Source organism: Mytilus galloprovincialis, chromosome 10 (assembly GCF_965363235.1).
Source record: "Mytilus galloprovincialis chromosome 10, xbMytGall1.hap1.1, whole genome shotgun sequence".
In the NCBI taxonomy this organism is placed as follows: domain Eukaryota; kingdom Metazoa; phylum Mollusca; class Bivalvia; order Mytilida; family Mytilidae; genus Mytilus; species Mytilus galloprovincialis.
Genome location: NC_134847.1, coordinates 62,987,328 through 63,059,416, shown reverse-complemented (window position 1 = coordinate 63,059,416; position 72,089 = coordinate 62,987,328). Strand labels below are relative to the sequence as shown.

Genomic DNA, 72,089 nt, shown 5'->3' with positions numbered 1-72,089 from the left:
TGTGTAACCCAGCCACATTCTGTATGTATGTGCCTGTCCTAAGTCTGGAGCCTGTAATTTAGTAAAATTGAGAAAGGAAATGGGGAATGTGTCAAACCGACAACAACCCGACCATAGAGCAGTCAACAGCGTAGTGTTTGTAGTTTGTTTATGTGTTACATATTTGTTTTCCATTCATTTCTTGTACATAAAATAGGCCGTTGGGTTTCTCGTTTTAATTGTCTTACATTGTCATTTCGGGGCCTTTTATAGCTGACTATGCGGTACGGGCTTTGCTCAATGTTGAAGGCCGTACGGTCCGGGTGACCTATAGTTGTTTATTTCTGTGTTATTGTGGTTTCTTGTGGAGAGTTGTCTCAGTAGCATTCATACCACTTCTTTGTATGCAATATAAATTGTGATATGTATTCACCATATAAATTTTTAAAAATCTACCGACCAACCTTTATGAAGATAAAACATGATCTCAGTTTATCTTTTTGTCACAAACAAAACTGATATTATAGCATTCAAAGAAATTATAAAGAAAACAATAACGTGCAACTTTCAATCATGCAGATATTTACTGAACATAAAATGTCTGAAATATTACTTTGGAATTTTCATGGTTTAGTTCAAAGTGTAGTAGACACATATTGATAAATTTTATATCAAAAGGTTCACAAGAAGAATGAGATCGTAGTCGGTATATTATAAACATTAGACATTAAATTTATTACAAACTTCAAATTTCAGTTCCAAAGGTTCGATGAAAAAGCCACCTCACAAACACCAGCAATTTCAGGATTGTGTCATGTCTGTATGATGAGACAGCATGATTTCATTTTCATTATATTGTTTTTTAACCTTTTGAGTCTCGTAATATATTTTTGAAAAACTATGTTAATAATGTAATTGCGAAATAACACAAAAAAATATGAAATAACTCAAATGTGGTCCAGTAATATTCGTCGGTAGAATATACATTTATTCCTGAATTGTGGGAAGCCAGTCATTGAAAGGCGTGTATATCCATAATACTAGCATGAAATAAATTTTCATGAATGAGAATGCGTTCTATAAAAAGGTTGACTGCAACTAGATATACTTTCAGGAGCATGAAAAACTTTGTCCCCTTGTAAATTTATTAAACAATTGAGCGATCTATATATTTTTTGACTCCCCTCTCCTTTCAAAACGTACACTTTCAATAGGTAAAACATTTCCACATTGTGTATGAACTACATTCACGAGCATACAGTGTTCGTCTATCCTGCAGTTAATCTTGATTTTCAAACAAATTGTGTTTAAATCATTGTAAACAGATGTATTGAACTTGTTTGTTTTGTTGCCGGGTCAAATTTGCAATAAGGGGTTTGTGGCAACAACCAATAAAATTATACTAAAATTGCATCATTACTATTTAAAACTTTTTTTCAAAATTTCCATTTTGATTAGTAGTTTAAGACATGTATATTTCATTATAGTTTTTATGGACGTATCATCAGTAGACTATATTGATAAGATAAAACTGTTGAATATGTTATTAAATGTTAACCTTAACAAACACTTTGATTATAAACTTTGGCACTTCAAGTAATATTTGGACACTACTGAAATTTGAATTTTAAACTATCAAGATCAGATTTTGTGGTAAGTTAACTCTTATAAACAAATAATATTAAAAATTTGCAAAAAACTGTCATTATCTTCACCTACAACACAATATTGATATCGGTTGATATATTAAAATGATGTAACGCTGCATGTTTTAAACTGAGATTTAAAGACAAGTGAGGTACTAAAATATAAAGAATGGATTAAAGCTAAGCTACACTGGTAATCACAATTATTACAAATAAGGAAATATAATAAAGAGTTCCTTATTTGAAAAAAAAATGTTTTTTAATTTCGCTTTTTCGTATTTACTACTTTCAGTTTTGTACCAACCAATTATTTTATTGTTAACAATTACCACGGGACACGGTGCACAGGTCATCATTTTACTACAATCTTTTTACGAATACTTGAACAGTGCAATTAAAACTACAATACGTTCTTTAGCAGTTCTAAAACACTGCTGTTTTGAAGTCATTCTTGTTTTTAAAGTTATAATAATCTTAATTAATTTTGAAATGACTATCTTATCATTACTGCTCTTATTAAACTTGGTTAAAACTTGATTCGAAACTTAAAAAAAAGGAATATAGAATTAAAAAATAAATATAGCGCATTCCTTATAAACATAGTATCTCAACCGTCAACGTATCTAAATTGCACCAAGTACCTAAAAGAGGGACGAAAGATACCAAAGGGACAGTCAAACTCATAAATCTAAAACAAACTGACAACGCCATGGCTAAAAATGAAAAAGACAAACAGAAAAACAATAGTACACATGACACAACATAGAAAACTAAAGAATAAACAACACGAACCCCACCAAAAACTAGGGGTGATCTCTAAATTGCATTCATTTTCCCAAAAAAGCCGAGAAAATCATATTGGTCTTTTAAAAGATCAAACCATTTATATTTTGTAAAACTGGCCATTATGCACGTCTTTCAACATAGCTCAATATAGTCGAATGAACACAAAACAGTCACTTTACATATCAACAGTTAAAGGTATTGAAAAATGTCGGGATGAAAGATTTCGTTTTAATGATTGGTTGTTTTCTAATATATCTGGTTACTTAGCACAGGAGGAAGTGTTTAGGGTTCACCTTTTACATATCGAATAATTTTATTGAGTTCAATGTCAAGGTGTTACAATGGCAAATGTTAGTAGTACAAATGCTAATTGATCTTAAATGTTTATCAAATAAAGTAAATACTTTAACGTTAATAGGGCGTGTTAATCCCCCTTTTATTATATCAGTTATCATATCTTATCTGCGGTTTTCTTAAAGTTTTAGTGAGGGTCGTTTTTCTCTTGCTAGATACACGATTGCACTCTTTCCTTCGATTAATAGCATATGAATTTGGTAGTTTTTACGGACTTCCCCTTTTCTAATTTTCAGTTTTTCGAATTTAATATTTGTACAATTGTTACTAACATTACATTATTATTTGGAAAAACATCGTTGTGGTAAGCTGCACTATATATTTATATTTTTCAGAATTCATGTTTGCCTTAACTTTTTAATTTTTACTTCTTTTATGAAACTAGCAGTTTTTTTATAGTTCAATTATATTGGATAAGAAACCCAAAAAGATTTAACAAGTTAATGTTACAATAATTGGGTCACTGCACAAAAATACAGTTAACAAATTACACACATGCAACAACACAACTTACTAAAGAATTAATACAAAAAAAAAAAAAAAAAAAAACAAATTTATTCTAACAAAGACGCCATCAATTTTATGATCAAATCAGGTGTAGATAAAAGTATATTTCTTTACAATTGATTTTTTTCCGTGCTGTCCTTGTTTCATTATATTGATTTCGAAGATTGACAGTATGTAGTAAATGGAAGACCTGTAAAAAAATCACTGGACGAACCGAACTCTCTGTGTCAGTAAGGTTATCGGTTGAGCTATCGATATATATATATATATATATATATATACTTGAAACTATGTATAAGCGAACAGAGCGTATAGTATACATATATACAAATATAATTCACATTTTGAAAATGACTATTAAGATCAAAGTTACAATCATGAGGTACGGATTTAATACACTGCATTATTCTTTCTATTCTTTATTTTAGTCCATAGTGTTAATCAGATTCATTTGACATTATTTTAAATCTATTTACGTCGTCGGGAATTTTCAAGACTATGTTGAGGCTAACCAATCCCAGTGATGAAACGGTTATTTCCAGAGTATATTTAGCAATGTTGCAATTTGGCTATTCTAGGACAACGAAAAAAGCATATTATCAAATAAAAACATGTGTTTTCCTTTATTGTTGATATTGCCGATTCTGAAATACATGGTATGTAATATCACGAATGACATTTTCAATCCGTTAAAAGCCTTAAAACATCTAGATATTGTTTTTTTTTATAAAATGGAAGCACATATTATTGTTAATTAATATTTCGTGCTGACTCATCTAGACAAAAGTTGCGATTAAATTGAATTTAGATCCAACTTGTAGTCAAAATTTAACTGCAATTGCTTTTCAAAATTGTAAAATATTAAATTTCTACCATGAAGTTTATTTGTAGTAAAATAGATAATGATGCAATGTAATCACGTCAAATTGGATAGAAAAATTCTATACAGGTATTAGTGTTAAGAATGATATCAATTATTAGTTTACCCGAGAAAGCGAAAAAGAATTGAGCAGGTAGAGAATAAAACGCGGAAAAATCGTCTTTGCTTCAAGGTCTGTCACTTAGCAGAATTTGGCAATATTTAGTGGTCCTCAATGCTCTTCAACTTCGTACTTTATTGGGCATTTTTTTTTTAAACTTTTTGTTCGAGCGTTACTGATGAGTCTTTTGTAGACGATAACGCGCGTCTGGCGCAAATACAAAATTTTAATCCTGGTATCTGAGATACGTTTCTTTCTTTCTTGTTTTAAAGATATTCTACAATTAAACAATGTAATGTAATGGTGTGCTAAATCATGACACCAGATTCCTCTTTTCGGAACTTAACGGTTAACAACTATTTAATATTCGGTTCATGTCAAATCTAGTAACTTAGAGAAATTTTTTAAAAATTGATAAAAATATTATAGAAAATAGTAATTTTTCTTGTTTTGTTCATATATGCACATTATATCTTAAATTATCTTATTTAGCCGTTTACTTTAATACATGAACGTCACCGATGAGAATTTTTGCAGACGTAACGCGCTTCTGGTGTACCAAATTTTAAGATGAGTATCTTTGATGAGGTTATTTATCACAGTAATCTACTTTTTTTTTGCATAGGTCGACATCTAAACAGTTTGAATTATAACTAGTTTAATACCATGAGTTTGATATTTTTATATATGTACCAAATTTTGATATTCTTCTTTAAGTTGGGTTTACTAATTCGGATCATTGAAATTAATGAAATATGAAACATCTTCTTTTCTTGTGATGTTTGATGTGTTCGTGGTGGTTTTAATTTTTGACGACTACAGTTGACATTGAATTGGTTCTGAATTGTTTATGTTTTGTAATGTTTTGTAACATCCCAATGTTTTAATTTTGTGAGAACAATATCAGCATTCAGTTACCTATTTGTAAAAGAATAAAAACAAGTGAATGCATTTAAGATTTCTTGTATACTTCTTTTAATAATGTCAACATGTCACATGTTAATTAAAATGTTATTTTTTTCTTGGTTTTGCAGATTTATCTGGTATGATGTATCCATTAGTACAGCTCGTGCTCGTTGTTGTGCTCTCTGCAAAACTTTTTGTAGTTGCAAAACAAACACCAAGTGTAGGATTATACAATCTTGCTTTCCGAAGTAGTTCGAACAATGAAACAAAATCATACAATTTTCACTGGACGCAATCTTCACAAACAGTTTCATTTAACGTGACCAACTGCCATTTATTTAGTGTGCCGACAGGTGGAATGCTAAAAGCAGAATTATCTCTAACGACTAGAAGCAAGGAAAAGAAATTTAAGGCTGCCGCTTGTATAACCCTTATACGCACAAATCAGACAACCTGTCAGAGAATATTTGGGGTACCGGGAAGAAGAAAACAGTTCGTCAGTCAGTTAATTCTACATGAAGTATTTGAAGTGCAGAAAAACGATCAACTTAAAGTGTCAATACCTCGTGGAAAAAAGTATATCTACAAAGTTGGAGAGTATAATCGCCTTCGATTATACTATTTATAGAAATGAGGAAGTTTGTTAATATTTTGTTAAAACACAGTGGATGATGTTAATGTCACAAATTACAATATTTTCGTATAATTTTAGCTTTCAGTTTTTAAGATATATAATTATAATTTCTATAATGCCATGTTTCGTTTTAGTATCCTTAAGATCTGTCATGTTTTCAGAAAGAATACTCTCAAGTCTTATATTTTTTTTACTGTACGCTAGTAGTGCAGTGTCCCTTTCTGTGCTTTATAACTTTATAACTTCAAAGCATCATTTTACACCGTTATGAACATATGACCAGTTTGTAAAATTGCGTGTGACTAATATGGCTACAATACAGATAGGAGAATGAAGAGATACACTTCAGACAAAACTAACCTACTAAAGATTTCTAGATAATGTCTGTTTTGATATTTCCCTTTTTTCAATGTCTATCATACGTTATACGAAATTTCCAATCTTATCTTTTACCGAATGTTTTGAAAATACTGTAGTGAATTTGCATTTCACCCTTCCTCTTTATTTTATATTTCATGAAGTTCATTTACTTTTGCACTTATCATCAGTATTTCATCATTCATATTCCTGTTCATCTCAATTTAGTATGTTAATGAGTTTTTTAGGGCCATTCTTTGTTCAGGAATAAGGTTAGTGATACATAACGGATATTTCCTGTATCAACTTTCATTTTCCCATGACCTAGTGCAATTATATCTTTTGCCCTAGTAGCCTTACCAGATATGCCCCGTTTGGCCTTGTAGTTAGGTATCCCATCGGAAACTTATGCACGATATTTTTTGGTTAGTGTTTTATTATCATAATTCAGGCTATTTACTAGTATAAATAGGGCCTGCGTTGTTATTAACATTACTCTGCGGGTTTGAAATAATAATCATCACTTGTTACGTGTATCACAAATCATTGTGAAATGGTGTTTGAAGTATTAAATGTCTTTTGAATAATAATAGTGAAATGTTTCATCGACTTAAGAGTTTCTTACGTTATGCACTACTCAAGAACCCATATAATTTCATGTGACCAGGATTTCCCTAAACAAGGAAATCAGTAATGTGCATCATTTGTGTCTGTCGATCACGGTGTTATTGGCATCTGTCGTCTGTTTTTTTTTTTAAAGATTGGAGACCCAGCCAGCATTTACCATCCCGACACAACCCGGAGGTCACGTTTTCGTCACAATATTATGCAACAACATGTGTTTCTTATATTCGAATTATAGATACTTTTCGGTCTATTATATAACCTGCTCCTAATTTGCCTTCAAGTCAAATTGGAATCAATTAATTGTAAAAAATGCGTCTTTTATTTGATGTGGCTTCATCAGTGTAATTAATCTATCATTTTGGGTAATTTCGTGATCTTAACCGCGTGAATTGAGTTGTAACACAATTTTCTTATATCAATACAAGGCAAGGAAGAATGAATTTCTAAAAAAAATTTAACCATACGATGTGAGGTTTGTTTGAAAATGAAGCGTCCAGTTGTTTTTAATTAGGATTCGTAGTTCAGACTCGGTCCCTGAAATAAATCTCATCTTAAAGTTTCTGTTAAAGTCTTTCTCTTATAACATCTGGTGTCTTTTTTTTACAGTAACATTATTTTTCATGTTAAATGCACATTGAATTCTCTTTGGGTGATAGTTTGTGGTGGGTAAATTTTGCTTAAAATATTCAAAGACGACTAAGTTTTCATTCCTTTCATTTTTCAAAATCTAAATTTGGTGATTTGTAGCATTATGCAAGTATGTTTGATAAAATGTTAAAACATTTCAACGGGGAAAATACTACAACAGTCATAGTTGATCTATTGGTTGATGTTGGTTTTTAACGAAACATTTGCACGACGAGTTCCACATATGGAGCAGAATCTACTTACACAACCTCAGCTGGATGACCCAATGGGGGTAGTGTTGCTCAATATTAGTTTTCTATGTTGTGTTTTGTGTACTATTGTTCGTGTGTTGTTTTTTTCTTTGTTAGCCACGGTTGTGTCAGTATGTTTCCGACAAGAAAATAACAATAAGTAACTAGCATCTCAATTGTTTGTAAAACAATTGAAAGGTCTTTCTTGTAAAAGTGATGTTTTCGTAATGTACTTTGTACGACCTTTCGTTTAATATACGACAACCATACCTTCTGAAACTTTTCGCTTTTAACACTTAATGACCTCATCCGCCTACATTTTTGAGATCAGAATTATGATATATGTAACATAGAGTAGATGCACTTTCATTTGACATGCGACAACGCCATTTTTTAGAAAGTTTGATTTTTGCACTTAATAACCCTATCCAACTAATTTATGGAGGTCGGAATTTGGTATTTCAAATGTACACATCATGACCTTTCATTTGATATACAACAATCCTATCTTAAAAGAAAAATTATTTTTTGCACTCAATGACCCCATCCATCCATTTTTGGGAGACGTCAATTTGAAACTTGAAATGTACGCTTTATATTCTTTCATTTGATATGCAACAACCTTACCATCTGAGAGATTTAAATGTTTGCACTAAATGACCCCACCGTCCCCCTGGGATGAAAAGGGGGTTTAAAATTTTCATTTTTTAGTAGAGTTTATAAAGACCTTCAATTTGATATATCAGATGACCCCATTTGACAAAGTGCAAATAATGATGCAACATCAACTATATAAAAAGAAGTTATGAAACTTACAAAGTCAATGCAAAACTTGAAAATTGCAAATTGATTTAGGTTTTTTTTTTTCATAGAATGTTTTTTGGTATTTGGTAAAACATATAACTATGTTAACCTTTTCAATTTCTAAAACATTTAAGTGGTAAGCTCTTTTTGATTCAGAAATACATGCCTCCGCTCGCAAATCTCCAAACTGCATTATCTCTAAAACGACAATAGATATCTCAAATCTGTTAAATGATAAATGATCTGCAGATGAAGCATATCATTGTAGAAAAAAAATTGGGACAATTCCAAAGTTCATCAATGTCACAATCAATCATCAAATATATGATGCAATACCAAACTTGTGAACCGGAAGTCGTGTAGACATGGGACTACCACCATTCAACTCAGGACCACTTGACCTTTCAAATATCACATGGTCAAGGTCATCGTATACTGTGAAGGTCAAGGTGAAATTTCATCATGACCTGACATTGACCTCAAATTGAAGGTCCTGAATTACTGATCATCTTTGCAGTTTATAGTAGGTTGATATCTTTTACCTTTAAAAAGATATACACACAATACTATACTTTTAAGAATCATCCCGTTGTAACTTTTGAACAGACGGTCGGACTTTTTTGGGCTTCTTGTATAAAATGTAGAGCTCGTCGAGAGGAACAATTTATACGCTGTATGTATGCAGCAAAGTCTTATCGTTTTCCTTATATGTAAGCTTGAAATTGCAGCGTAATTTTTTTTTGCACTCGGTGACCCTTGACCTTGGGTGCATATTAAAGGTCACATGAATTAAAGATTATTGGTGAAGGTTCCAAGTCTCTATGACTTCTGGTTCTGGAAATTGAATTTTTCAAAAATTATTTATGATTTTCAAAGGAAAATATTTCCTTATAAGGCTTAGTAACAAATGAATTGTTTATGTTTATAAACATTGTCATCTGTTCTTGTACATGCTGCTATTTTCAAATCGATTCTATCTCTAATACTTTTAAAGAAAAATGCAAATAAAACAAATTTCTTCAAGAGGACATAACTCTCAAAGGGGATTATGAAATCTTACACAGCTTCATATGGTAATACATCATGATGAGATCTACCTAATGTCCAGATAAGGTCATGATATCTTTAAAAACAACGAGGGGGAGGGCATGTTGAAAAAAAAACAATAAAAGGTAGATAACTTCTACAGAGTATGATGAAATCCTAAACAGCCTCATCTGGTAAAATCTCATGATGAGATCTACCAACGGTCCATTTTTGGTCTTGATAACTCCAATAGAAACAGGGGGAGTCCATGTAAAAAAAAAGGCTGCAAGTGAAAAAAATAAAAAGAAAAAAAAATGAGAAAAACAATAAGGGGTTTCCTTGGGTAGAGGAAAGACCTTAACAATAATTAATGATTCTAAAGCGTGTAAAACACAGAGATTCAAATTGACACGATGCATTTACATGTACCTAATATACAAAATATAATTTTTATAATTATAACTCGTGTTTTAGTCAAACCATTGAAATTCCTTCTAAACCCGTTAAATTTGGAGAAGGTTCACGAAGGCTTAAATTGGCCCTGAATTTTTAATGTTTTTTAAATTGGGCCAAAATATTACAAATTTCACGTAGAAATTCTTGTGATAATACTATTAAGACCAACAAAAAATTTCCAGCACTTTCCTTTACAATTTATGGAGCTATGACCCCTTAAATAAACATAATTTGTATTAAAAGGTCAATTTTGGTTCAGAACCTTCTAAAAGACAAAAAGATAAAGCACCTTGCGAAATTCTTTAATTTTACTTTCCGATATATTGATGATGTTCTATCATTGAATAACCCATATTTCAGCCAATACTTACATCTCATATATCCAAGTGAACTTGAAATTAAGGATACCACTGATACTAGAAGGACTGCTTCATACCTTGATCTTTTCCTCAATATTGACGTAGATGGACGACTTCACACGAAAATCTATGATAAACGGGACGATTTCAACTTCCCAATTATCAATTTCCCATTTCTCAGCAGTAACATACCCTCTGCCCCTTCGTATGGTGTTTACATATCACAATTGATACGTTATTCACGTGCTTGTTCACACTATACGGACTTCATATACAGGAGTGTGCTCCTTACGCAGAAACTGCTCCAACAAAGTTATGAGGAGGACAGATTAAAATTGACACTTCGTAAATTTTATGGACACCATCACGATTTGGTGGATCCATACGATGTTTCGTTGACCAAACTAGCTAAGGACATTTTTACCACATAGTAGATTGTGTTTTGTCATAATGTCGTCTAATCTTTTAATTACCAAACGTGACTTATTCCCGATTGTGACTGTTTTGCCGAGTGTGAACTCGCATTACTATAAGACGTGGTACGGTACTTATCCATCCCAAATTCATGTATTTAGTTTAAATGTTTAATGTTATATTTGTAATTCTCATCGGATTTTGTCAAATGTGTTGACGTCTTTTCTATTATATTTATGTGTTATGGTAAAGAAAATTAATCACCGCCTTCATTTATCAGATTTGATTTCGTTCAAAGTAATCAGTACGACATTTTACGTTTGAAGTTAGATTCATAACAAACCTGACATAGTTTTATAATATAGTTAATTGCTACCTCAGTTTTATATTAATAAGAATTAAAATGTGCTTTGTTATTAAATGCAATATCAGTATTTAGTTCAAATATATAATCTTAAATTAATCCTAATTCTATCTTATTCATTCTTATGTGACGTCATTTTTCATTTTTTGATGCTCTGTTTTACTAATTCAAATGACGTCATTTTTTCGTCATTTTTCAGTTTCAAATAGGACGTCACTTGGCGTAGAGGTTTAAACGTATTCGGATGTGTCTACTTTTGTGTTTCAAATGTCTGGTTATGTAAATGTATTTCAGTTGTTTCCTGTAATTAGTTAATACTTCAGCTTTATCATGTACATATTTTGAATATTCATTTTATTAAATTTACTGTTTGCAAAAGTATAAATTACTCTAAATTATAGGGATTTTCTGGTAACTTAACAGAAAACCCTTGCCGTTTTTTGCACAACCTTTTTGATCTTTTGGTCCTCGATGCTGTTCAACTTTGTACTCGTTTCGGCTTTCAAACTTTTGTATCTGTGCGTCACACATAGGTCTTGTGTGACAAAATACACTTCTGGCGTATTAAAATTTTGAACTTGTTGCCTTTTGTTGGCTGTTGTTCGTGTGATTCTTTGTCAATTGTGTTCTCCAATTTATTTATATTGTAGTCCTGTGTTGTCATTTTGATGTTATATTTCACATGGCCATAAAAGTGCGAGGTTTGGCATGCCACAAAACCAGGTTCAACCCACCATTTTTTCCTTTAAAAATGCCCTGTACCAAGTCAGGAATATGGTCATTGTTATATTATAGTTCGTTTCTGTGTGTATTACATTATAACGTTGTGTCGTTTGTTTTCTCTTATTTTTGAGTGTAAATTCACATTGCGATAAGACGTGTCACGGTACTTGTCTATCCCAAATTCATGTATTTGGTTTTGATGTTATATATATATGTTATATTTGTTATTCTCGTGGGATTTTGTCTATATGTGTTACATTTTAGTGTTATGTCGTTGTTCTCCTCTTATATTTAATGCGTTTCCCTCGGTTTTAGTTTGTTATCCCGATTTTGTTTTTTGTCCATGGATTTATGAGTTTTGAACAGCGGTATACTACTGTTGCCTTTATTTGGTACTTTTTTCCATAATTTTTAATTGATATGGCATAATTAACCTTGGCCGCCATCTACGATCCAAAAAGTTTTTATATTGATGAAATCTATATCAAATTTGGAATCTTTTGGTTACAACACATTTTGGATCGTAGGAGGCGGCCAAGATGCTTTTAAAGCTTTGAGGTTTAAAAAATGCACAAAATCATCATATTTTGACAAAATGTCCAATATAGGCTTACTTTGGAGAATATTATGTTCTCTTATGAAAAGAACTGATATATTTAGCATTTAGACTTTTGAAATACAACCATTTACGAACCAAATTGAGACCTTTGTGGTGTTTTATGATAAAGTTGATATTTTAGGCCATTTTGTGCCATTAGTGAACCTTGTCCTTTCTGGTGTATTGTGTACATCCTATAGTATTTCAATTAAATTAATTAAAGCTTATCATCTTTAATCAAAAAATCTAAATTTGTTAATCGTTATTAAAACATCAATAATGTCTTTTCCCACGCACATAATTGAAATATGTGGGATATTTTTATTTATAATTATGAATTGACTATAATACTTGTTTCTGTCTTTAATGAAATAACATCAGAAATGTGTTGAACACTGAATAACTTTCGTAGGGTGTTATTTAAAGTGTGCACCACATTTTTTTTTATGTTACAGTCATATCTTATAATTTATTTCTAAATTCCATTGGTAAACAATTGTAAGGCATTTATATGTTGACACAAATACGTGTAGATATTTAATAGTATGACGCTGGGAATTTTCAGTGACTATATGGGACTATTAATCAGTTATCTTTTATGCTCCATCAAGTTTAAAATCTGCTAGTTTGAAGAAAAAAATGTGTAATTGTAATGTATTGTAAAACTTGAAATTCGTACTATCGTTTTAATCTAAGGGAAATTTAGAAAATTTTCAAATTATATTTTAAAATTCTAATTCAAACTACAAAACTCATAATTATTAATATTTCAAATGCTTTAAAGTCTGATGATATGAAATAATTATGTCGGAAAAAAATGATATAACACAAGCTTTCTTTATATAAAAAGCAACCACTATTTTTATAGCATTGGTGTGACTTTTTCTGTTTTTGAAAGCCACAAATTAAGATAACTCCTTCCGAATTACTTAACTTTCCCCCGATATAAGCATTGTTTAGTTGTCAACATAGTCGACAATCTTTCATTTATTTTTGAGGCTCGAAAATATGTCCTGATAAGCAATTCGTGATTAGCATCAAGTAACAATAAACATAATGATAGTCCTAGTGAATCGTGATCATTACAAATTCCAACGTTCTACTACGTATTTATTAATCATTAAGCCTCGGTCACATAAACGGACATCTCGAACGGATGCCGAACAGATCACCTTTTTTCAATTCGTTACTGTCCGTAACACATTCTTTCTGATACGTTAGACGTCCGTCCATATCCGTTTTATTTCAGTTAAACGTCCGTTTTATCCGCCGACGTCCGTTCTGTCCGGTGGAAAATTTTGAGCATGTTCAAAACTTTGAACGGACGTCCAACGGATGAAATGTCCGGTGAGCGTCCGTTAGGCGTCCGTTTTGTACGGTACTCGTCAGATTCGTTTCCGTTTTGTATCCGTTACTTCTCCGTTATACATCCGTTGAAGGTCCGGTAGACAAATTCACCAACGGACGTCTACCGGACGTATAACGGATAAATGGATGAGAAACGGACATGAACGGAAGGATAACGGATACCTACCGAATGTTAAACGGATAAATGTCAATTGAAATTTTCTACGTCACTCAGAAAATGTCAGATGTCTTGAGTGTAGTGAATGTTTATAGTCATGTAAAAGCATATCTTTACTATCAAGCAGCTCTTATTCAGGTCCGACGGAACTTAAATGTTGCAAATATAAACCTACTAATTGTCGAAAGGAGAAGAAGGATAAGACAAAGGAAATGGTGGGCAAGAGTATTGCTTAGTCCTGAAAGATTTGTATTATAATTATCGCTTTTAATTTCCGCTTACCTTGTTCTTCCGTTTAATCGGGTACACTTCTGTTAGGTTACTGTTTATGCGGTACTCGTCCGTTGGATGTACGTCGAGATCTGTTCTGTCCAGTACATTTTCGTTTAACGTACGTTTGAATATCTAGTGAGTTTCCGTTAAGTATTCGTTATCCGTCCATTTCATTTGATCAGTATATCAACGGACACTCAATGTTTACAAATTGTGTCAACTGAAAACTGTTTTATCTGTTCGTCGTCCGTTCGAGCTATCCGGTAAGGTGTGACCACAGCTTGAACTGTAAAAATCCGCGGCGCAGTAAATTTCTGCCTTTATGTAGGTCAATATATCCATAAGAAGTAGATTTTGTAAGACTCCTTTTTTGCCTCAAAATATAGCAGTTTTACAAATTTGTTAAAATGTGAACTTTTAGCTATTTTTTAGAAAGTTGAATGCTTCAGCTACAAAAATATGGGCTGTTTTGGACAATACAATGCACATATATCGCGAACTAGCATCATTAAGTCATGCTAAATAACTGAAATCTTCACATTTTCAGCATTTTAGTTAAATTTTAGACGTTTCCGTCTTAAATGAAAGTGGCCGCATTTGTGTTCAATCTTAATATTGAAATATTAGTTGTATTTGATGATAATACATAACATTTATAAAGGTTGAGGATGAACACCGATGCAGCCTCTTTAATTTTTGACAAAAACCATCTGGAAAGTGACATTTTTTGTCATATTTGATAGATTTTTCATATTTAAGCTAGAATCGGAGCTTTTCAAATCAGTAAATCAGTTAAAATCTTTCACATAAACTAATTGAATCAACTGAAATTGACACTTACGTGTTTAAAAAAGTCTAAAATCTTTAGTCAGATGAACATGAAATTTGAGGCCAAAATCGGCCCTTACCGGACCTACTCCTTTGTGCTATAATGTAGAATCTGTGATGAGTTATAAAAAATATCTTCCGTTGTGTCACCAGAAAATTGAGTGTATTCATCAATATATGGTATGTATGGTATGTCAGTCTCACATTTTAAGACAATACCAAGAAGCACATTTTGACACTCTGGAAACTAAACACTTTGCAAATTTATTGTAATGAAAAATAGATGAAACAAAAAGTGAAACAACTGTTCTTTTAACTCGTTGAATGGGTTTCCGTTTCTATTATTTACCCTTGAATAGAAATCATTAACATTTTGTTTTTTTTTCTGTGGCATTACAAGAATTCATACGTGACATTGTTTTTCATGTTTTGGCCATTATGAAAAAAGTCTTGAGTCTCAGCTATTTCTTTCATAAAAATTGAACTTAGTTACAAGTTAGAAATAAATTCTGATATTTTTGAAAGCGTTAAATAAAATGCAACGCAGGGGCAGATCCAGCCATTTTAAAAAGGGGGATTCCCAACCCAGAGTTAAAGGGGAGGGTCCAACTTTATGCTCCCATTTAACCCCCGGAACCCCTGGATCCGTCTATGCAACATGATGACAATAAGTAATATTCATGGTTAGTGTAGTGTAATTAATATGTGGATACATATCCCTTGCACTGAAGGATTCTGAAACGTGCAACACGTAGAAATTTTAAAATGATACAAAGCATTTACAATTCCCTTATATGATAAGAACCGTTACATGTATTTACATGTTAAAATACATTTTCTGAAAATCGTGTAGTTAACAAGGTATTCATATTTCATTTAAACCCGTTTAATTTCCAGTATATTTTGCACATTCTGTTAAAGGACACCGGCCACTTCAAACAATCATGTGTAAAATAAAACCTTCTTAGTTAATAAAATTGATATCTTCATGTTGTAATATGTATTTCTTATCATGTAATGTGATAATCAGTAGTGTATACACAGATGGCCTTGATCGCCATTGTATGCATATTTTCAGACATGATAACGAGGCTCACGGCTATGACATCACTTGTGTTACCAGCTGTATATTCTCAGTGGTAATACTATATCGATAATACAGAAATGCCATGAGTATAGGGTTCCATTCATATCTCATATTACATCCATGTTTTAGTTTTATGTAAAAGCAAATCTTTACGTAGTAGAATTATTTAAAAGTAAGAAGTAATTATTTTTTATTTCGTAAATATAAGTGTAAATATGCCGTATTGTGCGGTTTACGGTTGCAATAGCAATTCTCAATGTGACAAAAATATATATTGGTTTACTTTTCCGAAAGATTCTCAGAGAAATCGTGTTTGGGTTCACTATTGTAAACGACAGGACTTTACACCGTCTAAGCACAGCAGAATTTGTTCTAAACATTTTACCCTCCATCAGTATAGCAGACACCCTGAAAGACTTTCAGAATTGGGATATCCGGGTACAAAGGCAGCCTTAAAAGATGACGCCATGCCCGACATTCCTGTAGTTGTGGATGCAGAAAAAGGACCATCTTCTCCTAAAAAGCCTAGGTCGGCCTTCGAAAAAAGACAGAAACGTCAGGTACAATTGATTCTCTTTATTATCCATCGAAACTTTTGTGAAAAATATGTTCATGGTTATCTGTATGGTTTCAATACTTATTATTTATTATATTTGTATATCTTTCTTCCCGTTTTGGTTCTAGTAAAAATTGTCAAAGGCATTTATCTTATTTACATGAAAAGGTATACATTCTTTTACATAATATTACGATCCAATAAAAAATTATCTAAGTCAAGGACTTCTGGGATTTATATTTTTCTCGCATTTTTTTTTTTATGAAATCAGTCGCTTGGAGATCTACGACCCGGTCCTTTCCCGCATACAACGACAAAAAAGGTGAATTTACAGGATATATGATTTCTTTTACATTCATGTATGGTTTATTTATGAAAGCAAATTTTAAAATAAAAATTTAATTTCACCTATAGGTTCTTGAAGAGGCCTTTAATGATTCATTAGATAAGTCCGTAGACTCCATTGACACTGAAACTGAATCGCCACCCGCACCTGACAGTATGGAGATTCAGGAAGAGGAAGAAATTCCGGCAGTTATACCAAAAACATTCGAGTCAAAATCTTTTAATATCGATTACACAAACATGAAAATACAGAAAAATCAAACAGATCCCATTCCACAGAGAACAAGAAGAAACCAAACGTTAAAACCCAAGAGAAAATCTAAAGGCATTCAGTGTAACCCTTCAGATATTGATTCAGCAAGTATATTCACCACATCAAAGAAAAACACGATAACCGCAAATATTACAAGCAGTAGCCTTGCACCGGTACCGACCGAACAAAACTTGGATGACAATGATGAGATTGATGATGATGAAGATGATGTAGATGAATATGATAATGATCCGGATTATATTTATGACGAGTCCGAGGAAGAAGATGGAGACGATGAGTATGGATCTGACGATGAGGAAGAAACAAGCAATTACAGAATGGAAGAATGTAATGATCCAGTTGAAGAAAAATATTACATGGTCTCTGAAACAGCCCTATTTCAGTTACTATCAGTATGCAGAGAGTGTAACAGTCGATGCGTTCCAATTATTGAATCTTCTGTATGTGCTTTTGGACACGTGTACAAGTGGAAATCCCAAAACTGTCATGAAAGACTACCATGGGGAAATCTTTTGCTAGCAAGTGCCATAATGTTTAGCGGGAACAATACAGCCAAGATTGTAAGACTGTTTAATCAAATGAAACTAAAAGGCATTAGTGAACGCTCGATTAGAAGACTGCAAACAGCATACACATCATGTGCAGTTATCTATGAATTCGACTCCCAGCAAGCAGATCTGATAACTTCCTTGCAAGGTATGTATATTTCTTCGTAGTGTTACTTCTTTTATTATACTTACGTATCTTTTTATTTATTTCCTGGAATACATGTTTATTTCTATCCTCATTTTCTCCCACTCTCAAATTAGGTATCTTGTTAATATATTTTCTGTACAGAATAATTTTATTGTTAATTATATAAATAAGAGTGTTATAATCTTCACGCATTACACTTTTTAATATTGCAGGTCCAGATAAACAAGTAGTACTTGGTGGCGACGGAAGGTGTGACAGTCCTGGTTATAGTGCTAAATATGGCAGTTACACTCTAATGGACTTGAACACAAATAAAATATTGGACATTCAGCTTGTTCAGGTTTGCATTAATTTAACTCTTGATGGGTTTCTCAATATAAGTCTAAATTAGATCTGTATTAAAATGATTACAAATAAATACAGTTTAACATGCATACTACTTAAAACGGATTGATTGTTGCTGTCCAGTGGCAAGTATTTCATGAATATTACCCAAATCTCATTGTTTATATGTATATTTAAGATTTAAATAAGATCTGTATAAATGCTTAGAAGTAAATAGTTAAACACACATACTACAGATTTATTGCTGTTGTCCAGTGGCCAGTATTTCATGAATTTCCCCCAAATCACATTGTTTTCATAAATCATGTTGACAAATAATTTCAGTGTTTGCTTATTTTTTTTCAGTCCAATGAAGTTAAGGGGTCAACCCATATGGAATTGGAAGGACTTAAGAGGGGTTTGTCCCTTCTTATAGACACTAACCATATTGAAGTCTCAACGCTTGTCACAGATAGACATGTTATGATTAAGAAGTTCATGAAGGACAACCATCCAGAAATAAATCATTATTTCGATGTATGGCATATAGCAAAAGGTATAACTCAATCAACTTTTTACTAGAGCTAATTGTATTATCTTATCAAATTGTGAGAAAAAAAATCATGTTTTATAAATACGCAATACTCTTAGGCTGTTGATAAAAAAATACATTTCAAAATGTTTTCTTTAATCCATTACTTGCAGGAATATAAAAAAAGTTGGAAACCAGAGCCAAATAAAAGACACAGGAGACATAAGACAATGGATAAAGAGCATTGTTAACCATACATATTGGGTAGCTGCATCAAGTGGGGAAGATCAAAACGAAAAAATACACAAATGGACATCAATTTCCAACCACATCATCAATAAACATGTCCACGAGTCTGATGTATTTCCGCAATGTATCCATGGAGAGCTTGAGGAACAAAGAGCTTGGCTTAAACAAGGTAAACAAATATCTTGAAATACAAATGGTTTTCATGTTCTATGAAAAAGGGCCAATTGTTGTGTTTCATGGCTTTGTACAAATTAAAAAATAGGAACTATTTTGAGAAAATGCCTCATCATTTATAGCCATATATGGTTAAATGTTTGCATCAAGTGAGACATTTCAGTTTTGAATCTATAAATTTCAATGGCTCATATTATCTTTTTAATAAATGATATTCAATTTTAATTTCTAGGTTCCAGATCTCATAAACTTGTTCTGGAAGTAATCGAAAGCAAATATTTGCTAAACGATTTAAAAAAGCTGTCACCAGTGCACCAGACATATGGCCTTGAGGTGTATCACTCTCTTGTGAACCAGTATGCACCAAAGAACACCCACTTCTTCCAATATGCAATGAAAGCAAGGTAATTGATTGTGTACAATATGTTAAAATAACCAATACCAAACAAAATAATGAAAGGTGTGTACCTGTACTGTAATCATGGTCACCACATAGTGTACACATAAACTCATCAGTGGCTAATTTTAAACTTTAAAGCAGTAAATTAAAAAGTTAAGTAGGTTCCTTATCTTAAAATTTGATGAGTTAAATGATTTTGTAATGTTTTTTCTTCTTCTCCAGAATTTATATTGCTGCATTGCATTACAATGAAAATGGAAATAGACAGCAAGCTGTCACAAAAGCAGGCATCCTGAAATGAGAAAGTCGTACCCTAAAGCAAAAAAAGGAGAGCAATGTGTTGTCAAACCGCAGAAAGTTCAAGCGACCTATGGTAAGATTTCATAAAACTTTCTGGTTCAATAATAAAACATAAAAAGCACTATGCAAGACATTTATTTTGTAATAATATTGGTTTATTAACAGTATTCTGAGTCTCTTTTTGTACAATTGGAATTAAAAGAGGTAATATTCTAAAAATGCAGACTGCACATGCAAGTAATGTCATTGCATCTATAAATTCGCACTGTTAATTAGTTATGTAAATTAGAGGCTGAGCTATTACATATAGTTTATATTTGTCTTGTAGATTATGTTGGATCTCTTCTGAAAAGAACTTTTGACAGACGAAATAACTTGTCAAGCATTAAAGAAGCCTTAGAGGACTTTAATGTTGTATACCAGAGACTTCCTCCACTAACAGCATCAAACCCTCAATTTGATAAGGAGGAGCTAATAAGACATCGAAGAAGTCGTTTTGCTAGAAACTGACATCATTTCTCGTACATTTGTTTAAATATGTTATGCGATCATTGTTCCATATAACTCTTCACCATTTACATTGTATTTACCACAATTTACATCATGTAGACAAGTGTTTTTATCTTTCAAAGCTCTGTTTGTGGAAACATGAAATTTACCCAGATTTTAACCACAATTATTTTTTTCAAATTATCATGGCCTGGCATATTTGAACCCAGTAAAGTCCTCAGACGGGAAAGCCTCACGAATTTTTTAATACTGTACATGCTGGTATCACTTTTCTTCTTTTTTTACCAAGTATATGCCAGATCCAACGAGTGAACCGTCTGTACGCAACATATCTATATAATCTGAAAAAATAGCGTATTTAACAGATTATTCATTTTCTTTTACAAAGTGATACAGTGATACTCAAAGCTTGAACAAGGATATTATTTTAACTGATATATGACATATATCAGTATGCTGAAAAAAGTGATCAAGATGAGTTCATATTTTTATGATGATACATGTATATTTTGTATGTTTATCCAGATTTATTATTTAGCCTTTTTTGCACTTCATCATCAGCTTGGTCTTGACATTTATTTTATTATGTTTCTGATTAAAATTGTAATTAAAAAATAATAGTTGTGAAGTTATGTTTATGTTTAATCATCAATATTAAATTAATCTTACTCATGAATTGGTTCATTATCGTCTACTGGTCCCTGCCTTTCAACAAAGTCATACAAAGAGACCTCAGTGACATGTCTATTTAGACAGTTTCCAGTGAACCCCTCATGGTCTGTTATACAAACAAGGTCCCCATCTTCCATCTTTTCTGCAACCGGACCAACTTCCTTGCAACAAAGGCATTCGTTCACAGTGGGCATTGCAGTGCAGTTGTTACAGTCACACCTGGGAAATTTAATGTACAAGAAGATTTGACTTGCAAATATTTTACAATAAATCCTCAGTAAGATCCATTATTATGTAAATTTGTAAAAAACAGTCAAGTTATTCATAAAAAAAAAGTTACAATGCATCAATGTGAAATGAATAGCATGGTGCATTTTAACATCAATTCAATATTATTGTGTCAAGTGAATAGTTTTTTTAATTAAAACTTATAGTTTATATGACTTATTTGACTCTGTATGTAGTTTAGGAAGTGTAAAATTATATACGAGTGTAAAATACTATATGCATATGTGTATGATATACATGCCAACCCCCCTTTTTTATAAAGAACAAAAAACGGACGAAAACATTTACATCTAAGGAGGCTTGGTAATGTGAAGTATGTAATCATGTTAGACAGTATTATACAATCAACCATACTATGCCAAGTTATCCATCCGGCTGTCTTGCAGGTCAGAGGCGTTAGATTCAGCTTCAGAATTTTCCTCAGAGGAGTCCGATTGGTTTTGAATGCTCACTTCGTTTTGTTCAAGATGAACAACAGGCTCGAACTGATACGGTTGAATATTATCAACAGCAGTTATAAATGGCTCATCGCCACTGTCCTGTCCGTCGAAATCCATTGTATACTTTGTTTAATTTTAGTTGGAAATAGTATGATTCTCGTGGTCTAGCGGATGTAAACAACACAAGTGACGTCACGCACTCATTCGGGACGATGCTTATTAAATGTCGGTAATTATCGGTAATGTCCGGAGAAGGATTATTTCAAGCTGATACAACCTGTTTTTATAGACATACGATATGTGTTACACACTTATCTACGAAATTAACGATGTTTACATCTCATTACGATTTATTTTACAAATAATTGTTTGAAGTGGCCGGTGTCCTTTAAACGTATTATATGTCAAATTAATAAATTTAGGACTATATGTTGTATTATCCAATTCATGACATAAATCATGATTAAAATGTCAATATTTTCTTTTCTCATACTCATAATCAAAATATGTGGTCTATTTTATCTTTTTTTATAATAGACCACACAAAATATGAAATGACTACAAGATTTTCTAAATATATATACCACGTAACACATTAAAAGAGATTTTCCCCTTAATTTTCTGTTCTGAATCGGGAAGGACGCACATTTTAATCAGGTAAGAGTTTGAAATTATCTTTTTCTTCATGACTGTTACTTTTGATCACTTGGATTCTACAATAATCGGCTGGCATGATATAATGTTGTTAAAACTAGAAACACATTTCAGTAAAGTTAATGTTTTCACTGGTTATTTTAAATTTAAAAATTTTAAACTTCAAAATTGACTTATAAAATTATGATTTGCAACTTCATAAACACCGCCGCATTTTTTCGCCTCTTCCAAGTCAGGAACCTCTTTTCATATCTTTAGGAGTTTACACAATTTTGTTTAGGGGCAAACTGAACGACGACATATTAACAACAATCGACTTAGAAAATTATGATTTGAAACTTTTAAAATAAACACCGCCGCAGTTTTTCGCCTATTCCAAGTCAGGAACCTCTGGTTTTTGTTAGTCTGATTTTATGATTTTTAACTTTTAGTTTCTTTTATATGTTTAGGAGTATAACGTCCATTATCACTAAAATAATACACAATTTTGTTTAGGGGCCAGCTGAATGACGACATATTAACACAAGTAAACATAAATGTCTTTTTGTGATTATTTTTAAACATATTTGTTTGTTTTCATATTCATTCAGATTATTACGCAATATTGACTGCTATATCCCTATTTTTTTTTAAACATTTTTACCAATTATGTCTGTTTGTTTGATCACACATCGTTGTAAATATAATGGAATTTTATGCAACTTTCATATAAGTGCATGGTAGGTTAAGTAGGCTTTTAAATTAGGTTAAAACCACCATATATCGCGTAGTGGAATTAGCTATTTGTGGATTCTTATAATTTCGATATAAATTTTGGAATATTTAAATCTCGGTCTATTTCTGAAATTTATTCTTACATACTTTTGATTTTTTAACACTGTATGCTAACACTGCTTAATATGTGGAATTTAAAATTGTTTGTATGTACATTGAACGACAAATTGTGTGACATATAAAATTTTCTGACGTCAGACACACAAATCAATGAATGTATTTGTAGATAGATGTTTTTGTGTTCTGTTAAATTGTTCCTTTTAAAATTGTTTCACGATGATGACTGTCGTACCCATATTTTGACTATTTTATTTATAATTGTGTCTGTTTAGTTAACGCATCATTGTAAATTAAACGGAATTTGATGAAACTGTTATCAAAGTTAAAGGGTTAGCGCTATAAAACCAGGTTTAATCCTCCATTTTCTACATTTGAAAATGCCGGTACTAAGTCAGGAATATGACAGTTCTTGTCCATTCGTTTTAGATGTGTTTTGTTATTTGATTTTGCCATGTGATTATGGACTTTCTGTATTGATTTTCCGCTAAGTTCAGAATTTTTGTGATTTTACTTTTTTTCTAATTAAGAAAATGCCTGTATTAAGACAATTCTGGCATTTGGCTAGGAACTTTCGGTTTTGAATTTTCCTCGGAGTTTTTGTATTATTGTGATTTTACATTTTAGGATCATTTTTGAATTCATCAATCGTGGAGGTTTATCATTTGAAACTATTTTGGCCTTTAGTTTCATCGAAGAGACATTATAAGTCTAAATATTCCCCTGGAGCAGTAACATAGGTACTGTTAATTGCAATTCTACACTTAGCCGATACCTCGGCTGATTGACAGTCACAACAGGTATCACCTACTGAGTACACAACTACGGATATGGTTTGATCGAAATTAACAATTAATGATCTTAAGTTTCATAATGAAAAAAAAAACTAAAACAAGTGAAAAAAATCTTATTCAATGAATAAAGATGGCAACAAAAGATAAAAACATCTTTATTTTTTCTATAAATATATTGATTTTCTTTATTATAATTCAAATTTTAAACAACGTTTGTATAGAAAAATACGTCCACACTGAATTAAAATACGAAGAAAATTTAACTTCGGATTCCATTATTTTACATGTTCATGTATGTTTGATTTCGTGGTATTTCAAAAGTTTCCATACAAGCCTTACAAAGATGTATGTGTAATTGAACGTTTAAATTAGTGATTAACATTTACTAAAAAAATCCAGGAAAATCGGTAAGAAACGAATAATTATAAATCCAAAGTAATACTATACAAATATAGCCGTTGTATGAGGTCGGTACTATACAACTATTGCCGTTGTATGAGGACGATACAAGGATATATTACCTGAAAGAAGTATATTGACTGAGGACGAACTGGAGAATAAAGGGTTTTTACCTTTGAGAAGAATCCGAATTGAACAAAATGGCTTAAAAATATTCGAGACAACTTTTTCCCAAACAGTGCAGTCTCAGTAGTAATTGTGCATCAATACAAACTGAAAAACACTCATTTAAACATTTTTCATGCCTAAAATGACTATATGTGCAGATTTGAGTGTCTATTTAAAAGTATTTATGTATATTCACTGACAATAAGGGGTCTTATTTCAAATGAGAGTTTACCTCTGAAAGGCAAATGCAAGGGGGTCTAAAAATTGAAGTTTCAGTCATATTCATGGTTTATTATAAATTTCCAAATTCGATAAAAATGACGCATATTTTCCCAAATAAAAAAAAAGGTAGAAGTAGTTTTGAAAAAAAGCCAACAATATCACTGGGTTTGTAATCCCTCTTCCGACCTATTATAGCCATTTCAACACCGATTAGCACACATCATGTTTATCGTCTTTTTCATCATTTTGGTAAATAGACAAAGTTCTAAAAGTGATTGTTTCGCTGTTAAGGGGTAGACCATGGTAACTATTTAAATATTTCTATCTGTAAGTTGTACATATAACTACGACATTTAAGTTTCTGAAATCAATGCTTAGATGCGTCTAACTCGTCCAATTTGTTAAAATAGTACTAAATCATTCTCATAGCCAAAAGTAAGCATATTACTGTTTGATCACTGTTTCATCTACTGCAATGTTAAGTTAAAACGCACAAATTACTTCCAATTCATATGTAGGAATTATCTCAAATACACAAGATATACCTCTTTAATATGTATAGCGTGTAAATACTAAAAATGTGTATTAACATATTTTTATGACTTTTGCAGTGTGTTCCGAGTCTGTTATGAAGTGCCTTAACATGTCGTTGAGTTATTTTGTCATGCTCACTGGGGTATTGTTGATAACTGCAAACCAATCCACCGACGACGTCGGGATGTATAAACTCACATTCCAACGTTTGATAAACGATACCAAATCGTTCAAATTTGCCTGGAAGCAAATCTCAAATTCATCTTCCTTTCAAATAAACAAGCATAACAGTTTTATTGTGCCTACTGATGGAATTTTAAAAGCAGAGCTATCACTAACAACTGGAACCTACCGAGGGAAACTTATGACCGCTGCTTGTATAACTCTAAAACGCACAAATCAGAAAACATGTCAAAGAATGTCTGGTAAAGTAGGAAGAAAACATAATTTCTTCAGTCAGCTAGTTCTTGATGAATTATATAAAGTTCAGAAAAATGATCAACTTGAAGTGTATATTTTACGTTGGAAGAAATACATCTACAAAGTTGCAGAGTATAATCGCCTCCGGCTATATTATATATAGCAGTACTGGAAGAGGTAATAATTTTATCATTTTATTAAAAGTTTATGGATGATGAAATTCTATAAAGACGAAACATACCAAATGTACATTCAAAAGAAAAACGATAATAACCTCTCCCCATGCTGTATGAATGTGCCTGTCCCACGTCAGGTGCCTATATTATTTCAGATGTTGTACTTTGTTTCTGAGTTACATGTTTGTTTTCTGTTCATTTTTTTAACATACATTAGATCGTTAGTTTTCTCGTTTGAGTTGTTTTACGTTTGTCATTTCGGGTCCTCCTGTAGTTGACATTGCTCATTAGGCCATACAGTGACCTATAGTTATTAATTTCTATGTCGTTTGGTCTTTTGTGAAGATTTGTCTCACAAGCAACCATACCACACCTTCTTTTATTCATTGATAACGCCAGGGCTTAACAGAAAATAAAGACCAACAAAAAAACATAAGTATACAACACACAACATAGAAAACTAAAGACTGAAACATTGCTAAGCAGTTATCCACGCATGCGCGGTTATAAAGGACAGTTAGTAGACGTTTATGAGCACAACAGTCATATTTAGTGTTGCTTAATTTCAGCTAAAATGAATGTGTCAGTATGTTTCGATTCATACGATAATCGTTTGTTTTATTCATTTGATAGAACTATTTGGAATGTATATTTCTCATTCAAAATTTGAGACAATAATGCGATAACACTCAATACTTTTGAGTTACAGTTTTCTTTTGATTTGGTTAAAATTGACATTGTTATTCTTATGGCTGGATGGCTTTCTCATTTTAAGAATATTACCACTTTCGTTTATTTATATTAAGTACGATTTGATTTTGATTGTAATTCGGTCGTCTCTACATCGGATTTATAATATTTCGTTCCTCTTTTTTACAACTTTTGTTAATTCCTACAATGTTTGATAGAGATTTGAAATGTAAACTATATTGTTCGCGTAAATATAATTAATTAATCACTGGTTTTCTTTATTTATATCTTCTAATTAAGAAAATGCCTGTACCTAGTCAGATTTTGCCATTTGCTAAGTGACTTTTCGTTTAGATTTATTTCGAAGTTCAGTGTTTTTGTTTAGTTTACTTTTTAGGTGGATCAACTTTGATCTACGTATAAAGTTTTTTTTTGTGAGACAATTTATCAGGGATAATGTTTAGTTATACATGTCTGTATATCATTATATATACATGTTAACATAGGAGAATTGCGATCTACAATATAAGCCTAAATAAAATCAAAAAGAATGTATCAAATTAAAGAAATATCTTTGGAAACTATAATTGCAACATACACATTACACTTTTGTTTTTATTTCAGACCCAACATCAGAGAAGATTTGAACGAAAATGGAAATGAATGGATATTTAAATGAAAGATAACTTAGAAAACAAAGTAAATGAAGAATGACATCGGTACCGGCGTTCATACTAAAAATGCCGGCCACCATTTTTAAGTGAGATTGAAATAATGCAGTCAGATAAACAATGATTAGAAACCTGACGTTTCGATGAAAGTTTGAGAAAGAAAAACAATTTGAAAACAAGTAATATTTAAACCAACATTTTCCTCAAGTTTAGGTCACTAGTATGTTTTATTTAAAAGTATTCATCCGTAATAAAAAAAACATTTGGAATCAATAATGCTTTTAACATATTCACATCTCTAAAGAGAGTTTATTTGAAATGTAAATAGAGTTACTTGTTTAGTGTTGAATAGTTCACCCATAATATAATTGTCACAAAACTCGAGGCTCTAGATTAGAATAAGGACACCAGTAGATGACGAACTAGTGTTGTAAAATTCACCTGTTGGCTGACCGTTTCGAAATATGTTATTGAATATGTTTATTATGTTGTAACTACAATCCAGGTCCCCTTTCACGAATATGACCTATCAAATAAGACCATTTGATCGGTTTGTAATAACATGAGCAATACAAAGTGTGCCACATTCGGAGCAGGATATGTTTACCCTTCAATAGGACCTGAGATCACATCCAGTTTTTGACGAGGTTAGTGTTGCTTCAGTTGTCTTTAGTTTTCTATGTTGTGACTGGTGAACTTTTATTTGTTTGTTTGAGTTTTTCATATAAAACATGGCGTTTTCAGTTTATTTTCGATCTGTGAGTTTGAATATCCCAAAAGTAACTTTTGTCCATCTTTTAGATTTTTTTATATTGTTTTCAATAAATATATAAAAAAAATAGATATTCATGGCGAATAAATTGAGGCTTAGGGGTTATTGCATTGAGAATATGGATGCGTCTATTAAACAGTAATCCAACGATACAAATTATTCGTTATTTTTAAAACAGACATTTTATCAGCTTTAGTTATATATTTTCAAAGGAACATATAACATAGACGTACCTATGATTATCTTCTCGTCGGTACCTCTCCAGTCATCGTAGAAAATCTGTCATAACCTTGTCTTCTTAAACGTGTCAGGTCGAATGTTAAATAACATAAGTCGTTCTGTTGATTAATAACAAAAGACGTGAGATCTATGTATATTATTGATGAAATCAGATTTATGTATATATTGGTTTTGGAGTACATATATCTAAGACTTTTTCATTGTGCTATATATAGAATTAACACATTTGACTTTTCTACATTTTACACAAGTATTCCCCATTCCAAACTTAAAGACAAATTGAAAGTGTTTGTTTAAAATAATGGCTTACTTAGATACAAGTTTCTTGTCATAGGGAGGGATTAATCGTACTTCACTCTGATTCAAACAATTTTTTCTTAAAACTGACAATATCAAGATGCTTGATTTCTTGACTGACAATATATTCGTTACATTTGAACGATTTGTTTTTCAACACATAATTGGCATTCCCATCAAAACCAACTGTACTTGTGTTTTAAAATGTTTTATTTATACAAGAAATTCTTAGGAATAAGATAAAAGTTATCAGCAACCTTTAACTTAATAATATGCTATATAGATGATGTTCTATCACTAGATTATTTAAATTATGTGACTGTGTTGAAATCATACATCCCATTGTACATGAGATAAAGGATACACAGGAAAAAAGTCTGTCTCATAGCTTGATTTACATCTAGAAATTGGCAATTATGGTCGGCTGAGAACTGAGCTGTGAGACAAAAAGAGCAAACTTCAGCTGCTCAATTATTTTTATTTCTACGTAGTAACAATCTAGCGGCGCCTGATTAAGGAGTATATATCTCCAAGTTGTGACGATATCCCAGGGCTTATATTTACTATTAAGATTTCCTAATAGAGGGTTGGAGCTCAACAAGAAGCTCTTAAACAAAAGTTCAATTTGGTGAAGTTTAAATCGACCCTCCATTTATCTTAATGGCGCAATCACGAATTGGTCGACCATTATGGAATATCCGTATCGATGATGACAACGGTTATGCTCCAATAGTCGTAATTATAATCTACTCCCCTTTTCTCGGTAGATGACCTACCGAATACGATTTTTCAACGAGTGTGTACTAACATGAACAACAGGACAAGTGTCACATGTAAAACAAGATCTGCCTACCCTTCCGAGGCACTTGAATGTTCCTTTTGTTATCATCCCCCTCTCTTCAACACCTGACCTCGCACATTTTGGTGTTCATGCCATCACGTCAGTTTTGGTTTAGCTTAGTTGTGTCTCATAGCAATGAATTTGAACACTTAACAATTCAAATAAATAAAATTCCTTCTTTTGAACGTAGAACCTCATACGAATGCTTATTGTTTTTATTCGAAAGAGTTTGATAGTATATGTCAATATATGCTGTGTATCTAAAATATAAATTAAAGACATTTCAAATGTTAGTCACTTCAAAAGGACGATTTTATGATATGAACCTAATGATAAACAAATTAAAGGTTGCATTATAATACAACGATATATACATTTGACGAAAATATTCACACGTTTCGTACTGTCATTCAGCTCCGCAAGAAATCATATTAAGTATACATGTATTTATTTTTCTTTTATCATAAAATCGGGTTATTTAAAAAAAAAAACTAGATCCTATTAAAATTAAAATTATTTATGTGCATCTTTATACTTTATAAATTACACGTTCAGATATCCGTAAACTTTACTTTTCATTACACATTAAATCAGTATCTTACAGGTGTTCGACTGAATACATTGTTTGCAGGTTGTAATCCGATGTGGACATACATATATATAGCCATCAGGTAAGTGATGACACTTTAACGTTTACATTTTTATTATTGACCTTACCACCAACTCAAGCGTTCTCACATCTTTTTATTATCATTATTAAAGTATGCGGGGATTAGGAAATTTGTGTCTAATATAATGTTTGTTTTACTTTCAGGTGAGTTCTATACGTTACTATTTTATATTAATGTTTGTTGCGTAGTTTGTTATAAACTGTTTTATTATTTTTGCAAGAAATCAAACTGTTCTTCATAAAGTTCTTCGACGGGATGTCATTAATACATAATGAGTTATTTTCATTTATCCAAATGCTTAAAAACAATAGATTCTTAGAAGTAAAGTTTAAAATATTGAAAGTTTTAGGGACACCACCATGACTTTGCTAAATATTTGAGAATACCTGGGCCCGTATGCATAAAATATAACATAAGTTAAGAAATCCAATTGTAGTACTAATTCATTGTTGGACATGTAGATAAATATGCACATCTTGCCTATACCTCAAACGGTTATATAAATATATGTATATTTATTTTTATCGTGTACTCAAGTATCATATCCTGTTCATAATTGACATCAGGACAAGTCTTGTCACCGAAGATATATATTTTTTTATGGGAACAAGTCTCAAATCAACCAAGTCATCCGAGCCAGTGAATAGTTATCAAAGGTACCAGGATTATAATTTAGTACGCCAGACGCGCGTTTCGTCTACATAAGACTCATCAGTGACGCTCATATCAAAATATTTATAAAGCCAAACAAGTACAAAGTTGGAGAGCATTGAGGATCCAAAATTCCAAAAAGTTGTGCCAATTACGGCTAAGGTAATCTATTCCTGGGATAAGAAAATCCTTAGTTTTTCGAAAAATTCAATGCTTTGTAAACTGTAAAACTAGTGACTAATAAATACTGCTTATCCGTTAAGTATTGTCTTTCAGAGTAAGATAAAATAAAATTCGACTCGTGTACAAGGTTGGAACTTGGTGAAATTTTTCTTACGTACTATGGGATTGTGATATCACTGTGTCTAAACCACACCGGCAAAATTTGTTCGGACTCGATGGTATCTAACATCCGGCACAATGACGGAACATTAATAGATAGAAGAAAGATAGGTTTCTCCTTATTTTTTTATTTTTTTTATGATATCGAAGAATATATATACATAAACAACTATTTTCTATTGTGATATGCAATATTTTCTACAACCGTTCTATATTAACGGAGAAATAAGTAAAAATGCACGTCAAAATAACGAATTCAGTGAACCTTGCCTCGAAATTGTTTAATTTCTCGTTAAATTGTTCACATTATACGGAAAGAAAGGTACGGGAAGATAGATACTGACACGGAGATTGCAAAACTTGTCATTATGAACATATATCATTTAAGCATTTGTGACATGTCAGTGCGTACACTTAAATATAAATAATATGTCTTATTATTTTTTTATTGAAAAAAACCGCCAGTGAAGTTGTTTGCTATGTCCGATCAAGTTATCTGGTTCGTGAAATTTGAAATTTTCAGTTGTTACACATTTTTTTATTTAATTCAAGAACGGTGTATTTTTGTTTGGAATTCTTTGCTGTTTTCACCTCACTTGACCCAACAGGAAAGTGCATGATGTCAATTATTTAAAAACAACCGTAGATATATAGACAATTCGAAAGGGCCAGATGATTATCTTCAAAATGTTGAGCTCTACCATTTGTCCATTTACTATAAAATTTTCACATTTAATTTAGTTCTTAAAGGAGTTATTGCATTGCCCTTAAATGACGAATTTGAAGTTCTTTTTATCAATTTCTATTTATTATTTTCAAACATATAAGTCATATAGCAAAAATGACTTAGGAAGTCAAGAAGATATACAAATAAATCGACTTTGCCGATATCCTAATAAAACTTATTGACCTTTAATTAAGAGTTTTTTTTTCATTTCATTGCGTTTTTACACTCCCGTCACAATTTTGAGAGGACGTATTATTGTATACATCCGCCCGTCCGTCCGTCTGTCCTTCCTTCCATCCGTCCGTTCCTCCATCTATCAGTCATTCTATCCGTCTATCCTTCTGTTCAGCGTAAAAATGTCGCACCGTAACTTGAGAACAACTGATCTAGTTTTCATGAAACTTAACAAAGTTATTTCTTGAAATGGTCAAACGATCTGTAAACCTTTTAGTGAAAATCAAATTAAATCTTTTTGAGTTACAGGACTTTGTAAGAAAAACAGGAGCTGTGTTTTTTTTTTAACATGTCGCGCCATATCTCAAAACGATTTATAATTATTGCATTAAACTGTACACATTTCTTATATGAATCTAAACTTCTGCATACTTTTTGGTGATATTTTAAAGTTGCGTTAGTTTTTTCTGTAAAAAAAAGGGGGGGTCACATATTGCGATGTATCTCAAAACCTATAAAAAATATCATAATGTTAATGTTAAAAAAATAATTAGATATCAGTGTTTGCTATTGAGTATTTATATTCTATTTAAAATTAGTTTGAAGATCAGTGAAATAACGGATACGCCTTTCATAAGGAAAATATGTATTACTATAATTACCAATGTAAATAAATTTAAACACGCCAAGTTTACTTTATAATAAATATATATTTAAATTCTTTCGAAAGAAAATGTTCAGATCCGTGTTAATGTTGCTTTTCATAAATTGTTGGTTTTAAAAAAATATAAAAAAACCGGGTGATATATATAGACGAAACCGGGCGATTGTGTAGTAAACAACAATGACGAAACCGGTGTATTTTAATTTGACATGACCCATTTCTTTCGTTCTATACACAGAAATACAAGTATTGAGATGATCATAATGACTAGTTTTGCAATCTCCGTGTCAGTATCTATCTTCCCGTACCTTTCTTTCCGTACAATGTGAACAATTTAACCAGAAATTAAACAATTTCGAGGCAAAGTTCTCTCAATTCGTCATTTTGACATGCATTTTTACTTATTTCTTCGTTAATATAGAACGGTTGTAGAAAATATTGCATATCACAATAGAAAATAGTTGTATATGTATATATATTCTTAGATGTCAGAAAAAAAAATTAGAAAATAAGGAGAAACCTATCTTTCTTCTGTCTATAGTAGCATACGCTATAAATTTATCACTTTGGGATACCATAAGGCATATTTTGTTAATAAGGAACAAAAGGGTAAAACATACTACACAGAGGAACAAGTGATCAGTATGCTGGAGTTTCTTATTGACAACATATTTGTTGAATTTGGAGGTAGACTTTTTCAACAAATTGTCGGCATTCCTATGGGAACGAACTGTGCGCCTCTCCTTGCCGACCTCTTCTTATTTTCATATGAATCGGAGTTCCTTCAGACACTTGTCAAAAACAAGAAGATCAAAGAAGCCAGGTTATTTAATTTCACTTTCAGATATATTGATGATGTTCTTTCCATTAACAATCCGAACTTTTCTGATTGGATTCCATTAATATACCCACCAGAACTAGAAATTAAAGAGACCACAGACACGGCTTCCTCTGCCTCATTTTTAGACTTATACCTCGAATTTGACATACACAGTCATCTCAGTACCAGAATCTATGACAAACGAGACGATTTTAATTTTGAAATTATCAATTTCCCCCACCTTAGTAGTAATATAACAACTTCACCTGCATATGGAATATACATTTCCCAACTTATTAGGTATTCAAGAGCTTGCAGCTCCTATTCAGACTTTGTAAAACGTCACCAGTGTCTGAGCAGAAAATTGATGAACCAGGGGTATGTCAAAGAACGTCTCGTCCTTTTTGTTAAAAAGTTCATCGGAAGATACCCGGAACTTGTTGATAAATATTCCGTATCAACTTCACAAATAATACAAGATGGTCTTGAAGTATAGATTTTGCGTACTGACGTTTGTTAGCATCTTAATTACGTATTATAGTATTCTTTTATATGTCTTTTTTAGATATTCATTTGAAGTGAATCTGTGGTTACGTAAAACCACATACTTTGAACGGCAAAATTATTTCATTTATTGATATTACTTTTACTTAAGGATCTTGACATACTATGAATGACTAAACTATTTTATTCAATAAGACTACTTTTTCTGTTTAGTCTGTTTTTTATGATATACATTTGACGTGAAACTGTACTTATGTATCCCGTCATACTTTGAACCACACCATTATTTTATTTATTATTATTACTTTTACTGTTAAATCTGGTTTTTGTTAAATCTACTTTACGTGAGTCTGCATTTATGTATGCCGTCATACGACAAAATTATTTTTATGTCTACCTGTGCGAATTTCAAACGCGCAATTTTACACCAGTAATGAAAACCTTCTATCATTTATGGGTAGACTTTACATAGATAAATTCAGCCGTATTTGACGTGAAACTGTACTTATGTGTCCCGTCATACTTTGAACCACACCATTATTTTATTTATTATTTTAACTGTAAGTCTGTTTTTTGTTATATCTACTTTACGTGAGTCTGCATTTATGTATGCCGTCATACGACAAAATTAGTTTTATGTCTACCTGTGCGAATTTCAAACGCGCAATTTTACACCAGTAATGAAAACCTTCTTTCATTTATGGGTAGACTTTACATAGATAAATTCAGCCGTATAAGAAAAGCAAAATGATAATGTTAAATTTGATGTATGCCTTTTTGTGCTACTTTGTTACATTTGTTGTTTATGTAGTGATATTAAGATGATAACACAATATTGACTGTTGTACCCCTATTTTTGACATTTTTACTCTTTGAGTATGTTTGTTTTGTTCATGCATCGTTGACAATGTAATGGAATTTGATGCGACTGTCATACAAGTGAGAGGTTTAGCTAGCTATAAAACCAGGTTCAATCCACCATTTTCTACATTAGAAAATGCCTGTACCAAGTCAGGAATATGACAGTTGTTATCCATTCGTTTGATGTGTTTGGACTTTTGATTTTGCCTTTTGATTTTTGATTTTCCTTTTTGAAGTTTCCTCGGAGTTCAGTATTTTTGTGTTTTTACTTTTTAATGTTCCGTCATTGTGTCGGATGTTAGATACCATCGAGTCCGATCAAATTTTGCCGGTATGGTTTAGACACAGTGGATATAGCACGTTAAAAATCCGGTGAAGTTTTACGTTCTGGTACATTACATTCAGGATAATATTCACATTACATTATTAAGCTACCGATATGCGTTTAATTTTGCCAATAGGCGTAAAACACGTCCATATATCATCTTTCTTAAGATACATGTAAGTGAAATGAAAGCAAAAAAACAAAAAAAACAAAAAAAAAAAGCAATATTGAATCTTTTTAACAAAATTGTGTCAACGATAATTTTCACTTCATTTATAAATTGTGTCAACAATAATTTTTACTTTATTTATAAATTGCTTCATTTGCTATTTAGAGCCTATATCTAAACTTGTATAAACAGATATCATGAATGGTTATATACTAGTGATTTGATATTAAAACCAAGCCGGTAAAACTAATTTAACATATCTTTTCAAAACACTCTCTCTCTAATTTTATCGAATAACAAATACTTTATTTCTCATAAAAATACCCGATGAAATAAATTCACCATTAAATTATCTGAACAATTATAATGACAAGCTAGTGATTTACATATTGAAATATTATAAAATGTGTAAGTATATGTTAATCCCACAGGAGCAATACATTGTACACGTCCGAGACGTCAATTGCAATAAGCACGTAGAAAAGAAAATAGCTTGGCTGCAGTTCATGATATTCAGTTTATGTTTTTCAATATCAATAGATAAAAATAAATAAAGTGCCAATGACACGGAGTTCAAATGACGTGTATGTGAGTAGCTACAGTGTACATGTAATCGTATGGCTTTCAATAATGAGCGAACACTTCACCTCATAGAACTTGAAGTTTTTCATATCAATCAACGAAAACCTATTCGACATAAAATGACTATTTTAACATCGCTCTTGATAAGAAAAATATATATGAACAACAGCTTTACAGGAAGAGATAATTTCACACTTTTTAAATTACTTTGTAAAATATAATTTGTAGCAAAAACTCAATATGTGATAATCTCATATATAAATAAGTGATTAAATATTGATTTAACTTTTTTGGATTCGAGCATCACTGATGAGTCTTTTGTAGACGAAACGCGCGTCTGGCGTATATACGAAATTTGGTCCTGGTATCTATGATGAGTCTATTTACAAACAAGACCAATTGATGGATTTGTGTTCCTCGTATGCATACAGATGCTACGTTTAGAAAAGCGTTTTTTTTCTTATGTTCATCTGAACTTTCTCGTTAATTTTGATCTGCTGCTAATTGCTATACACTATGGGTGATGTATATTCAAAAACGAAATTTACCGACTTATTTATTCAGGTCCTACCAGAGGTTAAACAAATTAAAACATGTGTCAAATAATTATCGCTGTGGCTAGTAGAAAGGGGAAGGAATGATCATGCCCCCTTTTGACACCTTGCATTCGAAATTTATAAGAATAATACGGTAATCTATGCCAGAGGTAGAAAAGCCTTAGTATTTCAAAAATTCAAAATACATGGTAGAAAATAAAAAACCGCAACAAAGTTAAAAAAAAAGTAAAAAAAGCAAAATCATAAAAATACTTAACACCGAGGAAAATTCAAAACGGGAATTCCCTTATCAAAGTCGAATTGAAAATAATAAAGCTGAATTGAAAATTATAGACCATGAATAATAAAAACAAAGTACTAAATGTATTGACTATGAAGCCATGCAACTCTGATATCTGTCATTTTCTTGAATGTTTTTCATTTACAACTTCATTGAGAGTATTATGTTTGAGAGTTGTACATAATATTCAATAACAAATTCATGAGTAGTTTTATTGTTTTTATTGAATTTTTATTTGCAGGTCTCTGTTTGTCATATAACTCTTTCAGTTCCTTCAGATATAAATCCCTGGTTTTCAAGTGGTTGGGTTGGAGCATTGCTGATGACGATGCATCCAACGAAGCTCGTCGGAAGGAATGAATCTGTAAAGGCTATATTCCGATGATTTGACGCAGAAATATTGCTAATTATGCAATTTCTACACAGATGTACAACAAAAAGAATAAAATGGTCTATCGTATTTACGATTCTGTGTAGCTTATTCATAAGCATACTACATATTATCTTTATTTGTGTCCATCACTGGTGTGCGGATCATCAATTAAATAACTTAACCTATACTAAATATGCTGACAAGCACTGGGCAAGATTGTATGTACAAAGTGTAACGCCAGATCTCAAAACCGCTGTCGAGTATGCTGTTGTCACAAAAGCAAAGGATATATCACAAGATATTATAAGTAAATTACCAAATAAATATATATTCAAACCGAACCATATGTCTGGAGGATTAGCAATTATTGAAGCAAATAAAGTAACTAAATGCACATCAGCCTATTACAGAAATTGCCCATCGTGTAACGGAATAGATTTGTTACAATGCTTGCAGAAGATATGCGATCTATGGTTACAAATTGTGTTCAACCCTGGAAAAGAAAAATACTACCAATATATTCCACCTAGATGTATGTTTGAGGAGTATCTAGGCTCTAGTGGGGTTCCTATGGACTATAGAGTGTTCACATTTCATGGTAAACCCTATTTCATTCAGGTTGACGAAACAAAGGATGGACGTCATACTCACGACTTTTTCACGCCAAAATGGAAGCGGATTCAGATGAGGGAGGTACCAGAAATATATCCCATTAACTCTTTAGTTAAACAGCCTCCATTCTTTCATGAAATGTTGCGACACGCAGAAATTTTATCTCGGCCATTTATCATGATGCGTATGGATTTTTTTGCTTCTAATGACCAGTATTATTTTGCTGAATTCACTCCATCACATCATGGCTGTAATGGCAGATTCATTCCATCAGTTATAGAGAATCATTTCAATTTGGTTATAAACAACCCGTCTGAGTATTCTGACCCGGAAGTTATATTACAGTTGAAGTAATTGTACATTTAATATAATGTTGATATAAAGTAACCACTTTCTAACCCGTGATGAGAAACTGATAACTATATGATAATATATAGTAATAACTGTTGTTCTCTTGATTTTAAAATGGTCATCGCACAGCATATAGACAAAATGTTTTCAATATTTGAATAAGTTTTGGATTTTTAAAAAATTTGGCTTCATTATAGTACACAAGAGACATTAATTGTCAAACTGCGCATCTGGTGCAGTATAATTGGTACCAATTATATAATTATATTTTAACTATCACACTGCGGCCACAATAATCTAATTTCAGAACGATCATTGCACTTTAGCATCCTCGTCGTACCACCGAGTCCTACATATGTAAAAAAGAATATGTAGTATGATTGTCAAGGAGACAACTCTCCACAAAAGACCAAATGACCCAGAAATTAACAACTATAGGTCATCGTAGAGCCTTCAACATTGAGCAAAGCGCATAGTCAGCTATAAAAGGACCCGAAAGATCAATGTAAACAATTCAAACGAGAAAACTAACGGCCAAATTAATATAAAAAAATGAATGAAAAACAAATATATAACACATTAACAAACGACAACTATTGAATAACAGGCTCTTATGCAGAGCAAGCATTATTTTTGCTAAATAAAGAAGACGAAGAAGCAAGGGTAACAATAATCATCGGTAAGAACAATATTCTACACATGAAAACATCTCCGAAAACCATAACTAAGGACCAACACGAATCAATTAAAAAAACTACTCATCTGCTAATGAAAGGTAATCAGTTCCTGTTGCAAAAATTGCATATCAATCATGCAGTCTAATATCTGGTGACAAGTGATTGTCAAATTAAATTCGATAAATGGAGGAAGAGAGTATGGCTATAAACTATTGAGAAATATTTAATGTACCATACGTTCCTTTGATGTTAAAATATATCTATTCCAGTGGTGGTTTTAATTTCATAAAGGTATAAATGTATACATTTAAATTGAATGAGAGGCCTACGACCCGGAGTTGAACGAGTTGTGATATACTATTGATTGATAGCTTATATAAAATTCATTAAATACTCATTAAATTTAAATATGCAGAAACTTGTCAATAAATGTATGTTATTGTTAAATTTAAATGTTAGGATTTAATTTAAACTTAATTCAAAGGTTAAAATTTAAATTATATGTTTAAATGATGACACTGTCCATCGTGAATGAGCAAATTACTCATCTGAAATCACAGAAACAATATAATAATATATAATTAAGACCGTATTACCATTTTATTACGATATATGACCAGATATTAGATAGGCACTTCAGTTAGTTAGACACGATGCAGCTACAAATGCATCGAAATTCCGCATAGCAACACCAATTGTTGACTGGGTTATGGAACGAATGTAATCCCTTGGCCGTCTTCCGTTCATAAGCTTAGCCCTAACCAAAATTGGACATCCGTTTGATTTTGTGGGATCCATAAATTCGTAGTATGTCCAGTCTTAACAGGAACTCTAAATCCATGTCTTGTTTGACAATGTCTATATGTTAAAAGAGCTTGCATTAACTATACGAGTGTGAATTGTTGCAAGGCAAAATTTATGTCCGCAGTTGTTATCGAACAGTTCTGTTTCTAGAAATGTAGCATTTGCGTTTGTATTTGTTGCACTTCAGTGTTTCTGTTGTTCCTTTGTTTTTCTCTTAAAGTTGAAGTGTTTCAATTGGTTAAATTTTGTAACCAAGATTTGTTTGCTCTTAATCAATTGATAACTTTTGAAAAGCGGTTTATTACTTATGTCTTTAAATACATTAAATACCTAAATAAATAAACTCATCATAGATACCAGGACTAAATTAATAATTGATAAATAACGGTAGCATCCATATAGACCCTTGCCTACATAACCTGCTTTTTTCTTTATCAATTATTGATTTGTTATGGATGTGAACATGCAATTACTCTTTCACATTGGACGTTTAACAATCAACAATCAATTAAGCAAATCCAAATGTTGTAACACTAAATCTGAACAAGTATGATATTGTGTAATTTCATTTTATAGATACATAATATTTCCTGTTACAAAACTTTGAATTTTTCGAAAACTAAGGATTTTCTTATCCCAGGAATAGATTACCTCGTCCGTATTTGGCACAATCATATGGAATTTCGGGTCCTCAATGCTCTTCAACTTTGTGCTTGTTTGGCTTTTTAACTATTTTGATCTGAACGTCACTGATGAGTCTTATGTAGACGAAACGCGCGTCTGGCGTACTAAATTATAATTTTGGTACCTTTAATAACTACTATAAGACTATTAATGACGTCTTTACACTAACTCCATGTGATGTGTAATGATTATTATCTGTCTGTGATACAAGAGTTTCCACTATTTATTGGCTTATAAATAGTTTACACAGTAGTACATTCTTCGTTTTAAAAAAAAAACATCCAATGTCGTGCAAGTTTGTCCAATGGTCAAATCTCTGACGTGGGCTAGTTGATTTCACGGTATTGATGAAATAACGTGCGTAACGTCTCAGTTTCATTAGATATTAAAATTTTGTACGTTTCATACAAAAGTCATCTACTACCAAAGTAGCATAATTTTGAGTTTATGTTATCAATATTCATATGCGGGAAAGAGCTTAACCGAAACAGATATTTTGCTTCAAATGTAATTAACAAAAATTTTAGTTTGTGTTGTCAATTTTTAAGTAAATCAATTTCGAAAGTTTATAACATTAACATGACATCACAAATAACATTTATAGCTATAAATTCTCAATTTTCTACATAAGAGAAAACATGTACCAAGTCAGGAATCCTTTGATTTCGATATTTTTGTTGTTTTCTTTTTCTGCTGTAAAGTTTCCAATTAAAAAATGAAATCATTTATCAATAAAAAAAGCATTATTTCCAAAGACTTAAACTAATTAACAATATGCAAAATAGAGGCTCTAATAATACCTTCTCTTTTCTTTGGTTTTTGGGAATTCGGGGTTGATTTCAGCTGACAATACCATACCATTTTTCGCTTGTTCATTAGTGAATTTCTGTTTTGGCTAACATGTATGAGTGTCATTGAGTATCCATGTCATTTACGGTTACCCTGCAATACTTTATCAACACCAATAATACCCATAAGGTCCTATATTTGCCCTATGACATATTGTGTAGAATCAAAATTAAAAATATGCTTACATGTTTGTATTTGCAAGACATACACATGTAACTGTGTTATTTTCAGCTCAACAATATTTTTTATGGTTCCAATTGTACTGTACCAAAGCGTATTTTGACAATAAAACTCTCTTCAGGAATGCTCGACCAAAATAATTTAGAAATTCTTAAATTTATTTTAAAAAAATAGAGAAGTTAAAAACAAATAAATACAAACAATATAGCCAAAGTGCGACAAGGATTAGGAACTATCAGGTATAGGTTTTATTCAATGTTTAACTGTATGCAGTGAATTTTGCAAAGTAGTTGCTCCCATCAACCGTGAATCATTATCAACATTCTACATATCTTTATTTGTTATATTTATCATTTTTTGAACATCCTTGACTTCACATTGCACAAACTAGTCTCAATTAATGTAAAATACACCTGAAAAAAAAAATGAAAACAACAATTTATAAATACTAGAATCGAAGCGCTTTACGGATATACCTTTATTAGAAACGCCCAAAGCTGATTATTTGAAAACCATGAATGTACACGGATGTAACGCGGAACTGAAAACATCTAAATTTTCAACCTTATCTAATATTATTTTAACATTTAGTGGTATTTACTTTGTAAAAAATACATTTGCATAAGATCGACGATAGTAACCTTTACCCTTTACCCTTTTGGGACTTTGTCATTTGCAGCTGTGCAAATCGCTTTTATAGATAATATTGAAGCGTTTATCAAAACCGTATCAGTATAAATTTGATTGAACAAATCAATTTCAGTTCCATTAAAATTTCAATACTAGTAATTTGTATGTAAATTCATCATATTAGAATTAACATAAATCGTGTTATATCAAGTAACTTTGTATACACGTTTTCATATTACACGTGTAATGGTCAGTTGTATATTTGTAAAATATATGCTCTGAATTGTTACTTTGTACCTTTTGGAATTACCAGATACATCAGGTAGGCAACTAATTTTAGGAACAATATTCTTTGCACTAAACATAACAAATGCCATAGAGATGAATGCTGATTTTGTTAAAAATGGAAGTTTTTGTTAAAATCATAACTGTTTTTCAAAGTTCGATTTCTTTTTTCATAAAGCAAGATATTTGTATCTTAATTTAGGGACTTTCTCCATTATTTTCCGAGAAATTTGTTTCTTTATTCAATTGAATGTTGTATATTTCTCACGATTCAGCTTTCTGTGAAAAAATCACTGTGGCTAACATCTCCTGATTTTTGTAATGAAACGTTTTTTTTCAGATAATCATGTTGCTAATTATGCACAATGCACGAAGATTTCAATGTACAACAAAGCCAATAATATGGTTTGTCGTATTTACTATTCTGTGTAGCTTAGTCGTTTGCATACTTCATATTTATAACGTTGGTGTCCATCACCGGTGTGCGGATCATCAATTAAGTAATTCAACATATACTAAGTATGCTTACAAGCACTGGGCAAGATTGTATGTACAAAGATTAACACCAGATCTTAAAACTGCGGTCGAGTATGCGATGGTCACAAAGTCAAAGGATATATCACAAGATATTTTAAGCAAATTACCAAACAAATATATACTTAAACCGAACCATATGTCGGGTGGATTAGCAATTATCGAAGGAAATAAAGTAACCAGATGTTCATCAGCTTACTACAACAATTGTCCATCGTGTGGCGGAATATATATCGTACAGTGTTTACAGAAGATATGTGATCGGCAGTTAAAAAGTGTGTTTAATCATCAACATCAAAAGTATTCCCAGTATATACTACCTAAATTTATGTTTGAGGAGTATCTAGGCTCTAACGGGACTACTATGGACTTCAGAGTTTTCACATTCCATGGTAAACCCTATTTCATTCAAGTTGACGAAACGAAAGATGGACGCCATACTCACGATTATTTCACACCCAAATGGAAGCGGATTCCAATCAGAGAAGTACCAGGAATGTATCCCATTAACTCTTTAGCCAAACAGCCTCCGTGCTTCCAAGAAATGTTGTGACACGCAGAAATTTTATCTTAGCCATTCATCATGATGCGTATGGATTTCTTTGTCTTTGATAACAATTACGCCTTTGCAGAGTTTACTCCATCACATCATGGCTGTAATGGCAGATTTATTCCTTTAGCCATAGAGAATTATTTCAATCGGGTTATAGACAAGCCGTCTGAGTATTCTGACCCAGAAGTTTTATTACAGTTGAGTTAATAGTTGTTCTGAATAAATTAAGAAATAAAAAAATGATAAAAGTTATAATTACACTGTTATAAAGTTAAAAATTATCGTATTTTAGAATAATTTTATCAGATACCTTGTGTTTACATCTAAGCGCGTTCTTCACCAGTAAGGAATTTGGTGTGCATGACATTTGAACATTTTTAATTCCTGAATTATGTGAAAACGTAGTTGAAGTAGGAGAGGTTAAAACTTTATATACGATACTAACATTTTTTATTGATTGAATATATATATACTAACGGTAGGTTGACTCTGTACAACCGGACAGCTTTCTATTGTCAGTAAAGAAACCAGTGAGATGTTTGGTTAGCTATAAAACTAGGTTTAATCCACCATTTCTACGTAAGGAAATGCCTGTACCGAATTAGAAATATGACAGTTGGTTATATTCGTTTGATGTGTTTGAGCTTTTATTTTGCCATTTGTTAAGGTACTTTCTGTTTTGTATTTTCTTTTGATGAGTTTTCTTTTTCTTATGTTTCCCATGATCCTTTCGAAAGAAAATTGCCATATTCTGAAATAAATTCGATTATTATGACTGCAAAATATATGGTTTATCATTTGATACCATTTATTTATTCTAAACATTACTAACATATTTCAAGGACTTTTGCACCCTCGTCTTTTCCAACATAAGCTACAAAGATAAAGAATATCAAAAGCCCACTTTTCTTCTCTATTGGTTTAATATTATTATGGGCTACAATATTCTTTGATATGAGTGTGAATTAAATCCACAACTTATCAAGCATAAAGCAACTATTCATCACCGTAAGGCCTTCAACATGAAATAATTCATTCCTTCATTCTGATATCGGCTACGACTATAGATTCATACTACAGCCCCATAAGCAGCATAGTATTCGAATTTGTTTAATTTTCCAACAAACTTATTTAAAAAAAGAAGTGTAAAATCACAAAAATACTGAACTCCGAGGAAAATTCAAAACGGAAAGTCCATAATCAAAATAAGTAGTTCTATACTTGTGTCTAAGGTTTTGGTATAAAATGTTGTATTGCAATCACAAATTCTGACAGCAAGGTGTAATATTATTTATCAGTTAATTGTTAATTTTGAAGTACAGAAATATCCACATGTCATTGACCAAACGACTCAAAAGATATCTCGAAGTCAGCATACGGTCTTGAAGAACCTACAGATAGATATATGCTAGATGTCAAGCTCCCAACACTTTAAGATTTATTGTGAATAAGGAAGGGTAAAAATTGCCAAAGATTTCATCAACATCGGTGTATTAGATTTAAATTGTTTTCGTTACAAACCTTCATACATTGTACTATCCAATGTGGACCATTTTTCGCATTGACCAGATTTCTTCATCAGATTACATATAAAAATCCATATAACTGTTGAAACCAAAAAATAAATAAACCACCTTTTAGTATCGCAATCATCAAACCAAACATCAACACTAACGAGACATTCAAGATAAACACTTAAACACTATTTAATTTGTACTTAAGATAGAATACCAAAACACAACAATATAAAAGCAATACAGAGGTTCTAGTATATACAAAAAATAGTACATAATCTATTGACTGTGAAGTATACTTTTGTACACTCTAAAATCGATCACTGCACTTTTATCGCTTCCATATAAAAACTTATTTGAAACTATGAGACTAAAATTATGTTTAAAGTAAATTACCAAATTAATATATATTTAAACCAAACCATAGGGTTTCCAATGGACTATGAAGTGTTTGCATTTCATGGTAAACCTTTTTTTAATTCAGGTTGACGAAACGAAAGATTGACGTCATACTAACGATAATTTCACTCCAAAATGGAAGCGGATTCAGATGAGGGAGGTACCAGAAGTATATCCTATTAATTCTGAAGCCAAACAACTCTGTTCTTTCATGAAATTATGTGACACGAAGAAATTTTATCTCAGCGTTTTATCATGATGTGTAAGGAGGGCTTTGCCTTAGATGACCAGTAGGTTTTTTCAAAGTAGTTGTTATCCCTTTGTTTGATGTGCTTGAGATTTTGATTTTGATATTTGATTATGGTTTTTCCTTTTTGAATTTTCCTCGGAGATCAGTATTTTTGTGAATCTACTTAAAACCAAATTTGTCGTAAAAAATTAGAAAAACATATTGTAAAATATAAGCATTCTTAACTAAGGCATTCCTTATACTGAACATAAACAATTTCTATCCTTGTTCATGTTGTTATGAGGGAAAACTACGTGATTTATTTCCCTTGGTCATTTCTCCTGTGTAATAATATTACATTCAAATGTACAGCAACGAACTGAGTCGTGAGGAAGCTGAAGGATGGAATTTTATTTGAAAGTATCTCAATATGATTGCACACTATTTCTCGTTTTTTTTTGAAATTCCGTGCACTATACAATGCACTAGTTAACAACAATATAATGTTTTAATCAACATATCGTAGAGAACTATGGAAATCAAAACAGAAAAGATAATTAAAAAAAAGAGATGAAGAATAAAATGACAAGTATACATACCGCTAAAATCCGAGGTATATATCGGAACAACGTAACATAAAAAAAAATATATATTAGAGTAAACACAAGAACTGTAAATGGAGTTTTTATATTTGAAAAAAATACACGTTTGTCCGACCTCTTCAATTCGAAAAAGAATTAGGAATACTAGTTTTGTAATTGAATCCTATTAAAAAAAATGACCGCGTCTATTTTTTTTTAAAACAATTTATTGGTTACATTGCGTTTCAACATAAATACCATTTTCAGGATATGTTCGACAATTTCAAAACCAAAAGTGGAGCCAATTACCGTTGATATTTCAATTGGGGTTTCCTAATTATATTGTTCATTGTTTTAAAGGGAAGTATGATGGTTTCAATGAACAAATATATCCATAGAATATGGCTCCATACATGTTTCTAATCAGTCTCCATAGTTTGATAATAATTATTTGTTGCTTAGAGCCGAATGAAGTTGGTGTTTGCTACAAAACGTAAGTTAACTATACGCGTCCAATATTTATAACTCCGAAGGCCTTTGAAAAAAAAATATGTACACAATTTTAATCTTGTAGTGATTATTGTTTTTAAAATTAATTTTTTTTTTCGAGGGTGATGTATTTATTTCCTTTGACTAAGCTTAGTTTAACGGCTCAATTTCTCAAAAATATTCTTCAAATATAATTTAAATGACATAAATCTATAAAAGTTTCAAAACGAAAATGTATGAGAAGAACACGTTTTCTACATAAGTAAATGCATGTACCAAGTTATGTATATGTCGATTTTTATTCATTTCAGCTTTTAATTGAGCTATTTGATTAGGGACTTTCCATTGCGAATTTTTGAAATGGATGTTTTTGTTATCTTACGTTTGAATGTGTCACCCTTATCCGAATTCAATACTCAAGAATGTCAACATTAATTGAGGTCTGAAGCTGGCATGTCAGTAGTCTGTTGTTATTTATCAATTTATTATTGTCATTTTGTTTATTTTCTTTGATACCTCTTTTGACATCGGACTCGGACTTCTCTTGAACTGAATCTTACTGTGCATATTGTTATGCGTTTACTTTTCTATATTGGCTAGAGGTAGAAGGGGAGGGTTGAGATATCAAAAAACATGTTTAACCCCGCCACATTTTTTCGCCTGTCCCAAGTCAGGAGCCTCTGGTCTTTGTTAGTATTGTATAATTTTGAAATTTTGTTTATTGTGTATAATTCAGAGTTTAGTATGACGTCAATAATCACTGAACTAGTATAGATATTTGTTAAGGGATCAGATGAAGGACGCCTCCGGATGCGGGAGTTTCTCGCTGCATCGAAGACCTATCAGTGACTATCTGCTGTTGTCTGTTCTATGGTCGGGTTGTTGTCTCTTTGACACATTCCCACTTTCCATTCTCAATTTCATAACATAAGAAATACATGTAATATATTTATTTCCAATATCTAAATAATGTTACTTTTTACCATAAACTATGATGAAATAGAGTACAAAAAGTACCTTAAGTTAACTGACTTTATGTAATAGTGTTCATTGTCGAAGCCCTAGAGTTGCCAACATTTACGCTATTTGAATATGGTAGACAGTTATTGCATTGGATGGTCTACTATATCTTTTGAATTTATTGATTATTGATTAGAATCCTTCTTTCGAAGCAAATATTAAATTAGAAGACGTAGTATAATTCCGAATGATACGACCTTCCATAAAAGACCAAATAACACAAATAGGTCACCGTACGACCGTCCTTCCACAATATGATTCTTTACTTGATTAAAAATTGAAAAGTATTTGAGTATTTAGATACCTGAACAAAACTAAAGCGACTTTCTGTTTCTGATTTGTTGTCCTGTGACTTTTTGTTTTTAACCGTTCAATAGACTGGTTTTTTAAAATTCTTTATGCTTAAAGAAACTGATATTTTACAGCACAAATGGTAATACATGGCTAGAATGTTGTAAAGGTTATCGATATTTGCAAAGAAAATGTGAAAGTAAGTCAAAACTCAACACACAAGTAGACACATCAGAGTCGTCGAAATTGAAAAGTCTAGCGCAAGTCACATTAATACAATAGCTGCTTTATGATATCAGTTTAAAAGGGTGTGAGTCGCACAAAAAGGTACTGGCATGATATTGATATATTTGAAATTCATGTTCATTAAATTATTACATTTTGCTTAAATTAAGATTACAATTTCGCTAAGCAAGGTCAAACAGTTCAGGACGTGAGATTGAACGTTTCTGATAAACGAATTTCAAAACAGTCGGACACAAATCATCCCGATTTTCTTTTCTTTTCAGTTTCTATTTGAAACGTCAAGTCATATATAATTTTTCTTTTCTAGACATGAATAAATGTATCTATATTGACAAATTGCATAATTAAGGTCTTGTTAGATGGATCTGCAATTAAATATAAAGCAAATGAGATGTGGTATGAAATAAAGAGACAGCAATATATAAAGACCAAAGAAAAAATATGTAGAGTATTAATAGGTCACCGAGCTGCCGTGAACCATGTCTAAAAACCTGACCATATAGTAATTTATGCAAGGACCGATATGACAAAACGTGAACCAATTAAAAAGAGGAAACCTTAATATGCATTGATTAACATCGTATACAAAAAAAGAAAGAAAACCTTAAATGACAGACAGCGGCATAGACGTATTACTTGATAACAGACAGTACTGAACCATCATGATCTTTTGTGTTTTGCATAAAGCCACACACATCTATTTTATGCATATACAATACAATCTGAAATAGGCGGCGCAACAATTAAGAACCATTTATCCCATCAACACATGCCGTCCTCGAATATCATTTTGTCTGATTATTGTATAATAATAGTACATGTATCATTGACATATTTAACTTACGTATTTAATTGGTAATAATCGAGGCCAATGACGGAAATAGGTCATCAAATTATATTGAAATTGTTGTACATTTGTAAATGAAATATTAGTGAAATATACTCGTCTATGTAAAGGAAATAGTAAATCAACATTACTAAATCGTTTGTTACTTTATTTGTCAAAATATCGAGGTATCAGAAATCTTACCAAAGACAACAGGCTTAACGTTGTTTGGTGTATGCATTAACATACACTACAAACTCCTCAGAGTCTGAATTGACCAGTTTTTGTGCTCGACCAGTAAAATCGAGCACACATTTTACTCGACTAGTCTCGACATTGTCTCGACTGTACTTAACTGTACTTAAGTGTACTCGACTAGGTCTCGACTTTACTTAATTAGTCTGATTCAGTACTTGATGATCTTTGTATAGTCTGAAATGGTCTTGACCAAGGCTCGACCTGTCTCGACCTGTCTTGACTAGTCTCGACCTGTCTCGACTAGTCTCGACTCAGTTTCAACCAGTCTCGACCTGTCTCGACTAGTCTTGACCTTCAAATTTAATTTTGACTGGTGTAAATCAGCCCATCTAACTAAATTAAATATTGATCTTACAAAATTCAAGCTTATTAGGTAGTTTGATTTATTGCTGTGAAATGAAAGAATTTAATTTTACAATATGTAAAAATAAAAATTATTATATAAAAATTCAGATAGGCATCTTTAATTTTTTTTATAACTTTTTCAAATCAACTTGGATTTTCATCAAACTATGCAGATATCTTACATATATATCAAGCTTACTGAATCACATTTCATTTAGTTTTTTGTTGTATTGCTGTAAAATTTAAGAATTAAAGTAATCTTGGTAAAAAAAGCTAGGATTTGCAAATCGGACAAAATAGAGATAGTACACTTTAATTTGTTTAATAACTTTTTCAAATCAACTTGGATTTGCATCAAACTATGCAGCTATCTTACATATATATCAAGCTTACTGAATCCCATTTCATTTAGTTTTTTGTTATAATGCTGTAAAATTTAAAAATAAAGTAATCTTGGTAAAAAAAGCTGGGATTTGCAATTCGGACAAAATAGAGATACATGTAGTACACTTTAATTTGTTTAATAACTTTTTCAAATCAACTTGGATTTGCATCAAACTATGCAGCTATCTTACATATATATCAAGCTTTCTGAATCCCATTTCATTTAGTTTTTTGTTATATTGCTGTAAAATTTAAGAATTAAAGTAATCTTGGTAAAAAAAGCTGGGATTTGCAATTCGGACAAAATAGAGATAGTACACTTTAATTTGTTTAATAACTTTTTCAAATCAACTTGGATTTTCATCAAACTATGCAGCTATCTTACATATATATCAAGCTTACTGAATCCCATTTCATTTAGTTTTTTGTTGTATTGCTGTAAAATTTAAGAATTTAAGTAATCTTGGTTAAAAAAGCTAGGATTTGCAATTCGGACAAAATAGAGATAGTACACTTTAATTTTTTTAGTAACTTTTTCAAATCAACTTGGATTTTCATCAAACTATGCAGCTATCTTACATATATATCAAGCTTACTGAATCCCATTTCATTTAGTTTTTTGTTGTATTGCTGTAAAATTTAAGAATTAAAGTAATCTTGGTAAAAAAAAGCTAGGATTTGCAATTTCCGACAAAATAGAGATAGTACACTTTAATTTTTTTTATAACTTTTTCAAATCAACTTAGATCTGCATCAAACTATGCAGCTATGTTACATATATATCAAGCTTACTGAATCCCATTTCATTTAGTTTTTTGTTATATTGCTGTAAAATTTAAAAATAAAGTAATCTTGGTAAAAAAAGCTGGGATTTGCAATTCGGACAAAATAGAGATAGTACACTTTAATTTGTTTAATAACTTTTCAAATCAACTTGGATTTTCATCAAACTATGCAGCTATCTTACATATATATCAAGCTTACTGAATCCCATTTCATTTAGTTTTTTGTTGTATTGCTGTAAAATTTAAGAATTTAAGTAATCTTGGTTAAAAAAGCTAGGATTTGCAATTCGGACAAAATAGAGATAGTACACTTTAATTTGTTTAATAACTTTTTCAAATCAACTTGGATTTTCATCAAACTATGCAGCTATCTTACATATATATCAAGCTTACTGAATCCCATTTCATTTAGTTTTTTGTTGTATTGCTGTAAAATTTAAGAATTAAAGTAATCTTGGTAAAAAAAAGCTAGGATTTGCAATTTCCGACAAAATAGAGATAGTACACTTTAATTTTTTTTATAACTTTTTCAAATCAACTTGGATTTGCATCAAACTATGCAGCTATATTACATATATATCAAGCTTACTGAATTCTATTTCATTTAGTTTTTTGTTGTATTGCTGTAAAATTTAAAAATAAAGTAATCTTGGTAAAAAAAGCTGGATATGCAATTCGGACAAAATAGAGATAGTACACTTTAATTTGTTTAATAACTTTTTCAAATCAACTTGGATTTTCATCAAACTATGCAGCTATCTTACATATATATCAAGCTGACTGAATCCCAGGTTATTTTGGTTTTTGTTGTATTGCTGTCAAATTTAAGAATTAAATTAATCTAGGTCAAAAAAGCTAGAATTTGCAGTTCAAACAAATTAGAGATAGTACACTTTAATTTTTTTAATATCTTTTTCAAATCAATTTGGATTTTATTAAAACTATATAGCTACCTTGGTGATCTTACTAAATCCCAGGTTGTTATGAAGTTTTAAAATATTTTTTTGTCAAATTTAATGACATGGCACTATACATGATTTAATTACATCAGTACACGTGAGTTTTACAGGTAAAAAGAAAGCCCTACTTTTCTTAAACTCGTGTATTACTTATCTAGTGAATTAAAAGCCCTGTGATTTAGATTTAACAGGATGTTGCAAGTTTGAATAAATGTTATTTAGAATTTTAAAACTCTCTGGTAGATGTGATCTTTTTAATAAGTTTGCACCAAGCAGAAGGTATTGCTTTATAAATCACCATCAATCAGAAGAACTATTTTAATAATTTCTAATGTTTCATCCCTTTTTGATATATTTATATAGTGTATATCAAAAGGAATAAAACATTAAAGGAATTATATAACTATTTTATATATACTTTTTCCCAAATTATGAGAAAAGATATATTTCTAATATCCTAGCTTTTTGACCTAGGTTAATTAAATTCTTAAATTTGACAGAAATACACCAAACAAAATAACAACCTATGATTCAGTAAGATCAATATATTGCAAAGATATTTGTAGAGTTTGATGAAAATCTAAGTTGATTTGAAAAAGTTATGAAAAAAATTAAAGTGTACCATCTCTATTTTGTTTGAACTGCAAATTCTAGCTTTTTTGACCTAGATTAATTTAATTCTTGAATTTGACAGCAATACAACAAAAAACAAAATGACCTGGGATTCAGTAAGCTTAGTTTATATGTAAGATAGCTGCATAGTTTGATGAAAATCCAAGTTGATTTGAAAAAGTTATTAAACAAATTAAAGTGTACTATCTCTATTTTGTCCAAATTGCAAATCCCAGCTTTTTTTTACCAAGATTACTTTAATTCTTAAATTTTACAGCAATATAACAAAAAACTAAATGAAATGGGATTCAGTAAGCTTGATATATATGTAAGATTGCTGCATAGTTTGATGCAAATCCAAGTTGATTTGAAAAAGTTATTAAAAAAATTAAAGTGTACTATCTCTATTTTGTTGGAAATTGCAAATCCTAGCTTTTTTTTTACCAAAATTACTTTAATTCTTAAATTTTACAGCAATACAACAAAAAACTAAATGAAATGGGATTCAGTAAGCTTGATATATATGTAAGATATCTGCATAGTTTGATGAAAATCCAAGTTGATTTGAAAAAGTTATAAAAAAAATTAAAGATGCCTATCTGAATTTTTATATAATAATTTTTATTTTTACATATTGTAAAATTAAATTCTTTCATTTCACAGCAATAAATCAAACTACCTAATAAGCTTGAATTTTGTAAGATCAATATTTAATTTAGTTAGATGGGCTGATTTACACCAGTCAAAACTAAATTTGAAGGTCAAGACTAGTCGAGACTGGTTGAGACTGAGTCGAGACTAGTCGAGACAGGTCGCGACTAGTCAAGACAGGTCGAGACAGGTCGAGCCTTGGTCAATACCATTTCAGACTACACAAAGATCATCAAGTACTGAATCAGACTAATTAAGTAAAGTCGAGACCTCGTCGAGTACACTTAAGTACAGTTAAGTACAGTCGAGACAATGTCGAGACTAGTCGAGTAAAATGTGTGCTCGATTTTACTGGTCGAGCACAAAAACTGGTCAATTCAGACTCTGAGGAGTTTGTAGTGATATAAGCACTTAGTTAAGTCGTATGTTTCATTTTTTTTAATTGTTAGATGTATACATTATGTAATTGCGATGTCTTTTATATCTTGTTTTGACTAACAGCCATCAGCAGTTGTTCATAAATAACAGTACAAGAAGACACGCACATGTCATATGCAATAAAGTACTTTTTCATACTTAAAATGCAGAAAATAAAAAAAACCCAGCTTTTTCATCTAGGCTTATATACTTCCTTTTCAAAACAACAGTATAATCGTAATATTCGAACGGATAACAAGAGAAAGAGTTGAAGAAAACCCAGAAATTCATTACATTTTTTTGTATAGCTTTATAAGTAATAAATCTTAAAAAGATATTATCGAAATTCAAGTCTGTTACAATATATTCTATAATTGTGATTTATTAATGAAAATTTTCATAAGTTTATGACATCTATATTTCTTTTTGTTAATTACTTAATTCATGGTTTTATAACATTCAATTAAATAGTTGACATCATAGCTTTCACAAATGCTGATCAAAATAAGATTTAACACATTTAAAAAAAAACAATGTTTACCAAGTTTTTTGTATCTTATGCTGGGTGAAATGTTTGTAATGGATAAGGTAGGAAAAATATTTTGTGTTTTACTTCGCACTTAGTTCGTTAGAATATTGCACTCGGTATTTTCCTCTTTACCGACACTGATTCCTCGTTATGTACATTAAGGAAGATTAAAACATGTAAAACGACCGCAGTAAAACTCAAATTTAAAGTTGTAAAAGAATGTGTTCTTGAATGAGAATGATATGTTCAGTATTCAATGTCTCTTCGATCAGTGATGTCAAGACCAAATTATCTAACATTCTCAAAATAATGTAATGGAATCGTCGAAGAGCCAATAAATAAAAGGACCAAACGCAAAGCAAAAATTTGAGAAGGAAGTTTTAAAAAGTGTATCTTTTTGTTTACATCTACGTGTAACAGCTTCGTCTTCATAAAATACTACATCTTTAGCTCAAACATGTTGTCATTGAGTTGGAAAGGGCTACGAAATAGTTCAATCTGAATAAGCCGAAAAAATATTTTCATTTAAAAGCTTTATTGTGAATGACAGACACACATGATATATAATATATCCGAACAAAGCTTCCAAATCATCCACATAATTCTCATGATAGACAAAGATGAATATTCGAAAAATTAGTGTTCAAACAGAGACAAAATGGGAGCAGCTTTTCTGATCTATGATAGTTGGAATCATTTATCTTTGGCATTACTCAAAGTGGAATTATTTTATATATTATAGAATGCCCACCAGGTAAATATTCAAAAAACTGTGAGCGCGATTGTCCAGAGAGTTTTTATGGAGAAGGATGTACATTTAAATGTAATTGTCATGGGAATGAATAGTAAGTAGTATCATTTCTTGAAAAAATAACACCCTTGATTGTTCAAAACTTACCACATGTGTACTTTCTTACAAAAAAATTACTCAGAAGTCAATCATACATATCAGATCAAGTATGTTAAAATACATCGACTAAAGTGAAAATTACATTGCTGCATATCGAATATCATGAATTAGCAAAAAAATGTATTTACAAATACTCTAGATGTGTTACCCTTTGCTGCTTGACATAGAAAATCCCTTTTTTCATTCAAAAATATTAACCATTTAAAGATTACAGCGAAACTTTTAATTTGCAGTTGTGATTTGGTTTTTGGATGTCTCTGCAAGAACTGTACCAAATTAGGAAACATCACAGAAGAGTTCACCACACATGACAACAGAACGGATACAGGTAATTTGAGAAGTGCGCATTCTAAATCAATGTCTAAGGCCACACCAATTTAATTTCTTGTTCTACGGATTTTTGGACTCCAAAAATTGGTGCGAGCGAGCGATTTGAAAATTTTAATAAAAAAATATTTAATTTGCTAATTTTTGAGGCGAAGCTTGAAAGTAAAGGCGAGCAATTATATTGTTTTTTGTAAACATAAAATAGTAGGTTTGGACAATAATAAAACTTGATTTATCACTTGTTCTTTGACATTTCTTTAATTTATGAAGTATTTTTCCCTGTCCACCAAGAAATAATTGAATAATTAAATCTGGTTTATGTATGTGTGACTGACAATGAGACAATTCTCCATCCAAGTTATAATCAGGTTGGGAACAACCACTAAATGTTATAATATCCCTTTTATGAGGGGTCAATATAAGTTTATAATATATTTCTTTGTAAAAAAAGCCCCCACTTTTTAGTACAAAAGGGATCATACTTTTCCCCAAGAACTATATATCTATCTGGTTTTAAATGATCAAAACATGTCCAAGAGTTTTGTAATATTTTTGCACTTTAACCATGTTAACACATTTACTTTAACAGTTTAATATTATTCAAAATAAGTGGACCCCTCTTTTAGAAAAGTTTTTAAAAATATGATGTATTTATCCTCTTTTTGATTAAAAAATTCTAAGTTTTCAAAGGTTTTTATAGTAGCACTATACAAATCCTTGGTATTTTTCTTTTCTTTTCTACAACAGTAAAATGACTCCTTGTCTGAGGGAGGGGGGGGGGGGGGGTTCCAAACCTGATAATAACAAACACAGGTCAAAGTACAGCCTTTTACACAGGGCTTTGATCCAGACCAAACAGCAAGTTATAAGGGACCCCAACATTATTAGTGTACACTATTCGGACAGGAAAACCAACCTTCTAATTTATATATTATTAGTCCAAGGACGTTAAAATATCCAAACGGGAAATACCAATGAACCACATCAACATACGACAACTGCTGAACGACAGGTCCCTGAATCAATCAGGACAGGTGCATAAACATGCAGCGGCTATGGATAGTTTTGTTTCACCAGAATACAATTTAATTGCAGTTAAATGCAACTTTTCAGAAGTTCTTTGTATTTTATTCTAACAACAAACATTTTGTGATAGGGAGTATAAGTGAGGGGGAAAGAAACCAATGATTTTGTTCTGTACAGGTATTTCCGCTGTTATACATTTATATCGGATCAATCGGAGCACTCAAACTTTGGATAAATTGATTTCTCAGATATTTACACACAGTGGTGGGTTACTTATAGTTTTAAAATAGTTATATACAGGTTAGACTGTGATTTAAATCAAATGTTGATATCTTTTTATAATATGTCAAAAAAAAAACGGTGCGGGAAATGGACATGATTACATTTCCGGATTCGGGAAGCGGGAATATAAAAAAAAATTCTGTTTTGAAAAAAAAGAGGTGCGGAAGGGTCCGTCGAACAAGGAATTGTATTGGTGTGGCCTAAGATAAACAAAACATAATTTTAATTGTATATAAATAACATGTTTTATGTACAAGGGTATCACCAGACAAGTCGTCAACACTTCGGTATTGATATGAATATCAATGATGTGTCCTTTTTTGGATAAATTTTCTGTTTTCAAATATTTGAATTTATCGAAAAACTACGGATTTTCTTATCCCAGGCAAAAATTACCTTAGCCGTATTTGGCACAACTTTTTGAAATTTGGATCCTCAATGCACTTCAACTTTGTACCAAATTAGTAATATGACAGTTGTTGTCCATTCGTTTGATGTGTTTTATCATTTGATTTTGCCATTTGATTAGGGACTTTCCGTTTTGAATTTTCCTCGGAGTTCAGTATTTTTGTGATTTTACGTTTTTGTACTTTTTTGGCTTCATAACTATTTTGATATGAGTGTCATTGATGAGTCTAATGTACACGAAACGCGCGTCTGGCATATTGAATAATAAGCCCGGTACCTTTGATAACTATTTACACCACTGGGTCGAAGCCATTGTTGGTGGACGTTTCGTGGCCAGGGGTTTCACGAGCCGAGTAGTCAGCACGTCGGTGTTGACATTTATATCAATAATTGTTATATTGTCATTAATATATGAAATAAACGGTTTTCATAAACAACAAATTATGATGTGATAACCAATTGTCTATTACTACTCTTCAGGTAAAGTTCTCACCAAATCTTTGTATCAATGAAATTACTTTGTACTACTGTTTCATTTTTATTTTTATAAATCAAATTTATTAATTTTTATTTTTGTCATAACAATGTTGACATTGAAAACAAATACAACATTCTATTCAGAATCAACACCGTGATAAAGATGTTATGTTATTCTTTTGTTTCAGATATAAATATACCGCTTCTGTTGTACATTGGAATCCCTTGTGGAGTCTTTTTCTTCTTATTGGGTACAGTTTTGAAAATCATTAAAAGACGATCCAAAATGGGAGAAGCTAAATTAAATATTCCACGAGAGCTATACCCAATTAGCGAGCGACCATATGATTACATTGATGAAAACGTATTGGAAGATATTTGTCATACCAATGAAACATGTCCAAACCATCTAGATGTTACATCATTTATACAGAGCGAACAAAATAGCTTTGAAAATAGTGAAAATAGTAGCATGAACTCGTCGCTTGAGACAGAACAGCAATCCAGTGAATACAGAGATGGTTATATCAACCCTTATAACTCACTACAAACTGAAACTAAACAAGTTACGTACGCCATCCCTTTGGAAACTTCTACTTCTTGTGACATTCCTGCTAAATCTAATCAGTCATATGATATTCCGAGGTCGTCAACATAAGTACCAGACCTGATGTTGTTTTTTAAATGTTTGTCTTTGTCAAAATGATTGCAATTGATATACAATGATTGCTACACATATTGCCATATAGTTGATGCCCAAAATTTGGTATACAATCGACTTTCCAATAATTACAAAAAGAAATAAATACTTTGAAAGCTTTTCTGGTTATTCCAAAATGCATGCAAAACACAATCAAAAGCCGCTTAAGTGACCATGGATGTAAGACAATGGGAAAAATACAAATTTGATGGGACTTAAAAGCTGATCTAAATTTTGTTTCTTTAAAAAAAAATCTTGTACATTTAGAATCCTTTAAAAATTGTTAGATTTATTTTTGTTTTAATCGAGGTTACTCTTTTGAAAATTTGCAGGTATATTGTGTTTATATTTTGTCTATGTTTACTTTCCTTTTGTTTAAGGCATTGTACAAAAATAGCTACATCTTGTTCTCATAGTAATTTATACGATATATTTGCAAGGACAAGTAAATATTAAATGAAGCAGACAACATATTTTTTTAACTTTGCACTTTATGTCCAAAAGAAGTTTGAATTGGAGATGTAAAAAAACCCACTTTGTGGGCCCCAAACTTAATAGATGAAGTGGAAAACTGCAAATAAAGGCTAAAATATGGAAATAAAACAAACTGTTGTCGAGGCCAGGCAAGCAATTGAATACACCCCGTTGAAATACTCGCTTGTGCATATTTAAATGAAATTATATCAAGAGAAAATGAATCATAGGTTCATATGCACAAGGTCTTTGGTTCAATTCCCCGCATGGACACTGGAAATTTAAATTTTTTCTACAGGAATTGTTAAAGTGAGACCTTCTTCCGCATTTATATTTCCGCCAATATTTACAGAACACAAAAAAATATGCAAAGAAACTCAAGGTAAAGTGATCTTGGCATGGGTGATCCGACTCATCCCTGTAAAAACAAAGAAGTTGGGATGTAAAAATAAATGTTTTTATTTATCAATGAAAACAGTTTGCCTTGTCAAATCCATTTATAGCTAATCTTACAGATTGATCTTTGCTCATTATTGAAGGCTTTCACTAATCAGCCATGGGTCTTATCATGCAATATTGGACGCGGTGTTTCATAGGTGTTTAAAAATAACAAAATGGGATGCGTGGTTGCATGGATAATAAAAACACCTTGTGATTTATGGAGTTCGGGTGGTGGGATAGGATTTGTCAACGATTTATTTAAATACCTGCTAACGTTATGTGGCCTATACCTTGTGTAATCCATTCCTTACCGTCCTCAGAATTCTATATCTTCCCAATTTCTTCTACCCTTTTCTTAAGTATAACGGATCATGTCAGATTCAGATTATCTGTACTTAAATCCAACAATTTGAATTTATGAAGCGGAGTAGTTTGTTTAGCATTGTACTTTGTTAGAATAGAAGGAATAAGGACAGTATCAAAATTAATTGATATTTCAGTATGGTAAATATGATTTATCTTTAAGTTGAAATTTAGTTTGTAAAAATATATGATTGTTTTTGAAATATTGTTCTTAACATCTTAATATATTGTGCTTAATATTCAAGTATATTGTTCGTAACATTTTAATATGTTGTGCCTAACATTTTAATGTATTGAGGTTATCATGTTAATTTTTTGTGCTTAACGTTTTATAAATTATATTAATAATGATGTTTTTTAATCGTTTTGTTTTTAACTTTTATTCATTTTCTCAATTAGAACTAATTCATTATTTCAGTTATTATGTATAATGCCTGAGATTTTTCTAGTGATTATGTATAATCTCCTGCAATTTTTATTGATTATGTATAATCTATAAACTGACCAGTGATTCTACATAATCCCTGAAAATTTACGGGACTCTACAAAATCACTGATTATACATATTCCTTTAACATATACATGTATACATTAAAAATATAGATGTATTTGTAGCCCTGCAGCAGTTAGATTTATAGACACTCCAAATTTATAATTAAATGCATTCATTGATGTATCTTTATTCTATAGAATATATATATGTTCTTAATGGAGAAGAACATTGTACTTTTAATAAGTGTATGCAAATATAAAACATTTTTTTTTAAATTCAGTTATGTTTGGTAATTATGTCCATACTTCTTTTAAATAAATTTTTTTTTCACTTTACTTGTAATTATGTTCGCACTTGCTTGTTAAAATGTATGTGTAATTCACTTTTATGCAATATTGGAGGGTATAAAACTACATATAGAAGGTTGACAAGAAAAGAAGACGTCATCATATAATGGACTGTTTATACTAATTTGGCCAAAAACTCATAAAATTCAAGTTGCAATTTTAATTTTTTCTTAAAGAATCAGAAATGGACAATAATCTATTTGCGACAGATTGATTGTACATTTATAGATATATATAGCAAGTAGAAAATAATTATCAATATTAATAGACTTTTTTAAATTCAATTTTAATGAGCAGTTGTTTCATATATAATGTGACAAATAAAAAAATAAGCACAATTATAAAAGGATTGGAGTTCGGAACCTCCTGTATCTGAGATCTTAACCAGTGATTTTCTTAAAAGTTGATTGAAAGAGAATAAGTCTATTTGGGTATTAAATGTGTTTTTGTCATAAGTCGATTGAGAGAAACCCAATCCCAGTTACAAACTAAAACCGCGGAAAACAATTATAAGAGGATCAACGGAACAACAGAACACTGAAGTGCAACAAAAACGAACGCCAACAAACATCGAAACAGATTTTTTGAAAACAACTGCCATATTCCTGACTTGGTAGAGGACACTTCAAGAATAAATTGTGATCTAGCTGAAAATCTTGCTTATATGGCATTGTTAACAAATATCGCTTACACGACAACTCTACATTAAAAACAGTAAAAACAAACGGAAGATCATTCAACACAGGGAAATGCATAATTAAATAATATACAACACATTTCAAGGCGTGAAACCTCCGGGATGACAAAGGACATATTTTAACATCATATCTAACCAAACCCACTAAAGATACATAAATAAATACATGAATGTTGGATGTATAAATCCCGAAAAACGTCGTTTAGCAAAGGCAAGTTCACTCTCGACAAACAGTCATATTTGGGAATAGATCACGACAAACAGTCATATTTGGGAATAGGTCATGTTCTTAGCAAACCGACGACATAGATGTTAAACCACAATCTTAGACTTAGACTCAAGATTTTTGTTATAATGTACAACAGATACATATCATCATTTAGAATAATGTAGTTTACACGGTCAATACGACGGTTCGCATATCGAGAATACAATATTTTCCCGCTATACTGATCGAAGCGCACAGATACATCGTGAAATATTAAGAGATTATAAGATATGAATTAGTGTGATTTTTTTACATTACGGTAAATTCTATTACATGTATCAATGAGTTCACTTTCAATGTTTTCCTTAATTTTTTTGATATCTATGTTTTGACTAGTTTGTGATAACGAAAACTCTGGTGTAATAATTTTTTCAGTAATGCATAAATTTCTCTCACTAAAATCTGATAAGTCGTTACATGTACGAGCGGATCGTACAAGTTGAGATATATAAACACCATTAGATGATGACAATGGAACGTCACCATCTAAAAATGGACAATTAATAATAGGAAATGAGAAATCATCTCTTTTGTCATAATTGTTGCATTAAGCTTCCCGTTATGATATAGATACCAAAATCGAGGAGAGGACAATGGTCATTGTTAATATTAGTTCAAGAGGATAAATTTCTTTAGTATACCTACTGATGTCGTCATTGTTGAGAGCCAGTTTTTCATCATCCAAATATCTATAAGTATTACCTCATTTTTGAATCAAATGTTGTTTCGGTGGGTGTTTGCTGATTTTGGCAACCGTTTTTATACTTCGTAAATCGACTATCTGTAGTGTGGCATTCTTCACACGCTTTCAATAGAAAGTTCAGTCTAGAAATCGGAAGTGATTACAGTTTTGAGCGAATCTGATGAATTCCAAGAGGTTTATTGATATTGTCGGCAATCTATAAAAAAAATCATGCATATCAGGAGGATTATAGCGACGATGTCCAGGGCTCCTCGGCCGACGAAGAGACATGTTGAATAAATCCATCACATTCACTGAACTACAGATAGGGCTACTAAATTGTAGAAATTACAAATAAAGGGATGCCAGTTTAAACAATTCGTCAGCAACCCAACCAGTTCATTCCCACACAATAAACATTGTTGAAGGCACATTGAGGACATGTCTTTGTTCTTTTGTCTTATGATTCATCATGACAAATGAGAAAAAAGTGTTCAAACATAGAAAAAAGTAAAATCACAAAAGTACTGAACTCCGATGAAAATTCAAAATGGAAAGTCAAATGGCAAATCAAAAGATGAAACACATCAATGAATGGACAACAACTGCCATATTCCGGACTTGGTACAGACATTTTCTTATGCAGAAAATGGTGGATTGGACCTGGTTTTATAGCGCTGAACCTCTCACCTGTATGACAGTTGGTTCAAATTCAACTGTATTGACAACGATTCGTGAACAAAACAGACATAAAATTGTCAAAATAGGGGTACAGGTGTCATCACCATGTAACAATCTCAATCAGAACAAAAAACAAACAAATATTAAACAAATAAGCACAAAAAAGCATATATCACATTTAACAACCACGTTAATGTATTGCTTACTTACTTTTGTATGTTATTTGTGTCTGTTTAATCAACCCATCAAGGATTAAAATATTTATTAATTAAAATATTGCTAGATTAACATCAACTCTGGTGACAATCACATGTTTGACGTCAGAACGCAAACGCCACACAGGTAGGGATATAAAATAGTTTTGTCGTTCTAAGTATGCAAAAAAAAAAAATACAACAAAAGCATAATGGCGGGATGTTCAAAGTACACATCAATGTCGTATGTATCAAAGAAACACAAAAAGTCACACGGACAAAGCACACTAGCAAAAATGAAAGATAATACAAACAACGGGACACAAAAGTACCGAACCACTTCAAATGGATATCACCAAAAGCAGACCATTATACCGTTGATTTTCCCGTTTGAATGTTTTTGGGGCCCTTTATAGCTTGTTGTTCGGTGTGAACCAAGGCTCCGTTGAAGGCCGTACCTTGAATTATAATGGTTTACTTTTAATAATTGTTACTTGGATGGAGAGTTGTCTCATTGGCACTCATACGAAATTTTCCTATATCTATCTACAAACAGTAAAAGTAATATTAGGAAAGACAAAAAAAGAACAATGTAACATGTTATTAAGATGATAAACAACGTCAGTGCGCAGAATCTAAACACCTTCACCATCATGTATTATTTGTGAAGTTTATACGGAATATTTATAAAACAAGGTCTTGGTACCTTCCAATGATTTTTTTTTTTAGAAAAAGGACGTGACGAACTTTGATATACTCCTGGTTCATGAACTTTCTGCTCAGACACTGGTGACGTTTTCCAAAGTCTGAGTAGTAGCTGTAATCTCTTTAAGACCGAATGAGTTGATAAAATATATATCCCATAAGCATGTGAAGTTAGTATATTGCTACTTAGGTTGGGGAAATTGATAATTACAAAATTAAGTTATCGATTATGTTACTGAGATGACTGTATATGTCAAGTTCGAGGTATAAGGCTAAAAATGAGGCTAAGGAAGCCGTGTCTGTTGTTTCGTTAATATCTAGCTCTGGGGGATATATTAGTGGAACCCAATAAGAAAAGTTCGGATTGTAAATGAAAAGAACATCATCCATATATCTGAAAGTGAAATTCAATAAGCTGGCTTCTTTTATCGTCTTGTTTTTGACAAGTGTCTAAAAGAACTCCGATTCATATCAAAATAAAAAGAGGTCTGCATGAAGAGATGCACAATTCGCTCCCATAGGAATGCCGACAATTGGTTTAAAAAGTTTACCCTCCAAATTCAACAAATATGTTGTCGATAAAAAAAAATCCAGCATACTGATCACTTCCTCTGTGTTTTACACTTTTGTTCACTATTAACAAAATATGCCTTTGGTATCCCAAGTAATACATTTATAGCATAACATGCATTATACATTATATCTCAAACGCGATTTTTCAATTTCAAACGGGGAATGGTGATATACAGGGTTTAAAAATCAAAGTTTTGATAGATAAAATTGAGAATAGAAATGGGGTATGTGTCAAAGAGACAACAACCCGACCATAGAGAAGACACCAGCAGAAGGTCACCAACAGGTCTTCAATGTAGCGAGTAATTCCCGCACCCAGAGGCGTCATTCAGCTGGACCCTAAACAAATATATATATACTAGTTCAGTGATAATGAACGCCATACTAAACTCCAAATTGTACACAAGAAACTAAAATTAATACAAGACTAACAAAGGCCAGAGGCTCCCGACTTGGGACAGGCGCAAAAATGCGGCGGGTTAAACATGTTAATGAGATCTCAACCCTCCCCCTATATCTCTAGCCAATGCAGAAAAGTAAACGCATAACAATAAGCGCATTAAAATTCAGTTCAAGAGAAGTCCGAGTCTGATGTCAGAAGATGTAACCAAAGAAAATAAACAAAATGACAATGATACATAAATAACATCAGACTACTAGCAGTTAACTGACATGCCAGCTCCAGACTTCAATTAAACTGATTAAAAATTATGTCTTCATCATATGAATATCAGGCACAATCCTTCCCGTGAGGGGTTTACTATCATACCATCATGAAATATATGAGAAGAACATACCCCGTGTCATGCCAACAACTGATTTTTAAATAAATGTGTTTAGTTCCGATGCAAAGACCCTATAAGTGAATCAATATTAACGCCAAAATATGCAATCTTTAATGACCTGACAACAGTATCGTAACTATATCCCGTCTTAATAAGTCTATTTAAAGGTTTTGTTAGCTTCTGAGGTGATTACTGACATTTTTGTGCTTTATAAAGAATATTTCCATAAAATATTGGATGTGAAATACCTGAACGTATAAGAAGTCTGCATGTTGAGCTTTATTTACGAATGGTGTAACAGAACCAATTTCAGAAAAAAGACCGAGATTTAAAATTATCCAGAAGTTCTTGAGAATTTTTAAAAATTCACATATGGTTAATACCACTACGCGAGTAAACAGTTTTTCAGTATTTCTGAAGACCCTCATTTACTGCGGACAGAATTTAAGTCAATCTAATGAACAATTCTTAAGTGGAACATGCAGATGAGCCGGCAATGTACAGTTATTTGTACAGAATTTTTTGAAGCTTATGTATCCGATACAAACAAGGTAAGTCCTCCGATTTGTTGTTCATTGAATCGACAAAGGACTTATGATTCGCCATGATCTCATCCTTGTCTTTGTATGTGGAATTACATGAGTGCTAATTTATTCCTTATTCTTTTACCAGACATTCGTAGTAATACGATTTACACACGAAGGCAAAATTTTTAAAGATTTATCAGCAGAAACAACAACACACTTATCATTAAGAGAATATAAACATTTCGCGGCCTCTTTGTCTTTGAAAACGGGCTTTGGTCGATCATTCACACAGTTTTTCAACTTATGAATACGACATTTCATCCGATACCTGATTGTTTTGACCCATTCTGACAATGCATGTAGTTCACCTTCATCTCGTTTAGCCTATGCTCTGGCATAGTCCTCAATTGAATCCATATTTATTTTGAAGTAAAGGTTCCAATTGATGTGTTGTGGTTATCTAAACTTACAAACCATGAGAACTAACCTTTCCGAAATCGGAGATTTGAATGTTGAATTATGTTTAGATCACAAGTAATAACATGGCAAGAGGGGCTATAGTTATAAGGCGAGTGGGAACAGTAACGTGTCAGAGTTTTTTTTATGTATTATTCTAAATCAAGGTCCTGCAATTCAACCTGAAAACAGTGATGATCAGTTGGTTAAGTGTTATGGCCTTGTCACTGTTGGAAGAGTTTTATTGATTTGCCATCAGATACTGTTAATTCAGAATTTATCTGTGCAGATAGCAGCAATTAATATCACAATTATTTCCATTATTCGAACATCACAATAATAAATGCCGACAAAACTTTCTGAATATACAGCAGATGAAAGTAAAATTCATTTTGTGTTTCCGAAAGGTATATTTTTTTTATGGCATTTTTAAACTGCAAATAAACTTATCATAAATAGAAGGATTACATTTTGTATTGACGTCAGACGCGCGTTTTGTCTACAAAAGACTCATCAGTGACGCTCGAATCAAAAAAAAATTAAAAAGGCCAAATACGTACGAAGTTGAAGAGCATTTAGGACCACATGATGATTAAATAAAACAATCATATTATGTTTGATACTGTCCTCTTAATACCTCGCTTAAAACATTTATATATATTGTCCTCCTATTGTTCATATCAATCAAAACAACACAAGGCCGTTGGAACATAAGAAGTAGTATCCCAAAAACTGTACCTTACAAAAAACATATCCAAATAAGAATATATATTTTTTTCGGAAACTTAAAATGCCTCTTATTCTTATTTATTGTGTAGATACAAGGCCATAAACCTTTGTTAATTTCGTAACATTTTTTTCTATTTGCTATGATGAATTTTAAGGATCATTGACTCATTGGCATTTGTACACATTTTTCTCTATAACCTAACAAATTTGAGTGTTTCTAAAACTTCGGTTATAGTCTACATAAATTGAGAATAAATATACTCTTGACAATGACTGAGATAATTCTGTCATCAACATCAAATTACCTATAGAATAAAACATTACAATTCAACTTGTCAAGAAATTGATTGAAATAGATAGGCAGTATGGGGTTTGCTCATTGTTGAAGACCTGTAATTGTTCATTTCTGTGTCATTTTAGTCTCTTGTGGAGAGTTGTTTCATCGGCACTAAAGGCTCTAACGAGACAACGTAAAACAACCCAAACGAGTAAACTCACGGCCTAATCGATGTACAAAAAATGAACGAAAAACATAAATGTAACACATAAACAAACGACAACCACTAAATAACAGGCTCCTGATTTGGGACAGGCACATAAATACAGCATGGTATTAGCCCTTAAACTTTCCTTTACTATACTTGCTGTTTGCTATAAATATGATATTTGAGCTATTTCAATTTTAAGGTCATCAATTTCTTCATCCACATTTTTATATCCCTACCTATATGTTTCGACATTTTTGTAGTTAGTTTTATTTCTGTCCACAGTCTTTCTAGTCTTCACATCTGGAGAGGATCATGTTTATTCAAAGGTTCCTATCAGTGTTGATTTACAGTAGATGGTATTTTTCACACCCGGAGCTTATGTATGGACCAATTAGTTCAAAATCGACAACCATAACAACCATATCTTTTCTTCAAGCATTCAAGTCTTCTCTCTTTATTATCACATCAAATTTGTTCTCTACTTTTTCTATACCGTTTGATGGTTCTTTATGACCTAATTCATGACAGTTTGCATGTAGGCTGACCTGCCCTATCTGGAGACGTTGTTGGTAAAGACTTTAAATTTCTTTCCGCAATATTAATCTTTCGTTTTCTACCTTCTTGTTAAAAAGATGTATCCTCTATATCACTATTTGTGTCCATAGCTAGAACTATGCCTAAACACATTTCCATATACGTCTCTTCAATATCTTAAGAACACTTCCCTAATTGGATTTATAATTTTACTGATTGAAACTTCCATCTTGACTCTAGAAACACAAAAACGAAATGGATTAAAACAGAAGGTGCTTTCAAACGCCCTAGTCGCTTTGACTTGTTTCTTGAAAACCAAATTGAATTACCAATATAATTATTTATTAAAAAAGACAAAACTGTGTAATGAAAGTAAATTTTACAAATTCTAAAAAGAAAATGCATACATGCAATTGGACATGATATCTGTGGAAAGCAAAATATGTAAATTCTCTTATAGTATGTCATAAACTAAAGTGATATAAAACCCAAGAAACTATTTCAAAGAAAGACGTTGTGCAATATTCGTGAATATCAATGCCAACAGTTATAACACAATGTTGACTGTAGTACCCCTATTTTGTCATTTTTACCTAATATGTCAGTTTGTTTTGTTCACACGACGTTGCCAATAAAATGGATATATTTGCGACTGCCGTACAAGTGATGGGTTTAGCTAGCTAAACAACCAAATTAATCAACCATTTTCTACATAATAATATGCCTGTACCAAGTCATGAATATGGCAGTTGTTTAAGAAATAATTCATGAGGCCATAGATTTGTTGGAAATTTACACATGACCTGGGCCGTGATCTTCAAATTTTATCCTGTGTTTCTTTTGTTTCTTTTTTCTCCAGCTTGGAAATATTTGATAAATAGATTATAACATGTCTTTTCCATATTGGCACTGGTATCAGCCATCTACCTATATCAAGCCATCTTGCTTTATATGTAAGTCTATGGCTGATACCAGGGCCAATATGGAAAATGCCATGTTATAATATACAGTTTACATGTGGCTAGACACCGAAAGATACCAGAGGGACATTCAAAATCATAGATAGAAAATATACTGACAACGCAACAAAGAAAAAAACCCAGTAAATAATATTACACAAGATACAACATAGAAAAATGAAGACTAAGCAAGATGAACCCCACAAAAAAGGGGTGATCTCAGGTGCTCCTGAAGGGTAAGTAGATCTTGCTCGAAATGTGGCACCCGTCGTGTTGCCTTGTGCCATGGCGTTGTCTGTTTGCTTCCCATCTATGAGTTTGAATAATGAATGTCCCTCTGGTATCTTTCTTTTATACACAATAAAATGAATGGTTATGTTGGCTAAATTATCAGGTTGGTTGAAACTATGGCTGATTATGATATTTCGCCAAAACATTCCGGACAAATACGTTATTTTTAAGTTGCCTCAGAAAAGGCGTTGGTTCCTTAATGTTTTGTTTTAAGAATAAAACAACTGACATTAAATATAATAAACTAGGTTTTAGCGGTTTTTTCCCAGTTCTATGTTTTCGAATAATGAGTTTGAATGTCATATTTTCGCCTCGCTTCTATGAAGTATTTTTTGAACTTCTTTCGTTGTTTGTTTTGTTTTGATAAGTTTCTCCACGACTAAGTAGTTTTGAATATCAGATTGATATCTCTTCTACCTCTTTAATCTACATGACTACGATAGACTGAAAACTCAAAAAACTATAATTTCATGTTAAAATTATCAACATTATGAAAAGATGAAAGAATTTTACAATTATCGTTTAAAAGCGATTATCATACTCCTTTGTAAAGATGCCAATTGTGAAAAAAATAACAACAATAGGTGAACAATAGTCTATTCTAAAAACTGATCAATTCAAAGATTGCGATGAGTGAAATTTTATTGCGATAAATATAAATCACTTGCACTGCACACACTTCAAATACTGTCATAAAACGTAACTAAACTATTGTTGACAGATTGATTTTAAACGTCAACGTTTAAACTTTATATAATTGTCTCAGATTTCATATCAAGAATTTAGGTTCAAATAAAAAGAGTAGACATTTGAACCTTTGTTTTGTTTTTGTCACGATCTAATAATTTTTTGAAAGCATTGTTTTTAATCTATGATTCGAAATTGAAGACATATTATAATATAAAGAAGTTTTAAAAAAGGTAAGACATTTTAATTATTTTAAAATAGTAAATGCCGTAATTTTTTTTACAAGGAAATGGAATTGTAGCTAATTCATTAGAATTATATGAAAGAGTTTTGACAAAATATTCCTACGGAAAAAAACAGATAAATTGTTTTTGTTTATTTTCTGGAAGATTAAATGTTTTTCTTTCTTCATATACTCATTTATGATTTAAACTTCTAAACATTACGTTTTTTCAATTTTGGAGTTCAGGCTACAGCAGCATGAATAGAACTTAATATATACTTATATTACTGCAACATGTTTATATTATAATAACGTTCTAAAAATATTTGCTCGAATAAATAAATAGTTGCTTGAAAGAGGGCAGCATATTTCTTGGGGTTTTCAGTTATGAAATGATTGACTGTCATGTTTCAATTTAAAAAGGACCTTTTTGACAACTTTCAATTGACGAATATGAACGTTTGAAACTTAAAAAATAGAAAAAAGAGGATATGTAACTTGCGTGATTCTAAAAACATAAAAAATAAATAAATGATAATATTCTGCTGCTTTTTGATTTATATAAGGCATGATCTATGGACTTGAAACGTTGGCTCATTGGTGCCAGTTACGTGAGTATAAAAATGTAGAAAAATAACATTTACAACAAACTACAAATATCTATTCCTTGTTGCAACATATGATAAGTGTTTAAGAAATACATAATATCTGCAATAATGATAAAATGATAGAAGTTAAATCACAATTATCAATATAACAAAACAAAAAGCAGATCAGCGAGACACTAATAGCTTTGATCACAATATGACATTATTTCATATAAAAGAGGGACGAAAGATACCTAAGGAACAGTCAAACTCATAAATCTAAAATAAACTGACAACGCCATGGCTAAAAATAAAAAAGACAAACAGTCTAACAATAGTACATATGAAACAACATAGAAAACTAAAGAATAAGCAACACGAACCCCACCAGAAACTAGGGTGATTTCAGGTGCTTCGGAAGGATAAGCAGACCCTGCTCCACATATGGTACCCGTCGTGTTGCTCACAAATCCGGTAATTAGCCAAATTCGGTAAGTCACATTCATGAAAGGGAAGAGGATTGTAGTTACTTACGACGTAAGGAACAAATCCGATATCATCTGTGAAACGGTTATTCCATAACGGTCAACCAACCCGTGATGGCGTCCGTAAAAGTTACGAAAGGAGGATTTAAACTTCACCATTTGGAACCCTTGATTTAATAGATTCTTTTGATCAGCAACCAACAACAGTAAGGGCATGCTCATGGGACTGTATTAATTTCCTTTTGTGAGCCTGTTATTTCGAAAATAAATTCTGTTTTGCAAGATGCTATTAACAGCGATATATTCTACAGTGTATATAAAGTGCGAATCCAGTCAGTTCATTTTCACTGTTGTATGCGAGTATGTTCATTGTTGAATAAAGGATGATGGGAAAACTTTATTTGTTTACGTTTTGAAAATACCAAAATAATTGATTTGAAACTAAATGTTAACATATTTTTATTATGATGTGTCTTTTTAATGTAAAATAACAGTATTAAAGTTCAAATATGTGTTATAAAAGCAAAATAATACAAATTATTAAAAGCGATCCATTTTCACTATAGATGCGATAAATTATCACTGTATGGCATTCATTTCTGATGTAGAATTTTCGAAGAAGCGATGAATTTTCATTGTAGATTAATGTGATAATTAGACTTGTAACAAATGAAAAACTTATTTGATTACTTTAATATTTCTTTCTTTTTATAACTTGTATATGTCTTTAAAAACTGGTTGGCCATTTATACGTTTTCCCACAGTATTGACATGTGTGAACTGCATTGCCATGTTTCCCTGCTTTGTGATTCTCTAGATCTTTTGAAGTTGCAAATTCCTGATTACACAAATCACACTGATACTTTTTGTTGTTTTCTTGGTGCATGTTGTTTCAAATTATGTTTGTAAAAAAATAACCTCTCGCATTTCTTAAATTTATAGGGCTTGTTGACATGGCCATCAAAGTGTTGTTTTTATACGAACACATTTTTTTCGGTTCGTATATTGCTATGATGTCGTCATCGTTTGCGTCGTCCGAAAACACATTTGGTTTCTGGACAACTTAAATTTTAGTGAATGGATCTACATAAATCTTAAAGAAGGTTCAATACCACAAAGGAATGTTGGGTTATATTTGGGAATGATGCTTTCAACTGTTTACGAAAAAGGGGCATAAAAGAAGCATTTTTTTTTAAATTCAGGATAACTACTTATAAATATAGTTTTGTATAGGAATTTTGATTGCTCTGATATTGTACCACAGTGTTCAATACCACAAGTAGAAGGTTATGATTCATTGTTGGGGTTATGGTACT

The 72,089-nt window shown here is 31.5% G+C and overlaps 2 long non-coding RNA genes and 2 pseudogenes across 2 annotated transcripts; 3 read left to right on the top strand and 1 right to left on the bottom strand.

The window, feature by feature from the left end:
- Positions 1–16,114: 16,114 nt before the first annotated feature.
- On the top strand, positions 16,115–20,471 carry LOC143049548 (uncharacterized; annotated as a pseudogene).
- LOC143048072 (uncharacterized) lies at positions 20,079–22,210 on the bottom strand (annotated as a pseudogene).
- A 196-nt stretch (positions 22,211–22,406) lies between these two features.
- LOC143049284 (uncharacterized) lies at positions 22,407–27,719 on the top strand. The gene is made up of 3 exons (XR_012970163.1): positions 22,407–22,528; positions 25,551–26,070; positions 27,384–27,719. It is a non-coding gene; the product is annotated as an uncharacterized LOC143049284 (long non-coding RNA).
- A 2,590-nt stretch (positions 27,720–30,309) lies between these two features.
- On the top strand, positions 30,310–38,339 carry LOC143049283 (uncharacterized). Its single transcript, XR_012970162.1, has 2 exons — positions 30,310–30,394; positions 37,149–38,339. It is a non-coding gene; the product is annotated as an uncharacterized LOC143049283 (long non-coding RNA).
- Positions 38,340–72,089: the final 33,750 nt, after the last annotated feature.